Source organism: Bos grunniens, chromosome 2 (assembly GCF_055505025.1).
Source record: "Bos grunniens cultivar Pamir isolate PY7600 chromosome 2, Bosgru_T2T1.0, whole genome shotgun sequence".
In the NCBI taxonomy this organism is placed as follows: domain Eukaryota; kingdom Metazoa; phylum Chordata; class Mammalia; order Artiodactyla; family Bovidae; genus Bos; species Bos grunniens.
Window position 1 is genome coordinate 66,052,121 of NC_141166.1, and position 72,089 is coordinate 66,124,209.

A 72,089-nucleotide genomic window follows, 5' to 3' on the forward strand; every position below is an offset into this window, starting at 1 on the left:
GCTTATCGGGGAACCAACTTGGCAGACGTGCAGGCTGCAACTCTCCTGCTGTGTGAATCCCCCTCTACTTCTTATTAGCTGCATGTAGTTTTCTTAGGCCATTATTATTATATAACAAACCACCCCTAAACCTAGTGGCTTTCAACCACAACCATCTGTGATTACTCACGAATTTATGGGTTGGTCTTCTGATGTGGGCCAGGCTTGACCAGTCTCAGCTGGGCTCACTAACGTGACTGTGGCCAACTGTATGCTGACTCATGGAGGATGACCTCAGTGGGGGGAGTTGGGTCATGTTTCACACATTTCACACTCCTTCACATGCCTCCTCCATTAGGTTTAGCCTGAGCTTAGTTTCATATCATGGTGGGAATTCCGAGAGAGACAGTGAAAGAGTAACAGCCCTGCTTCCTGTTGAGAAGAGCAGCAGTCACGTTGCAAAGGCTATCAATAGAAAGATGGTGAGCTGGAGCCAACATACCACAGTGCCAAAGCTCTTAGAGACTCAGTTTGCATACTTGGGATGGGAATGGTATCCCTTGTATCATGTGCTGCTCTGGTATGCTGTGTTCTTCGATGGGATGGTTGGTCAGGTGTGGCCTCAAGAAGGGACCCAGAAGAGTTGTGGGGATTACGCTCATCAAGACAGAGTCCCTACAGGTTGAGAGGGGCCCCAGGGAGTGGGTCAGCCACTTCGACAGGGAGCCAGGAGAGGGTGAAGACTCATGGACAAGGGTCTTCACTGGGGGGTCAGGATGGGGTACACAAGCAACCAGTGTAAGGGGATTTCATTGGTGCATTTGAATGTCACTAGGTCACAGTCACTGTGGGTAGGGGGAGGAAGGGGAATTTGTGGCAGGGGCCCAGCTTATCACACCGGTGCGCCTGATTACCTGGGCTGGTGCTCACAGCCTGTTTGTGGCGATGCTGAGACAGTGAGTGCGAAGATAGGATCTTTTGAAATTTACAATACACCTTGCAAAACTTGGACCCCATTTTGTTTCAAAAGCTAATCTCCTAAAGTGTGAAAGGCCTAGTGACTAGATTTGCCTTTGGAGAAAATCTTCGTCTTGAACCACTGCACCACAAGGATATGTCTCTTGTCAGAGAAAAGTCTGTGAAGCAATACCAGTATTGAAAAGCTAAGTACTCTATTTAGCATTCCTTCAGAGAGCCAGTCAGAAAATATTTATCACCAGCTGGTTGTGTAAGAGACATTATGTAAGAGAAACTGAATGAACAAAGGGCTGGATGTAATAGGGGGTAAATGAACCATTAAGGTTGCAGGAGGACTTTGTGAGATTGTCAGGGGCACAACCTTGTAAGTCACGATGGTGAGTTTGCCCCACCACCTAAGGGAATGGGGAGCCATTGAAAGATATAAACATGGAGTGGCGTAGTGAGCTGTGTGATTTCTAAAGATCTGTCAGGCTGCTGCTTGCAGAATGAATAGGTGGTTGGTGGAGCACAGTGGAGGAAAGAGACTGATTAGAAGCTCCAAGCATCCAGGCCACGGGGCAGTGGCCTGGACCATGATGGTAGTAGAGATGGAGAGACCTGAGTGGACTGGAGAGACATTTGGGAGGTAGAATACTTGGTGCCTGGTGGAGGCATAGCATCTGACACCCAGTGTCTGTCTTGGACACTGGATGGAGGGAGCAGGTTTTAGCTGCCTGAACTTTGAGGTGCTACTGTGGAGGCAGCTGGTGGACATATATGTAGCCAGAGCTCAGGAGACAGGTCTTCACTGGAAGTATAGACTGGGGGATCAACACCTAAGAGATGAAAACCAAAGCCATGGAAGGGAAATTTTGGGTGTGTTGAACCATGTCTTTCCGCTTTCTTGCTTGAGGAAGGGAGGGATAGCGGGAGGTTGGTCCATTCTCTGTAAGGATTTTGTCTATTCTACCTATAAACTATTATTTGTTCCTGTGGAAAGATGTGTGTGTGTGTGTGTGTGTGTGTGAAAGAGAGAGAGAGAGAGAGAGAGAGAAGTGCATGCATGCTCACACATCCATCCCTAAGGGTGATGCAAGGGGTCCCCCAGGTAGGAACCAGTCCCACAGTTCCTCACTCTTGAAGGAGGCAGATCCTGGGAAAGGAGATAAAGATGGGAGAGTTGGGCCTGATACTGCAGGGAGAACCCTCCTCTATTTCTGTCTCCTCGTCTCCTTTCCCGCCTTCCCCAGGGAAGGGCAGGGGGCTTTCACAGTACCCTTCCTTCCTGCTTGCTCTGCTCAGACCTCCTGCACTTCGAACACTGTGACCAAGTCAGCCAGGCTTGGCTTTTGATAAATTAAATGGAAAAAACTAGAAAACTGTTTCTGCTTTCAACTCTGCTTTCATGGTACTCCTGTTTCTAAAGAGGTTCAGGAAGTCACTTTGAGATTCAGATGGGAGAGATGACCCCTCCTCTCTGTTTCAGGTTGGACCTGCTCTTGACTTTCCATGTGGGTGGGTAGGTGGGGGACTTGTTAGGATAGAAGGAATGGGCAATAAGCTTTGAGAGATAAGGATGCTGATAAGACGGACAAGTTACACTTGTAAAATATTACATCTTAGAACCCCTGACAGGGGCTCCTTCCTCCCTGACCTTCCATTCTTCCATCCTGAAGTGCCAAGAAAACCCACATCATTATAGAGGTTTCTGCCAAATTAAAACAACCAGCTTTCAAATCCTGGCCCCATTCCCCTCTCTGTGCCCAGGTCCAGAGAGCTCTCCCATTGCCCTTGCAGCTCTGACCCTGGTGCTGATTTCTGAACAGCTGCAGCCTCTGAAAGTGCAGACTGGGTCCTGGGTGGCTGGTTGAGCTCTTGAGCGAGGAAGCCCTGGGATCTCTGCTCCATCTCCCAGTCCTTCCACTGCTCTTCCTGGGCTCTACCATTTACAAGTGCATGCATGTGTGCTAAGTCAAATCAGTCCTGTCCAACTCTTTGCGACTCTATAGACTATAGCCCACCAGGCTCCTCTGTCCATGGAATTCTTCAGGCAAGAATACTGGAGTGGGTTACCATGCCCTCCTCCAGCCAGATCTTCCCAACCAGGGATCAAACCCACGTCTCCCGTGGGTGAATAAAATGGATGAAAGTTCCTGCATTTATGGAGCCCACATCCTAATGAGAACAAATTTTCATGCTTAAAGGTAGAATTCCTATTTTCCATGCAACCTGGTGTCAACTTCATGAGGTCTCTTCATTTGCTGGTGAGTAGCTCCAGTGCTGGGAGACCGTTCACTGCTGTGCAAAGAGGCTACACCTGACTGACTGAAGGGCTGGTCATGACTAATTCTGACAATGGGTGAGCGCCACTTTCACCATGGAATTTCAGCCCCCATGTGCCCCAGTTCTGAGCTAAGATTCCACTGACCCTGTGCCCTGGGTGGGAGTGAGAGGAGCATGAGGACTCAATGAAAGGCTGTGTGCATTGAGTGAACGCATCCCTAAGGGACAGGAGGGACGAGCTAGTAATTTCAGCCACAGCCAGGCAGTGCCAAGTAGCGCTTTGAGCTTTATTAGCTTTATTGAACCTGCTTCAGAGGCTGTCAGCCACCCCTCAGAGAGCCCCTCAGAGAGCACCGCCTCCCTTCGTGGGCTGAGTGTCTTGGCTGTGGACACCTTGGGGGCAGAGTGGTGAGTGGGCTGTGGGGTCAGCTGCAGTTCACGCCTGCATCCTCATTGTGGTTGCAATTGTGAGAGCCCCAGCTGCTCTTGTTGCAGTCCCACAGGGTCCATTCTGACCCTGAACATGCAACATCATCCAGCCAGATGTTTCCAGAGCCTGGACACAGAGAAAGCAAGGGGAGAGAGGAGTGTGGGATTAGGGTTCAAGCTGTATGGTCCGTCTGTCCTCGGGGTCTTCCACAGGGAGCTAGACTGATCATTTCTCCTGCAACTGCCCAGGCCCGCGGTGCGGACGACTGATCTGCTCTCTTATGATGACTCTGCCTCTCTTCTGCTTTCTACCCTTTGATAAAAGTCTCATCCAAGTATTTAATATGTAATCCAAGCATGATTTGAAATCTCCTAAGGATCTCTCAGGGTTTGTCTCTTCCTTAAATGCCTTTATAACCAGGTCATTCCCAGTTCCAAAGCATTCATACCTCCTTCAAACCCCGTGCCTTCTGATATAATCGATTTCAGATCAAGAGCTCAGAGAAATTACTGGCTTATTCAATTCCAGTAATTTACACTACAGTGTGACAATCTATATAGGCTTAATCTGTGGGAGGAAATGTGTATTTTTAAGGAGTTTTATAATCCTACTAGACTCAGATTAAAAAATAGGTATGCATTTTGGTAGGGTGGAGGGGGAAGGGTGAGGACAGAGAAGATTTGGGGGCAGGAGCAGGAGAAACCAGCCTAGTGTCCTTGCCAGGTCAGCTCTTGGTGGTTGTTTAGTTGTTTAGTTGCCAAGTTGCTTTTGCAACCCCATAAATAGGCTGTAGCCCACCAGGTTCCTCTGTCTACGGAATTTTCCAGGCAAGAATACTGGAGTGGGTTGCCAAGCCCTACTCCAGGGGACCTTCCTGACCAAGGGATCAAACGCACGTCTCCTGCATTGGTAGGCACGTCTCCTGCATTGGCAGGCAGATTCTTTACCACTGAGCCACCAGGAAAGCACAGGTCTGCTTTTATGGACAAAGAAAATGACCTTTTGCTGCAAAACATAGTTGAGTGTCCAGCACTCCAGGACATCTTTCCAAAACTGATTTTAGGAAGTCCCTGCTCTGATTCACTGTCTCTTCCCTTCTCCTTGAAGATGATCAAGCTTGGGCTGCCCAGGCCTTTAGGCTCCAGAGAGCTGAGATAACCACTGTGCTTGCCTGCCCGGCATCTTTGTTCTCCTGGCTTCCACCCCTCAGCTGTCCTTCAGAGAGCACCCCTCACAAACACTGTCAGACACGTGGCATTCTGGCGTTAGGGCTGCATGGACAGCGACTTCTGTCCCTGTGGAGGAAGAGAGCCTTCTTTCTCCTGGGGCTGCCAGCCAGAAGGATGTAAGCTGGGCCCCTGAGCTGTGAAACTTTTCAGTTGCTTGAACCAATCCCTTTCTTTTAAGACAACCACAATGAGTCACTTGCAACTGATGGGTGCCAATACCCTACCCAGGAGAGAAAGCTCACATCAACACCTCAAAAAAAAAAAAAAAAAGACTCCTGGTTGAGGACTGATTCACTCACCAGCTCCCACATTGTAGACAGGAGATCCAGAGGAGTAACCCAGCATGCGGCAGAAGACAGTGGCATCTGAACCATCCCAGCTGTCATCACAGATTGTCCCCCATGCACCATTATAGAAAACTTCAGCTCGACCTCGGTTCCTAGAGCCGATAATCCGGACTGATAATGAGGAGTCACCTGGATGACGAAACACATGTGGGAGAGGTGAGGGAAGCAGCACAGGGCTTTGGGCAGATGCAGGTTCTGCCTTTTAATTTTTGGAAGTCCTATTGTTGTTGTTCAGTCACTAAGTCGTGTATGACTCTTTGCGACCCATGGACTGCAGTATGCCAGGCTTGGAAGTCCTACAGTTAGGGAAAGAAGTCTTCTGCTTGGCTGTCATCATAGCAGTAAGATCCCTCGTTATGGCACCAGAACTACCAGCAGCCTCTGGGCACTGAGGCTTGTAGGCATGAGGCCATACAAGGAGGTGCCTCTGCAGCTGGCCTTGCAAATCCAGCCTGCCATGTTTTGCTTGCATTGTGGAGAAAAAAAAGGGAGGAGGAAGAAGGGAGGAAGAGAGAGGGAATTGGGGGTGGGGAACAAGCGAGGAAAGAAGGGAGAGAGAGAAACTGTTACCTGTGGCTCTGGACACGGGCAGGCTTATTCAAGGGACAGCCTTTTAGCTTTCCCCCCAAACGAAGAATCTCTCTGAAAAACAAGGCCTCTCCCCCAGAACACATACAACTTTCAAGTACAGAGTAGCCTCTATAGCATACGTTAAACAGAACAGAAATAGCAATTACCTTTTTGACCTTTTTCTCCCTTGGCTCCTTGTGGCCCAGTAGCTCCTGTCATGAGGGAAAAAATGGCACAGTTTGAAGGAAACCAAGTCAGGAACCCCCTGCTCTCCTTTGCCAGCAGTGGGGAGGAGTGGTGGGGGTCAGACTCTCTCCTCCATCTTTGCCGGCCCCCTGGCATCATGGGGACTGGATATGCCATGGATCTCCGTGGTTGAGCAAGAAGAAATGGGCCTGAGCTACAGCAGGAAGGACTTAAGCTAGATTAGAGAAGGACATTCAAGAGGCATGGAGTGGGAGGTCTCTCCTGAGGTCAGTCACGGAGACTGCATGGTCTGGGGGCCTGGCTGGGCGTGGTGCAGCACATTGTCACCTGCTGTGCTGAGTGCCCAGCTGTGCCTTATTCACCTCTGTAAGTTCCGGGCCAAGGGCAACCCCAGCACAAGACTTCTCCACAGAACCACTAAGCCTCTAGCCTTCTGGTTCTGAAAACCACCCCCAACTCCTTATAACAGGCCTCTCCTTTGAACTCTTATGTCAGAAGCCGAGACCTTACCTCTCGATCCGGGCTCTCCCTTTTGGCCAGTTGGTCCAGGTGCCCCCTTGAGGCCTCCCAGGCCTGGGCTTCCCTTCTCTCCCTTCACGCCTGAAAGGCCTGGGGAAGAGAGAGACCACCGCCATCAGATGCTCTGCTCTACTTTCCAAGGGAAACTAACAGCTTTGGTGTTTAATGAATGAGTTGTCCTGAAAGTCCCCCCACCCCTATCAGTGGGCTATTTGGATGTTCAGCCTTGGGGCAGGGGCAGAGTGTTGCCCCTGCCCCGATCTCCCCACTTTCCAGGTAAACTCTGGTTGGGGACAAGAGGGTGAAAATAGCCGACAGGATTCCAAAGTTGCTGGTCCTCATTGGGCCATTATGTGGAAGCCATTCTGGGAGAACTTGCTAGAACATTTCCAGGCCTCAATGTCCCCATTAGTAAGTTAGAATAAGAAAAGAAAATCCACCTTAGGAGTAATAAAGACTGCTCAAACAAGGACTGTAATGAGAGTCCTGTGAGAAGGAGCAGGAGGAGTGGGTACCTTGAGGGCCAGAGTGAACAGGGAGATGGACCAAAGAGATACAGGCCAGGCAACCACCTTGGGAACTGGAGAGAAAGTTGCTTAGCTCCACGTCAGCTGCGCAGCCTGAATTCACCACCATGCGGCAGCTTCCGGGGCTTCTTTTCTCTCTCAACTCCACCCCTTTAAACCCTTTCCCCTGGTTTATCACTGGAAGAGCCTGAGGCTTGAAAGACAGAGCCCTGGAGGCCTCATCACTCTGGTGGAAAGTTACTGCAGTTACAGCCCTGCTTTCAGGGTCAACAAAACCCGCCTCAGAGAGTCCTTCCAGTCATTATTGTGGAAAATTAAAATGAAGCCAGCGCTTTACCTGGAAATCCTGATTCTCCTTTTGTTCCTTTCTGTCCTTGAAGTCCTAAGATCAAAATACAGAAAAGGGAAGAAGATAATAAAACTTAGATATTAAACACTTTTAATCTTAGACAACCTCTACCTTCTGTCTGATTAATGCAGATGGAAAGGTACATTGGTTCTCCTCGATTGTTTAAAGCCACTTTAGCAGAGCATAAAAGTAGACAGACTGCAGATAAATGGGTATGTGTATTGGGGTGAAATAGAAACGTGGTGGATGAAGGTCTGGATTAGGTGAACAGACCCCACACTCAGTAACTGGCCTTCTTTGTCCAGTAATAACCTGGCTTGATATCTATTCCTTCTTGTTGCAAAAGAAGGAAAAGATTGGAAAAAACATTTTCTGTTGGAAAAGAATTGAGAGATATTTTGAAAATAAAGTTATTTTTATTTCTAAAAGACTGTGGAGGGCACTCAGTGGCCACTAGAAGCTCTCGGAGTCTCTCACCCTCAGTAGATACTCCATAAGTCTATTGGTTTATTTCATCGTGGCCCCCACTGTAGCTAAACAGTTAGGCAGCTAAAGGGTCTCATGTCCAGAAAATGGAAAAATAACCACTGCAATTGTTTGGGACGATCCTATTTGTAGTTCTGATGTGAAAGTTCCTCCCTCCCTCCCTTCCTTCTTTCCTCCATTCATCACTTTATTCACTAACTTATGTAGAAGGCCTACTATTCCCAGCACCATGATGGGTCATTACTTATTGTGGGATAATAACCTATTGGTTTAGCAACTCCATGATCTCTCAATTTCAGGAAAACAGGATTCTCTAAGACAGTCATGCAAACTTGGGGAAAGTAAAGCTCATTACTGATCATGAAGTAACAGTTTCTTGAGGGTAACAATGGGATTGTACTTCCACCATGATCTTGACTGGGGTCCCTTCCAACAAGCCAGTCGGCTTTAACCAAAAACCCACTCATTGGATGGTCACTAGGAACCAAGAGGAACTCAGTTACTCTCACTGCCAATCACCTGGGGGACGTTCCTGCCTCTCACTTTAAATTCCTGGCTTTCCTGAGCACCCACTGTGTGCTGGTCAGTGGAGAGCAGAGGCGGGGCCTGGCACACCTCTTCAGGATCCCTTCTTGGAATAATGAACAAGGAGTCCTGGCTCCTGGCCGCCTTTCAGATGGCTAGTCTGAGGAGGAGGGTCAGAGGGCTGAGGAGCTAGGAGCTGCTGCTGCAGGCCTGGGCACTAAGGGAGGCTGGAAGGGCTGGAAAGACCTGAGAGAGCAAATAGTTTTGCCCCTCATTCTTGAGATGAGGACCAGTTTGAGTCTCAGAGAGCTTCTTCTAGAACCTTTGAGGTCAGCTGGCAGGCAGGCCACAGCTCACCTGGGCCAGCTGTGCTCCTACCGGTCCCTCTGGTTGGAAAGTCTCACCCCTTTGGTCTCCTGGAGAACTGGATCAAGCCTGTGAAAGCTGCTATGATGCTAGATGTTGCCGACTATAAAACCTTCTCTGGCCTTGCCCATGGATGATGTGCTTCCTCCCAGGGCAGCACAGGCCCCAGATAGCCTGGGTTTGCATCTGCCTCTGTGGCATTTAGTCCAGTTCCCTCTCCCTCAGCCTAACCTTTCTCCTCTGAGCTTCTGGTTGCCTCAGGGGTGGTTATGAGATTGAAATGAAGTCACCTGTGTCAAGCCCTAAGCCTCGTGTCTGGCAAGTGGTGTCATGCAGACCCTGGGGACCCTTTTGGTACGTGTATGTCCTCCTCCAGTGGGAAGCACCTGGGATCCTGGGGCTAAAGCCCCCACAGGAGCTCCAGCCTTGCTGCCCAGGAAGCCCCCCAAAATGTTTGCTGTTGACCGTAAGTGGCCCATCAGGGGCAGCAGATGTGTCCTCTCTACTTAGGTGTGTGCTCGGTCATTCAGTTGTACCTGACTCTTTGTGACCCCATGGATTGTAGCCCTTCAGGCTCCTCTGTCCCTGGGATTTCCCAGGCAAGAATACTGGAATAGATTTCCATTTCCTCCTCCAGGGGATCTTCCTGACCAGGGATCAAACCTGCCTCTCCTACATTGGAGGGCAGACTCTTTAGTACTGAGCCACTTGGGAAGCTTACCACTGTGCCACCTGGGAAGTCATCCTCTGTGCTTACCTGCATCTGAATTGCAGCTGTCAAGATTAGGGAGGAGAAACCACATTCAGAAACCTGTCTTTGGTTGTGAAATAGAAAAATGGTTCATATCTAGACACTTGATCCCCCATGTCTCGTCCTAAAGGATGCCATACTGCACAATTTACCTTAAAAGCCTGTCCCTAGATGCAAGGTTGCAGCCACCTCACACTGTGATCCCTCCTGATTGCCTCCCCACTACCTAAGAAGCCTCCAAAGCACCAAACAACAAATGTCTTGTACAAACAGGAGCCCTAGGTAAGCCCTGGTTCACTAGGTCCATGGTCCCCGAGGCCTGACTCTCCCACTTCATTTCTCACACCCTCCCCCAGCCCCTCACCTCTTAGAGACTAAGCATCTGCTCCTGAATGCGCTATGCTGGACACTGTCAGGGGCTTCACATACATCTCTCACCTGCCCTGCTAGGTTGTGCCATTTCCCTCTTCATAGAGGAGGAAGTCCACACTCAGAGATGCTAGGTGATTTACCCAGGTCACACAGAGAGGGACTGGTGAAGTTAAATTTGGGAACCAGGGTTGGCCTCCCACTGGGCACTGTGGCTGCCTGTTCCACCAGTGTGCCAGCTTACCCCTGCCTGGAGTTTCACATGGGCTCTCCATGGGATTCCAAAGACTTTCAGTAGCCTTGGGCTATCCCTTACTCCTAAATGAGTAGTCAAACTATAGTGAACATCAGAGTCACCTGTACAAGGTTTGTTAAAAACTTTCTGGGACTTTTCTGGTGGTCCAGTGACTAAGACTCTGAGCTCCCAATGCAGGGGCCCTGAGTTCAATCCCTGGTCAGGGAACTATATCCCACATGCCACACCGAGAGTTTGCATGCTACAACTAAGACCAAGCACAGCCAAATAAATAAATAAAAATATTTAAAAACTCTTCTCCTTTACATTTCTAAAAACAAACAAACAAACAAAAAACAGATGCCCAAACCAGATGCACTGAATTGGAAACTCATGAAAATGCTCTTTGAGTTTTAGGACTCAAACCCTCCCAGGATGCAGAGTGCAGGCAAGATTCTCCACCTTTGGACAGTGGGAGACGCAGGCTGGGGACCTGGGAAGTAGATGCAGTGCTGCCTGTGTGTAAAATCTTGTTTTATCACCCATACTCTTGCTTAGTCAAGAATCACTAGTCTGGCAAAGGTGGTATGTGGTACAGGGGCTCTCCCCAAAATTTATAACTGAGGGAGAAAAGCCAGCATCTTCATGAAGCCAAGCAGAAAACTCAGGGGTAAGACATCTTTAGGCCTCAGAATCAGAAATCCTAAGATCTGGGGTCAGGGAAGAGAGAAGTATAAGACCAGAAAGAAGCAGCCAATAAATTGGGGTCGCCTGACCACTACACCCACATGGAGACTTTGCTGACAGCCTTCAGGTGGCATCCACATGGGACTGGGTAGCAGATCCCCTGCCTTTCCTGACCCACCATCTGTGAAAAGGAAAGCAGCTTTGAAAATGGATGGGTTAGAAGGACAGTGTGTATAGGAGTCACCTGTGCCAGGGCTCCTGCCAACCTTCAGGGGAAACCCAAAGGTCAAAGGATCTGACTCCTAGGCTCAGAAAGTGACCTGCCCAGCTCTCTGGCCAGAGCTTCCTGAACCTCCACCACATCCCAGACCTGGACTCAAGGGATGCCAACCTACAGAGCCCTCCCTCACCTTCGAAGACTTCACCTGCTCTGTTCCCTTTCTCTAGACTTGCCTTCCTCTCTCCACCTGGCCAAGCCCTATTCATCCTCTGTGACTCAACTCCGGCTCTTCCATCACTCTTGCAAGATGCTATATTTTGCTACCCACACCAGGGGCCACTGTGAACTTGAAGATTTTGATAGAATCAAGTCACATCTGTTTAAAAAAAATCAATCAATCCATTGACCGCTTAAATGAAAAATGAGAGGGCCTGCCCCTGGTGTGGGTTTCTAGCGTAGCTCTGGGATGAAGGCATCCAGGTTGTCTAACTCAAGTATGACCTTCTGCACCTGCAGTGACTGTCCACAGACATCCTTGGAAGATGCCCAGCCCTTTCTCAACCTTCACTGGCCACAACACCTCCTGGCCTGCACCTGGCTTCCTAAATGGCACATGGCACTCCTCCACGCAAAACCCTCAGCAGAGTGTGCCTGATGCCATCTAACAACAGTCTGTCTGCCTGTCTCCTGAATCAGCCTGCATGTCTGAGAGCAGGAACCAGGTCTTATGTGTCTTGGAGGCCCAACACTTTCTAGACTATCCAGTGAACCAGACTTTCTAGATCATCATGGGTGCCTGGACTTACTTAGTGACTAGCAAAAGTTAGCAGTTGTTTATAAAGCAGACCTGGAGAAGGCAATGGCACCCCACTCTAGTACTCTTGCCTGGAAAATCCTATGGACGGAGGAGCCTGGTAGGCTGCAGTCCATGGAGTCGCTAAGAGTCGGATACGACTGAGCGACTTCACTTTCACTTTTCACTTTCATGCATTGGAGAAGAAAATGGCAACCCACTCCAGTGTTCTTGCCTGGAGAATCCCAGGGACAGGGGAGCCTGGTGGGCTGCCGTCTATGGGGCCGCACAGAGTCGGACACGACTGAAGTGACTTAGCAGCAGCATAAAGCAGACCACATTGGTAGGATGGTTTATAACCTTGACTAAATTGGCCTAATAGCTTATGACCTTGACTAAGTTGGTGTGATGGTTCATGAACTAATCTCTGTGAGTTGGGGAACTGTGGGTCACTATTTTCAGCCGGGGCCCCCCTGGGAGAATGTGCAAGTAGGGTTTTTTGACAAAGTGAAATTGCTCAGTTGTGTCTGATTCTTTGTGACCCCATGGACTGTAACCTACCAGGCTTCTCCATCCATGGGATTTCCCAGGCAAGAGTACTGGAGTGGGTTGCCATTTCCTTCTCCAGGGAATCTTCCCAACCCAGGGGTTGAATCCAGGTCTCCCGCATTGCAGGACCACCAGGATTTTTGACAACTGCTGCCCAAATCCAGAGCCCTGACCCTTGGGGCCCCACCTCAGATCAGTGGGAGAGGGTAGGCTCTACATGCACAGCTGGAAGGCAGGCCAGGAGACAGTGCAAGCAAGGTGCCCACCCCCCTCCTGTTTGACAGTGGAGATTTGATTGTGGCATTCAAGGTCTCTCATGGACTCTGGGCAGAGAAAAACAGCCATAGGGCCTTGGATTCAAAGGGCTCTGGCAGAGGAAGGTGCCCTTCTTAATCCAGATGCTCAGGGGCGAGAGCTCAGGACACCCTCTGCCTCCTTCTGATGGCCCTGCTGGGAAGTAGTCCTCCTCCATGTCCATCACTGACACCCAGCAACTCCACTTGCCCACCTACCCACAGCCTCTGTTACCTGTGTCCCCCTTGCTTCCTTTCACACCTTCGACTCCTGGTGTCCCAGGCAGCCCTGGTGGTCCTGGACAATAGATAACACAGAGAGTGTAAGGGCTGGACTGGGTGGGTCTTCAGACATCACTCCCCACACCAACCACAGGACCCAGGACCTTACCTATTGGCCCAGTGGGGCCAATGCTGCCAGTATCACCCTTGGCACCTGGGGATCCCACAGCTCCTGGAAAGCCTGGAAGACCCTTCATTCCAGGAGGTCCTGAAAGTAAAGTCATGAATAGAAGGCTGGGGGTGGTTGGTAGAGGGCCTGGCTGCCTATGCTTTCAACACACCTCTGTTCTCTGCAGTGGCACATGCATCTCTTAACACCTTAAATATTCCCTGGGCAGCTTAAAAGATCTCTCTTTAGAAGCCTTAAACTAGCCCTATTAGTGGAAGGAAAATTACAGTCTCAGCAATTTATTAATTTATTTCCTTTCACTGCTGCAGGGTTTGAAGCTTATGGACTCACTCAGAACTCTGGGTGTGAGCGTCTGGCTTCACAAGCCTGAGCAGCAGAGTGAAGAGACGCTCTCAAAAAACTAATACAATTATGCAAAGTTTAAAAATAAAATAAAATTAATTAAAAAAAAAAAGAAAAAAAAAAAAGAATATCAATTAGGGCTGCCCTCTGAATACTGCTCCATTCCTCTTAAGGACGGGCCAGGTTTTACAAAATCTCAGAGGCTCTGGGTTAATATTACAGTCAAATACGAGACAGGGAGAGTGGTACCTGGAATGATGCCCATCCCTACAATTCTTACCTTGATCACCTTTGATTCCAGGAATTCCAGCCACTCCTAAAGTACAGAAGGATTTTTAGGGATTGTATTTTTACCCTCTAGCTTCAGCCTGCAAGACAAAAGGGGAATACCCGCAGGACAACAGACCCAACAGTGCAAACTCTTACCTGGGAAACCTGGCTTTCCTGAGTCACCTTTATCCCCCCGAGCTCCGGGGGGTCCCATGTCTCCTTTCATGCCCATGTCTCCCTTTCTTCCTGAAAAACCAAGAAACTGTGGTCAGACATGGAGGGAGGCTTCCCTGGCGGCTCAGTAGTTGAAGAATCCGCCTGCAGTGCAGGAGACCCAGGTTTGATTCCTGAGTTAGAAAGATCCCTGGAGAAGGAAATGGCAACCCATGCCAGTATTCTTGCCTGGAGAATCCCATGGACAGAGGAGCCTGGCAGTTTACAGTCCATGGGGTCGCAAAGAGTCAGACACAACTTAGCAACTAAACCACCACCACCATGGGAGGAGGGCAAGCCAGGCCACTACATCCAACTCTGATACTTCCTGTCCCACTCAAATTCCAAACTCAGACTCCTTGAACTCCTTGGTGCCCAGAAGTGGAAGATACAATGACTGCCCTCAAAGAGCACACCATCTTGCCCAGAGACCAGGCATAAACTCATAAAAAATGGATGAGAGGACCTGGCCTGGCCGATGGGAAGTTGAAGGTCCCAGAAGCTGAGCTCTCCATCGGCATTGCCTAGCTTATTTCAGTGTCTGAATTTGGAGAACTGTTTTTTTAAACTTCCCAAACAGAATTCTGAATATTCCAGAAAGCAGATTTCATGTGCTGAGAGCAGAAGCTTTGAGGTGCTGATGGAGAGAAAAGCATTGCAACAGCACTGAACCGCTAGTGGTTCAGACACAGTCTTGCCTGGTGGCCACGGTTTCACATTTTCCACTTGGCATCAGTATTCGGAGCTTGCCCCCATCCATCCTTTCCTCTGTCCTCCGTCACTCCCTCCTCCTTCCTGCCACTGCTCAGAGCGTATCAATTGAGGGAGGCTCCTCACTGGGCAGGGCTCAGCAACCCCTTCCTGAACCTGCCAGCCACCCATAAAGGGCCTGCTCATTGGTACCCACTGGCAGAGGAAGGCTGGTGAGGTCCCACCATCAGCAGAGTCGCACTCCTAGCAACTCCCTCAGGGGGCAGGACTGCCTCGTTAATATGGAATTTGGTTAAAGGGCTCTATTCGATTATTTTCATGATTTCAGAGCTGGAGGGAGAAGGAAATGGCAACCCACTTGCCTAGAGAATCCTATGGACAGAGGAGCCTGGTGGGCTGCTGGCCCTAGGGTTGCATAGAGTCGGACACGACTGAAGCGACTTAGCATGCATGCATGCATTGGAAAAGGAAATAGCAACCCACTCCAGTATTTTTGTCTGGAGAATCCCAGGGATGAAGGAACCTGGTGGGCTGCTGTCTGTGGGATCACACAGAGTTGGACACAACTGAAGCAACGCAGCAGCAGAGCTGGAGAGAACACAGAAAGGCCCTGGCCTCCTCTCTAATGAATTAGAAAAGTAGGCAAAGTCGTCTTGAGTGGAGGCAAAGAAGCAACTGCTGTACAGAACTCTCTGGATCTAAGATTTGAGAGATGTTAGGTGTATGTCTTGAGAATGAGATTCTTTGAGGTGGTTAGGATACTTAGAGAATGATTATTCCTTGATGGAAGACAAAACAACCATAGAGACCTTGATTACAATTGAAGTCCCTTACAACTGCCTCAGCTGCAAAGAGCAAACAAGTTTTCGGTCCTTCAGAGCACGCACTTGAGCAGAAGGGCCAAAAAGCTAGGACAATGCAAGGAATTATTCCCTGAGGCATTTGTTGGTGCCCTGCTGCTCTGGGCCAGTCAGTGTCATCACATTAAGGCAATTGTGTGACTGTATGAGGTTTCTTTTCTCTTTTTTTGCTCTCCCACGCAGTTTGAAAGATCTTAGTTCCCCAACCAGGGATTGGACCGCAAGAGAATGGAGTCCTCACCACTGAACTGCCAGGGAAGTTCCTGTATGAGGTTTCTTGAAACTGGTGTGGGCCTGAGTGTGTGTTGCCATGACTTCCATGTCTCCACAAAGAGGACCACCTTGGGAAGCAAAGTAGTACTGGTGAAAATACCAGAATCTGGGACCAACTGAGGAATGACAGCTACATCTGACTTCAGAACCTCCCCATCATCACAGCTGAAGGTGGAGTGAAGGAGATTGACATGATCCCCTGGAACCTCGTCACAGTGGCATTACCCATCTTCTGGGACAAAGAGAGGAAAACCTCAGTACTCAGTACTGCAGGGGCGGGTCCCACTTGGTCTGCTAACCCTGTCTGCGGGCAGTGGATTGGGCAAACAGTGGGTAATTTGGGAAGAGGAGTCCTGATTTCTGAAGACATGAAACCGATGCATTTCCCCTTGCCAGCTGCAGTGCTCCCAGCTCTGAGCCTGGGTGTGGCAGTGGGTGAGTGTGAGGTGGGAAGCAGTGTGGTTCAGACTCCACAGGCAAAGGCTTGGCTCTCATTCATCCCTTCTCTGGGGCTGCCGGGGCCACCTTGAGAAAGTCTGGGCCACTGAGAATTGTGGAGGGCCACCTTTGGAATCATCCTCATAGGTCAACTGTCCGACCACCTACCTGGTGCAAGTATCTCCCTTCTGTTCCACCAAGAATTCTGCAGCCCCTCTCCCCCAGCCCCGCATCTGCCTGTTTCATTGTAGGGCAGACCCCAGTCTTAACTGTTTGTTCCTCCCTTACCTCAGCACAACTGGTTCTCCAGAAACCTTTGCCCCTTGGCCTCCATTCTTCTGATGGGTACCACTGACAGCAAGTCTATTTTCTCCTCCACAAGGACCTTTCTAGTATTTAAGGATGGCTGACATGTCCCCTATAGGGGCTCACTTCATGAAGGCAAGTACCCTCAGTTTCTTCTGATGTAGATAATTCCCACATGCCAGCTACAGTATCACACATCTTTTGTCTTATATTCATGTTGTAATCAATCCTCACTGAAGGTTGCTATTACTATCCCCCTTTTATAGGTGAGTTAATTGAGGTTCAGAGAGGTTACACAGCTAGTGAGCCATGTTCCAACCCAGATCTGTCTGACCTAGGAACTGAAATCCCTTTTTGCATTACAGGATCACTCACACTACCTACAATGTAGCGGAGTTTGAAAACAATGATTTCCAATCCTTATAGCTGTCCTGGAAAGCACATAAAATTTAATTAGCATTATTTTAATGTAATTGCCATTCTTTGCTGAAATGAAGTTAAATCTCAGTAAGCCAAGTGATGGTCACCCCAGCAAGCCACCCCAAGGGTGGTCTCTGGGAAGGCCAGGAGCCCAGGAGTATGAGCTGCTCAGTCGTGGCCAGAGCAGTGGGCCGTGCTTCTCAAAGCCTGTCCCCCACACCTCCAGGATCTGAATCCTCCACGGCCTCTAAAGCATCTCAAATCGTTCTTATTCATGGCCATTAGCTTGAGAAGCAGTGCTCTAGACCAAGTGCTGGCCATCAAGGGAAGATTCTAGATGCCTTATCAGCCCCTTTGTCCTCACTACCAGCGGTCTCCCCTCCTGACCCAGGCCCACCTCGGGCCCCACTTGGATCTCCCACCTTTTTCTTTTCTGAGTTCCCAGCACTGCCAGGCCTGCCCTTGCCACCAGTTATACATGGCAGGAGATTCTTCCCCCTCTCACTCTGTTCGCAGCTTTCCCATCCTGTCCTTTGCTCGCCTGGACAGAAGTGACCACCACTGTGCCCCTGGGATGCTTGGCTACCCACCACCCTCTGGGTGACCTTGCCCCTCCCTGGCCCTGAAGGCTGAGTGAGTGAGTGTGTATGAGTTTGTGGTAGGGGTGGTGAGTGCATGTGAGTGAGTGTGTGGGCGTGTATGCATGTGAGTGATGTGCACGTGTGAGCAGGTGCCCTAGTGTGACTGTGCATGTGTGATTGTGTGCCTGGGTGGGTCCCTGAACTCTCCTCCTACTGTTTGCCCATCCTCCATTCGGAAAACCTTCCTCAGTAAAACCCTGCTGGAGACTTAGAACACTAGGCCTGCTGGGATTTCCCCTTCTATTAAAATCCTTCCAAAAATTAGTTACTGGAAAAAAAAAGTTTTCTCTCCTAACAAGTTTCCCTTCTGCAACTAGTGGTGTTTTTCTTTCTGTCTCGGTGTCCTGGAGACTTAGAGGCTCTCAGTCTATTTCCCCTTTTCTTGCAAATCCTCTCATTCTGCTCTTTTTTTAGTAACAGCTTTCTTGACATCTTTACAACTCAGCAGCCTCCACCCCTCTGGGGATTGGAGGTTTGAGAGTCTAAGTGAAGGTCAGAGTGGACTGTAACAGTGATGAAGCCCCTCTCCCCCAGGGGCCATCCAAGCCCCCACATCCGAGCCTTGCCGTGGCCACTGGTAAGGCACCTGAGCATATTAAAGCCACAGCCTAAAACACAGAGCCAATCATGGGCTTTGAATTATAATTTTAACTTCCCAGTAATCGTCTGAAGCATTCTTATCCCCATTTTACAGACACAGAAACTGAGACCCAGAGAGGTAAAGGGGTGCTCCCCAGGTCGTGCAACCAGTCTATGGTGAAGGCAATTGTGTCAGACTCTGGAGTCTGGACCAATGAGCCTGACTGTCTCCAGGGATGCTCATAGGCTTGTACTCTGAGCACCAAGTCTCGCAGTGTCCTCACCCTTCCATCCACACCTAGGTGTCTCCTCTGTGAAGCAGGTACTTCCCAGCATCCCAGGACATGTAGGGTCTCACCCCAGGTGACCTCCCTCACACACAGACCCCACTCAGAGTTCAGACTTTCAGGGTGGGGTGTGTGTGTGGCAGCTGCTCCGAGACAGGCTGCTGCCTGGCTGGCACACACACCCAGACCCTGCTCACCTGCCTCTCCCTTGATTCCTGGTGGGCCTCGGGGTCCTGGAGGTCCTGGAAAGGAAAAGGAATTCAGAATGTAGCCTGAACAAGGAGGAGAAAAAGGATTATGGGGCCAGGAGACAGAGGTGGTTTCTATGACTTCTCTGTGAGCGGTCCTGGCAGGTGGGGAAGGCGAGGTCCACCCTGAGCCCCTTTGGACCTGCAAGACCTAAGGAAAAGGAGCAGAGACACCATGCCCCAATGACCAAGGTGAGGATGACAGTGCCACTCACACCATCATTCACTCGACAAGTGTCATTGGGCACCACGGATCAGCCCAATGGCGTGGAAGGAAGAAAAGATGGAGTGCCTTCCCACAAGAAGCTCATGGCCCAGCAGGCAAAATTCAGTTGTATAGATGACGACTCCAGAGGGAGGTTGAGCCAGACAGACCCGGGTTTGAACAGCAGCACTGCCCCTTTAGCTGAGTGATCCTGGGCCTGACCTTCCATCGTTTGGAGCATCAGTTTTCTCTTCAGTGAACTAGGGTTCATATACCAGTTAAGCAGGGCTGTTCTGGGGCTGCCACATGGAAACCCACATGGAAAGCGTGCCCAGGCTCTGATAAATGGCACCCATCACTGCTGTCACCCATATCAGATCTTTCCCTTTCCAGGACTGCTTTGGGGATGACAGCCTCCCAAAGACTTGGATGGATGTGACGGGGCTCCTTATCCTGTCTTAGTCCATTCTGGCCACTATAACAACACATTATGGACTGGGGAGGTGGGGCTTAGCCAAAGAAATTCACTTCTTACAGTTTTGGAGGCTGGAAGCCCAAGACAGGGGGCCTGAGGGGTCGAGTGCAGGGGACTTCTGTGTGGCAGTCTGCCACCTCTGTCTGCGTCCCCACATGTGGGAGGAGCCAGGGTGCATTCTGGGGTCTCTTCTATAAGGGCAGGTCCAATGTCCTCTCCCCTCCATGGTACCTGCTTTGGCTAGACTGGCTTGGTGCCCACCGTTCCTCTCTCCAGCCACAGACTAGTATTAGTTTGCCACTTAGAAGTGGTCCTAGGAATCGCCCCAGGCTCTGCATTTTACCTGCCCTCCTGAGCATTCTGGGCTGGTCTGAGGGCTTTGTGACCCAGACCTGACCTTGGGATGGTTACTGAAGACCTTGGCTCTTGGATGTCATAACCGTTTGGACAGGGTCCTTGGCTCCTAGCTTCCTGACCCCACTCTCTCCAGATCTGTCTGCAGCCACCCAGGGTGCCTGTAATTTCACGCCCTCCTCATTCAGTCTTTACCCCCTCTCTTGGCCTCCAGGGTCTCATGCCAGGCCAGGGTCTGGGAAGCCCCTCTGCCAAAGAAAGGAATTCGGGTCTAGAGACCCTCTTGTCCACACACAAGCAGCTCCCCCACTCCCATTCTCTCTGAAAAGTCCAAACTCAGTGGGGAGGGACCAACCTGGGATCTGAATAAAGTTGTCCATCCGCTGTTGTAGAGTCTCCTGCTTGGTGACGACTTGGGTGAGCTGGGCCTGCGTTTCATTGTTGTAGGGCATCTCCAGGACCCGGAGCCGCTCCTGCAGGTTTAGAACTGGACACCCCACACCCCAACCCTTCAGCATTCTTTTAGGGACTTCATTAAAGCCCAAGGCATTTGAACATAACCCTGACATTCTGTGTTATATGTGCATAACTCTGTAAGTTCTGACTATGTAAACACATGTTTTGTGTACTATGAGGACCTAGAGTAAGCACAGAGCTTTGTCTGTATCTGGCACATGGGCACTTCACACTCAGATGTTACATGTCCGTAGAACACACTGGCACAGTCTGTGCAGCCACTGCATCCATGATCAACCTGCATGCAGTTAAGAACTTTGTGCATGCTTGGGCATGAGTGCATGGCCACTAATATGCGGACCTAGCCTAATCATGTGAGGCATTAATATGTGTGTGATGTGTGCTTATGACAACTGGGCACATGACACGCTTGAGCAACTTCACGGTCTGTATGATAAAATTGCTTCCTGACCTAACCATTTGGACTGGGAGCACTTTGAAAGTCAAATAATGTTGAAACGAAACACTGATCAACAAAGCTCCTTCCTAAACCAGAATTGAAAGAGACACGTGTACCCCAATGTTCATCGCAGCACTGTTTATAATAGCCAGGACATGGAAGCAACCTAGATGTCCATCAGCAGACAAATGGATAAGAAAACTGTGGTATATATACACAATGGAATATTACTCAGCTATTAAAAGGACTACATTTTAATCAGTTCTAATGTGGTGGATGAAACTGGAGCCTATTATACAGAGTGAAGTAAGCCAGAAAGAAAAACACCAATACGGTATGCTGCTGCTACTGCTGCTAAGTCGCTTCAGTCGTGTCGGACTCTGTGCGACCCCATAGACAGCAGCCCACCAGGCTCTGCCGTCCCTGGGATTCTCCAGGCAAGAACACTGCAGTGGGTTGCCATTTCCTTCTCCATTGTGTGAAAGTGAAAAGTGAAAGTGAAGTCACTCAGTCGCATCCAACTCGTAGCGACCCCATGGACTGCAGCCCACCAGGCTCCTCCATTCATGGGATTTTCTAGGTAAGAGTACTAGAGTGGCTTGCCATTGCATATATATGGAATTTAGAAAGATGGTAACGATAACCCTGTATGCGAGACAGCAAAAGAGACACAGATATATAGAACAGTCTTTTGGACTCTGTGGGAGAAGGCGAGGGTGGGATGATTTGAGAGAATAGTGTTGAAACCTGTATAATATCATATGTGAAACAGATTGCCAGTCCAGGTTTTGTGCATGAGACAGGGTGCTCAGGGCTGGTGCACTGGGATGACTCAGAAGGATGGGATAGGGAGGGAGGTGGGAGGGGGTTCAGGATGGGGAACACATGTACACCGATGGCTGATTCATGTCAATGTATGGCAAAACCACTACAATATTGTAAAGTAACTAGCCTCCAATCAAAATAAATAAATTAAAAAAAACCAACCAAACAAGGCTCCTTCCCTCCCAGAGAGAGGGAATTCTTGATGTGAGATGCATAAGGCACACCTGTGTGAAATCACTGCCTCTTTCACTGCTTCAGACATACACATGTGTGGTCTATTTCTCCTTGCCTCCCTCTTCCCTGCCCCCTCACACACATACACACACACACACATGTAACACGTAACACACACTGCCCTTTCTGCTTTCCCCTCCCGTCCCCCCACCACCCTGGCCTCCCAGGGCCTGAGAACTCTCTCCCAGCAGATGGGCAGCAGTGGCCCCAGGGCTCTCCCCTGAGCCTGCGTCCTCTGTCAGTTGGGGCCACATTGTTACCCAAGGAAGGACCAGACAGGACTCAGATGCTTTACCTTGTATCACCAAGAGCCCAGCGCCCGCAGTGAGCAGAACCAGGTACAAGATCACTAGGACCATGATGCAGTTCATTCCATTTCTCCTCTTGGGCTTTGGATCTGAAGTAGAACACAGGCAGAAAGCAGCTGCTAGAGAGAGTGGAGAGCAGAGGTCCCTAGCCTGGGCCCAAATCCCCTCTGGGTGAGCAAGGGGGTCTCCATGAAGTTCCATGAGGGGAAAGACACAAAGACCAATGACACCCAAATCCTCCCCTTGATCCTCCTTCCACAAGGCAAGAAGCCACTCGTTTGTGTGGCTGGTTGAAAAACACCTCTGCATATGTTCCTTGCTGAAACAGCACGGTCCTTAAGCCAGATATTACATCAGCCTTGCTCATTGTAGAAGCCCCAGTGTGCCACCTGCTACAGGAGGTGCTCAATAGATATACATCAGATTAACCGATGAACTAACATATTTCAGTTTCAAAATTTTTGGAGGAAACGATTGTTCCCATTTTATAAGCAGTGAGTGAGGTTTGGAACAGTTGAAAAACCTATTAGGTTATCAGACAAGATCTGCACATTTTGTCCAGGCCTTTGCTTTCTTTTTCTTTAGATTTTTAAATTATGAAAGTAAAACATGCATAATATAATTTATCAAACAATATGGAGAGCATTTCAAGGATTAATAATCTCATAATTAATCCCCTGAGGTCCTAGCCTGCTGAGGTAAGCTTCATTAGCTTTCTGGGATGCGGCCTTCCTCCCATTTCCCCTTCCGAACAAACCCGTATCCTCCTAGATGGACTGTTTCTCCTTTTAGTTTAACACTAATGATATCATGTTACAAATACATACTACTATAGCACGTGTGCTTATCATGTTGTGCTTATCACATGTGCTTTAGTAGTATGTAATCAACTAAAGCACATGTTGCTTCTGCAATGAAGAATTTTTCCATGGATTTCCTTCTAGTTTTCTCAGTAGACAGAGATTTAACTGTTCTCTGTATTAGTTGCTTCATATTCCTTAAAGACGCAAGGCTAGTCTCTGTCTATCACAGGGTGTCCTCTCTACCTGCATGCACCCTGGAGTCTAGGCCCACATAGCAGCCTGAGTGAGTTCTCCAACACACATCCTGCCCCAGTCGCTCCCTTGTTTTCAGCCCTTGGGCTCACTGCCCTCAGGGCAAACACCTCCCCTGTGGGTACATGTAGCCTGGTCTCCAGCCAGCTCTCCTGTGGCCATGCCTCCACCCCTGATACTGACCAATGGTGAGCCCAGACCACTGGGGTTACACCCTTCTGACTTCAGATAGAGTATCTCCCCTGAATACCCAAGGAAGGAATATTCCTTCCTTCTTTGTGCATAACTAATTCTTACTCATCCTTTGGGAGCAGAGTAGAGACTTCCCTGCTCCAAGATAGGTCCTCAGGCTCCCCTGGGATGGGTGGGACATTGCTCTTCTTCCCCACATCACTTTGTTTTTATCTGCTGTGACCCTGAGCACCTTGAACTATTTCTATATCTCAGTCTCCTCTATATGGCCTGGAAGTTCCTAAGGCTGCATTCCAGCATCAATATGATATGCTGGAAAAATGGCGACCGGCTAGTTGAATGGATGAGTGAGTAGTCTGGGTGCCAAATACGTGCAGAGTTGAACACTGCCAGTTTAAAAGTGTTGGGAGAGCATCAGAAATGGAACTTAAAACCTCAGGTACCATATAGTCATGATAGTGAGAATGAATAAGTGTGATGGGAAGCCTCACATTTAATAGAAGATGGTGGATGGCAAATACAGTCTCATAGACAGCACAAAATGTGATAAAACTTAACATGTGATGGGAATAGAAAGATAAACTATGTTTCAGAGACACACATATCATAGGTGCTAGAGGTAGGGGTGAGGGCCAGCATGGAAAATACAGGTATTTTCAACTACATGGTAGGAACATGGTGTAAGGCATTTGAAAAAGGATAACAAGAGGAAAAACAGACATGACGGGGAGGTGGGAGTAGTTCAGGTCCAAAATGCAGAATGCTTTTTAATTCAGAGCTATACTGGCATAAAGGCAAAGTATTTTAGAACTGGAAACTTTAAATCTGTAGGTTTTGTCTAACTTGCTCTGTACAAAGCAAAGGATATGATAAATTCTTTACCCCTATGTAGATCATTAACAGAGGCAGAAGATATTAAGAACAGGTGGCAAGAATACATAGAACTATACAAAAAAGATCTTAACGACCCAGATAACCACGAGGGTATGATCACTCACATAGAGCCAAGTCAAGTGGGCCTTAGGAAGCTCGTTACGAACAAAGCTAGTGGAGGTGATGGAATTCCAGTTGAGCTATTTCAAATCCTAAAAGATGATGCTTTAAAGTGCTGTACTCAATATGCCAGAAAATTTGGTGATCACAGGACTGGAAAAAGTCTGTTTTCATTCCAATCCCAAAGAAAGGCAATGACAAAGAGTGTTCAAACTACCACACAATTGCACTCATTTCACATACGAGCAAAGTAATGCTCAAAATTCTCCAAGCTAGGCTTCAACAGTATGTGAACTGAGAACTTCCAGATGTTCAAGCTGGATTTAGAAAGCAGAGGAACCAGAAATCAAATTAGCAACATTTGTTGGATCATCGAAAAAGCAAGAGAGTTCCAGAAAATCATCTACTTCCGCTTCACTGACCATGCTAAAGCCTTTAATTGTGTGGATCACAACAAACTGTGAAAAATTCTTAAAGAGGCGGGAATACAAGAACACTGTATTTGCCTCCTGAGAAATCTGTATACAGGTCAAGAAATAACAGTTAGGACCAGACATGGCACAATGCACTGGTTCCAAATTGGGAAAGGAGTACATCAAGGCTGTATATTGTCACCCTGTTTATTTAAATTATATGCAGAGTACATTGTGCAAAATGCCAGACTGGATGAAGCACAAGCTGGAGTCAAGATTAATGGGAGAAATATCAATAACCTCAGATATGCAGATGACACCATCCTTATGGCAAAAAGTGAAGAAAAATTAAAGAGCCTCTTGATGAAAGTGAAAGAGGAGAATGAAAAAGTTGCCTTAACACTCGACATTCAAAAAAACGAAGATCATGGCATCCAGTCCCATCATTTCATGGCAAATAGATGCAGAAACAATGGAAACAGTGACAAGCTTTATTTTTGGGGGCTCCAAAATCACTGCAGATGGTGACTGCAGCCATGAAATTAAAAGATGGTTGCCCCTTGGAAGCAAAGCTATGACCAACCTAGACAGCATATTAAAAAGCAGAGACATTACTCTGCCAAAAAAGGTCCATCTAGTCAAAGCTATGGTTTTTCCAGTAGTCATGTATGGATGTGAGAGTTGGACTATAAATAAAGCTGAGTGTTGAAGAATTGATGCTTTTGAACTGTGGTGTTGGAGAAGACTCTTGAGAGTCCCTTGGACTGCAAAGAGATCAAATCAGTCAGTCCTAAAGGAAATCAGTCCGAATATTCATCAGAAGGACTGATGCTGAAGCTGAATCTCCAATACTTTGGCTACCTGATGCGAAGAGCTGACTCACTGGAAAAGACCCTGAGATGGGAAAGATTGAAGGCAGGAGGAGAAGGGGACGACAGAGGATGAGATGGTTGGATGGCATCACCGACTCAATGGACATGAGTTTGAGCAAGCTCTGGGAGTGTGGTGTGCTTCAGTCCCTTGGCGTTGCAAAGAGTTAGACACAACTGAGTAACTGAACTGACTGGTGTCGATCATTTCATCTCTTAGTGGTTAGAAGAAACTGTCAAGAATGATAGCCACAAAATGGGCCAGAATCTATTTAATAAACCTAAACAGTTTATGCAAGAAACTTAAACCTAAGATCATTGAGATGACACAAATGTTGGAATTATTCAATAAAATTTTAAAGCAGCCACCACAAAAATGCTTTAATGAGTACTTACAAACAAAACTTTAAAAAAAATCTCACAAGATAGAAGATATATAAAAGACTCAGATGGAAATTATATAATTTCAAAATGCCAAAAATCTTTTTTAAACATCACCACATTGGCTCAATAGTGTAATAAATATGACAAAAGAAAGAATCACTCAACTAAATGAGAACAATAGAAATTGCCCAACATGAAAAGCAGAAAATCAACAACAAAACGACAAATAAACAGAGCCTCAGAGATGTGTGCGTCAATTAAAAAAAGACACACACACACAAAACACATAATACTCATCACTGAAGTCCCAGAAAGAGTGTGAAGCCAAAAAAAAAAAAAAAACCTCAAAGAAATAATGGTAGCTGAAAATTTCTCAAATTTGATGAAAGACCCTACAGATCCAAGAAGTTGAGCAAATCCCAAACATGGTAAATTCAAAGAAATCTATATCAAGATACATAGGCAAAAATCTGAAAAATTTAGAGATAAAGAAAATTAAAAATCAAAAGAAAAAGAAAAAGTCTTGAAAACAGCCAGAGGGAAAGGAGAAATTACTTATAAAGAAATATCTATTTGGAATGTCAGCAGATTTTTCATCTGAAACCACAGAGATCAGCTAGAAGTGGCACAGTACTTTTTGTGTGCTGAAAGAAATTGTCAACCATGAATTCTATTCCTAGTGCATCCTTTAACAATGATCGGAAAATAGAAGTTCTCAGATGAAGGAAAACTAATAGAAATTATTGCTCATGAACTTACCTTTGAAGAATGGCTAAAGGAAATCTTCAAATAGAATGGCAATGATGTAGGAAAAGGTTTGACACCTCCAAAGGGAAGAACAGGAAAAGGGAAAGAAGAACGGGTAAAATACAAGGATATATGTTAGATTATCCTTTTCCTCACAGCTTTTAAAGATCACAATTGACGGTTGAAATAAATATATGATACCGTCTAATGTGGCTCTCAGTGTATGCAGAGGAAATACCTCAGACAATTCATTTTAAAAAGTGAAGACAATAAAAAGACATAAATGTAAATAAGATTTTTACACTTGACTCACAAAGTGATAAAATGTTGATACCACTGACTGTGCTAAGTTATGTATGTATATTGTAATGCACAGAGAAACCACTAAATAAACTATTCAAAGAGATGTACCACAAACAAACTATAAATAAATAAAAATGGAACTCTAAAAAGTGCTCAACCTATAGGAAGATAAGAAAAGAGAAACAGATGAATGGGAAATAGAAGAAACAAAGAGAAAACACAAACTAGGATGGCAGCTTTAAACCTAACGTACCTGTAATTACTTTCATAAATAATCTAACTTTACCAAGTACAGGGCAGAAATTGGCAAAGTGCATGAAAAGCTATGACCCTTTATAAGATGTCTATAAGAAACCAAACAGTAGAACTTCTATTCACATGAAACAGAATCGATATAGTTGAAAAGAGAAATGGACAAATCCTAGTTATAATTGTGGATATTAACACCCCATTCTCAGCAATTGATAGGAAATCAGCAAAAGTATAGAACAACTGAACACCAACAGGATCTAACATTTATAAAATGCTCCATGCAGCAACAGCAGAGTATGCATTCTCTCCATGCATACATGGAATATTTACTAAGACCATATCTTGAGTCATAAAACAAACCTCAACAAACTGTAAAAGAAATTAAAATTTACAGATATTCTCTGACAATAATGGAATCAAAATAGAAGATAATAATAGAAAAATCTTCAAACAATTGGAATCTTTTTTTAATTTCTAAATAATGCATGGATCATAGGAAAAATCTCAAAGATAAAAAATCTTAAAAAGAATTGAATGAAAGTGGAAATAAAAGATATCAAATTATGGAATGATTCTAAAGCAGCACTGGAAAGGAAATTCACAGCACTAAAAGTTTAAAATACAAATGAGGAAAGTTCTCAAATCAATAAACTAAGTCCTTACCTCAAGAAGACATAAAAGAAAAATAAATCATAAACAATCAGAAAAAAAAAAAGAAATAATAAAGACCAGAGCAGAAATCAACGAGATTTAAAATAAGAATACAAGGGAGAAAGTGAAAAACTGAAAATCTGGTTGCTTGAATAAAATCAATAAAAATTGATAAAGCGCTATCAAGACTGACAAAGATAAAAAGAAAGAAGACACAAATCACCAATATCAAGAGTAAAACAGGATATATCACCACAGATGCTGCAGCCATTAAGAAGAAAACAAGAAAATACTACTAACTTTATGCTAACAACTTAGAAGGAATGAACCAATTCTTGAAAAATCACAAACTACCAAAACTCAACCAAGGTGAAAGAAATAATATAAATATCTATGCCTATTAAACAAGTTAATTTGTAATTTAAAATCTCTTATAAAAAGAAATATCCAGGTCCAATATCCTAACAAACCTTTAAGAAAAGAATTAACACTAAGTTCAGACAATCTCTTACGGTTTACAGAAGAGTAAAGAGCACTACTTCTTAACTCGTTTTGTAAGTATTATCGTAATATGAAAATCAAAGACAGTACAAAAAGAAAACTAAAGATCAATATGTCTCATGAATGTTGACACAAAAATCCTCAACAAAATAGCAGTAAACCATATCCAATAAAGCATTAAAAAGATTTATATACTAAATGGGATTTCCAGGTATGCATGACTGGTTTTCAATGTTAGAAAATCAATGTAGTCTACATATCAATAGACTAAAGAAGAAAAATCATGTAACTGTATAGTTAGTTAATGCAGAAAAAAGTACTTAACAAAATCCAATTCATGATAAACTGTCATAATTATCACTCTCATAATAAATAACACATTTATAATATAACTCTCAGAAAATTAGAAGAGAACATTCTCAAATTTTCTTTTTTAAAAAAGAGTATCAACAGCTATCTAAAGCTTACATCACTCTTTTTTCTTTTTTTGATGTAGACCATTTTTTAAAAGTCTTCATTGAATTTGTTACAATATTACTTCTGTTTTATGTTTTGGTTTTTTACTGGAGAAGCATGTAGGATCTCCATTCCCCAACTAGGGATTGAACCCACAACCCCTGCATTGCAAGGCTAAGTCTATACACTGGACTGCCAGGGGAGGCCCCCTGCTTATATCACTATTAATGGTTAGACAGAAAACTTTCCTCCTTAGACTGGGAACAAGGCAAGGATATGTGTTCTCACTCCCTTTTTCTATATACAACTGACAAACAAGTGGAAATCAAAATTTAAAACACACATTTATAATTGGTCTAAAGAAAATGAAATACTTTGATATAAATTTTACAAAATGTACACAAGATCAGTATGCCCGAAAGTTACAAAATTTTCATTTAAAAAAAAGCAACAAAGACCCAAAGAAATGTGGGAACATACCAAGTTCCTGGATTGTAAAACAACATAAAGATGTAAAGATGTCAGTTTTTGAACTATCTAGATGGACAGGGAGGCCTGGCGTGCTGCAACTCATGGGGTTTCAAAGAGTTGGACACGACTGAGTGACTGAACTGAACTGAGAGGTATAATATAATTCTTACAAAATCCAGCAAGGTTTTTGACGGTATAAATTTACCCCAAAATTTACATGGAAAGGCACAAGCCCCAGAATAGTTAAAATCATCTTGAAAAAGAAGAATAAAATGTGAGAAATAACATTATGTTTAGAGTTACAATAAATCTACAGTATCAAGACAGTGTGGTATTGGTGCAGGGATAGACATGTAGATTAATGGACAGAATGAAGAACACAGAAATAGACTCATACAAGTAAGTAAGTGTAAGTGTTAGTTGCTCAGTCGTGTACCACTCTTTGCGACCCCATCGACTGCAGCCCACCAGGCTCCTCTGTCCATAAGATTTTCCAGGCAAGGATAATGGTGGGTTGCCATTTCCTTCAAGTGTGCCCAACTGATTTTTGACAAAGGTGCAAAAGTAATTTACCTGAGGAAGGATAGTACTGATTGCTTCAATACCAGCAGATGGTATTGAAGCAGTTGGACATCCATAGGCAAAATAAACAAACCTTGACCTAAACTTCACATCAGCTCAAAATGAACCATGATATTACATTATAAAACTATCAAAGCTTTGGAATTACACATAGGAGAAATCTTTAGGACCCAGTGATAGGTAAAAAGTTCTCAGACTTGACACCAAAAGCACAATCCATAAAAGGAAATGTCAATAAACTGGACCCCAATAGAATTAAATACTTAGTTTAAAGTATTTAATTAAAGACTTTGTTAAGTGGATGAAATGACAAATTACAGACTGAGAAAGAATATTTGCAAACTGCATATCCAGCAAAGGATGTATATTTTGAGTATATAAAGAATTCTCAAAAAGTTTAGCTTTAGTTTAGCTTAGTAAAAAATAAAAATCCTATTAAAATATTGGCAAAAGACACAAAGAGACATTTCACTGAGGAGGGTATATAAGTGACAAACGAACACATAAAAGGATATTCAACATCATTCAGTTCAGTTCAGTTCAGTTGCTCAGTCATGTCCAACTCTTTGTGACCCCATGAATTGCAGCATGTCAAGCCTCCTTGTCCATTACTCAAACTCATGTACATTGAGCCAGTGATGCCATCCAGCCATCTCATCCTCCGTCGTCCCCTTCTCCTCTTGCCCCCAATCCCTCCCAGCATCAGGGTCTTTTCCAATGAGTCAACTCTTCGCATGAGGTGGCCAAAGTATTGGAGTTTCAGCCTCAGCATCAGTCCTTCCAATGAACACCCAGGGCTGGTCTCCTTTAGGATGGACTGGTTGGATCTCCTTGCAGTCCAAGGGACTCTCAAGGGTCTTCTCCAACACCACAGTTCAAAAGCATCAATTCTTCGGTGCTCAGATTTCTTCACAGTCCAATTCTCACATTCATACATGACCACTGGAAAAACCATAGCCTTGACTAGACCGACCTTTGTTGGCAAAGTAATGTCTCTGCTTTTGAATATGCTATCTAGGTTGGTCATAACTTTCCTTCCAAGGAGTAAGCGTCTTTTAATTTCATGGCTGCAATCACCATCTGTAGTGATTTTGGAGCCCAGAAAAATAAAGTCTGACACTGATTCCACTGCTTCGCCATCTATTTCCCATGAAGTGATGGGACCAGATACCTTGATCTTCGTTTTCTGAATGTTGAGCTTTAAGCCAACTATTTCACTCAACATCATTAGCTACTAGGAAAATACAAATTAAAATTACAGTAAAGTATTACTATCACATGCTTATCAAAATGGCTGAAGTAAAAATAGTGATAACACCAATTGCTGGCAAGGATGCAGAGACAGTGAATCAGTTGTACACTGCTGATGGGAATGTAAAATGGAACATCCACACTTGAAAAACAGATCGACTGCTTTTTATAATACTAAACATACCTAGAATCCAGCAATTAATTGCACTTTTTGGCATTTTTCCCAGAGAAATGAAAATCTGTGCTTGCACAAAAACTTTTCCATAAATAAGCATAGCAGCTTTATTTGTAATGGCCCAAAACTGGAAACAACCCAAAAGTCTTTCAGTGGATGAATGGTTAAACCAATTGTGGTCCAGTCATATCACAAAATAATACTCAGTAAAACTCAGTAATAATAGAACCAACTATTGATACATACAACAACTTGGATGGATCTCAAAGGGAAAAAAAGCCAATCTTTAAAAAGTTACATACTTGTAGTTCATGTAACTTTCTTTAAATAGAAAAACTATAAAGAGGAGGAGCTGATTAGTGGTTGCTGGGGATAGTGATTGTTGGACAGGAGAGAGGGCATGTGTGTCTCTAAAATATACCATGAAGGAGATTCTGTGGTGATGAAATTGTTCTATATCTTGATTTTGGTAGTGGTTACGCAGGTATACACATCTGATAAAATTGTAGAGAACTACATTCACACACACAAATGAGTGCATGTAAAACTAAAGAAACCTACATACGCTCTGTGGATTGTATGAATATCAGTTCCCTGGTTGTCATATTGTACTGGAGTTATGTAAGATGTTATCACTGAAGAAAATGGGTGAAGGTCACAAAGACTTCCCCGTACATTATTTGCAACTTTCTGTGAAATTACAAATATTTCACAATAAAAAGTGGAAAAACACCTCTGGGTAGTCAGATTTTTAAAAAATGTTGAGAAATAAGGACATGACAAAACACAAAAGTCAGAGCAACAATGTGAAATGAAAGTAGTCCTTTCAGCAAGGCTGACCCTGCATAGACTCCAAAGTTAAAGTCTGTTCAGTTCAGTTCAGTTCAGTCGCTCAGTCGTGTCCGACTCTTTGCGATCCCGTGAATGACAGCACGCCAGGCCTCCCTGTCCATCACCAACTCCTGGAGTTCACTCAAACTCATGTCCATTGAGCCGGTGATGCCATCCAGCCATCTCATCCTCTGTCGTCCCCTTCTCCTCCTGCCCCCGATCCCTCCCAGCATCAGGGTCTTTTTCAATGAGTCAACTCTTCGCATGAGGTGGCCAAAGTATTGGAGTTTCAGCCTCAGCATCAGTCCTTCCAATGAACACCCAGGGCTGGTCTCCTTTAGGATGGACTGGTTGGATCTCCTTGCAGTCCAAGGGACTCTCAAGGGTCTTCTTCAACACCACAGTTCAAAAGCATCAATTCTTTGGAGCTCAGCTTTCTTCACAGTCCAACTCTCACATCCATACATGACCACTGGAAAAACCATAGCCTTGACTAGACGGACCTTTGTTGGCAAAGTAATATCTCTGCTTTTCAATATACTATTTAGGTTGGTCATAACTTTCCTTCCAAGGAGTAAGCGTCTTTTAGTTTCATGTTAGCAGAATATTTAAAATTAACTTCAGAGCAGGAAGAAGGGACAGCTAGGTCCAGTGCTGGGGCCAATGCTCTATTTAATTAAAACAAACAATGCGCCCCCCCCCCCATAACTTCTCTATTTGTATTTTTTCTGGTCTTCTCTGTCAAGAAGGATGTTCTTCAGATGGAAATTTGTGGGAATAAATATCATGATGAAAGATACAAGACGTAAAATAATTGAGGGCTTTGCATGAGAGGGCTAGATTACATTCCACAGAAACCAGCAAGAGCATGCTGATCTGGTAACAGAAATTCAGATATCAGACCCATCGTGTAAGGAGAATGACAGCAAGATGTGAGCCAGAGAAATGCTCATATTTTCAAGAAAGTGAAAGAAGTACATTCCAGAAAGATATGGACCACAGAGGCTAGTGTGTATTCTGTAATTTGGGCTCAAATGCTCCATTGTTGAAGGGAAGAGGAACTGATATTTGTTCATAAAGGAAGACCTGGAGTTTCATTGTCTTAAGGGCAGCCAGAGTCTGCAGTCTGCGGAGCCTCTTCAGATAACTTAAGCAATCTTCAGTTGACAGAGAGATAAGTAGACAGATAGATGATGGATAGATAGATAGATGGACAGACAGATAAATGAGGATAGACAGATAGATGAGGCTGGAGGCATTTAGTGCCGAAGCAAATAGTTTTTTTTTAGTCTCAGTAAGCCCTGAGGGGGTACCGGTGTTACATAATCTCACAGTGAACATTATCCATAATGGTATTCATCTAGAAATTTCCATGCATTCCATGTTCTTTGTATGAGGAGATAGGAACTTGTGGATGCATTTAGGAAAATGTTCTCTCCAAACAGGGGTGATTGTGGTTAGATTTTTACATCATGGTATCTATAACCCCAGTCAGAAATCTAGGATTCACCTTTGACTTATGCATCATCCTCACTTGCCGTGACTCCCCTACTCTAGTCTTACTGATCTGACGTCTGTTTTTCCAGAGCATCCTCTCTTTTCCTTCCACACACCCACTGTCTCTCATCATCTCTGGCTGCCAAGCTCCTCTCTGTCCCCAGGGTTGCTCTTTCCAACTCGTCCCCCATCTGTGAGGATAAGTAACTGAAGTGCAAATCCCTGCCTCTCAGCCAACTTCAGTCTCTACAAAGCTCCCCACTGCCCTTGCCACCTACAAATTGGCATCTGCCATCTACCTCTACAAGGATTAAATAATGAGCCTCTGAAGCTGTTTTCAACACCCTCTGAAAGGAGTTCAGTGTGGAGGTCAAGAATGAGGCATTCTTGTACTCTGGGAAAAATGGTAGAATAGGTCTTCAGATAGATATTTATAGGATTAGATTTTATGAGCCCAATTCTTTCCTCACATCCGAAAAAGCACTAAAATCGTTAACAGTGACATCTGTTCTTTGTGATTGGGAGCAAGCCTCTGCCAAAATATGTACTTGACTGCAAGTACCCCCTTCACTAAAATCATATAAAGCTCTGACCTTCCCCTTTGCCTCTTTGGAGCATTTTCTCAGAGCTATTTGAAATGCTGTCTCCGGGGCTATTGACCTTATTTTGTCCCAAACAGCATTGAAATATATACATTTGTTGTTGTTGTGTTAGTAGCTCAGTTGTGTCTAACTCTTTGTGACCTTATAGACTATATAGCCCACTAGAATCCTTTGTCCATGGAATTCTCCAGGCAAGAATACTGGAGTGGGTAACCTTTCCCTTCTCCAGGGGATCTTCCTGACCCAGGGACTGAACCCTAGTCTCCCACATTGCAGACAGATTATTTATTATTTGAGCCACCAGGGAAGCCCCAAATATACATTACCATGCGTAAAATAGATAGCTAGTGGAAAGTTGCTGTATAACACGGGAAACTCAACCTAGTGCTCTGTGACAACCTAGAGGGTTGGGATGAGGGTGGGAGAGAGGCTCTAAAGGGAGGGGATATACTTATGAACTAAGATGGCTCAGCAGGAAAGAACCCACCTGCAATGAAGGAGATGTGACGGGAGTTGTGGATTCAATTCCTGGTTGGGAAAATCCCTGGAGAAGGAACTGTCAACCCACTCCAGTATTCTTACATGGAAAATCCCACGGATACTCATGGGGTTGCAAAAGAGTGGAACACAGCATAATGACTAAACAACAACAATGGCTGATTCACATTGTTGTACAGCAGAGACCAATACATTATAAAGCAATTATCCCCCAATTGAAAAAAAATTAACTCACCACTCTCACATTGTGCATTTTTTTTTCAGTAGATGCTTTCAGGACAAGGTCAGGTTTAATTGGTCCTAATCTCAGTCCCCACTGAGTTTCTCCACCCAATTTTGAACCAAACAATACGGAGCTGTTTGTTTTTTTCTGAATATTCCTTGTGAAAGTATCACAAGCATGTGGTACCCTACCCCTGTCCCAGCTTCCATTTACTTTCTCTAATGGATCCTCTTTATCCATTAAACTTTAGAAGAGATCTCAGCTCTGCCCTCCAGGGCCCCGCACCAGATTAGATCTGTCCATAAAGTCCTGTGCAAATCTCAGTGACAGTTGGTGACAAATTGTATAGCAATGAGTTATGGATAGGCTCACTCTGCCATCCTCCATCCATGTAGTCATGTACTATATCCTCCATCCTACATGAGGCCAGAGACTGGGTTGATTCTTGTCTATCATTTTGGAGCTGAGTACAGAGCTCAGCAGATAGTAGGTACTGAGTCTGTTTGATCACTTGACTTTGCTTGAACATTTTCAGTATCTTAAAAAGTTACATGTCTATAACGCTGCCTTCTCCAAAGTTCTGAATAGCCAATGATTATTAAAATCGTTTGTAATTCAGCCTTTATTGTTACCCCACTTGAGCACCTAAAGGCAGAGCACCAGACCCTTCATCTTTGCCACCCTATCTTTCCAGCCACTGACTTGCACAACAGTCCCTGGACAAGAGGGACAGTTAAGCCAGGGGACAGAACTGCAGTTGTTCCTACACATACAACTTCCAGAAAAGATGGAGAGTGGGAATGACTAATTGACTTGGAAGACAATTCCAAGAGGATATTCTGAAATAGGAAATCAGAGATCCCCTGTGGGAAGCACTCATTGGTGACTTTCAATGTTATGAGTTCTAGGAGATTTTTAAAAATATATCACCTGTGTAACATTGAGGGAGAAAATAAAACAACAGAGTTGACTGAATTGTAAACTCTGCGTTTAAGACAGACTAGTTATGCCACTATAACGTACTCTTTGTTGTTTAGTTGCTAAATCGTGTCTGACTCTTTTGTGACCCCATGTAGCCCACTAGGGCTGTAGCTCTAGGCTACATCATTTTGCGACTGTAGCCCACTAGGCTCCTCTGTCCATGGAATTTCCCAGGCAAGAATACTGAAGTGGGTTTCCATTTCCTTCTCCAGGGTATCTTCCTGACCCAGGGATCAAACCCGAGTCGCCTGCATTACAGGCGGATTCTTTACCACTGAGCCACTGAGGAAGCCCACAAGTAGAGAATGTGTTCCCTGAGCAACACATGAGTATTCACAGAAGCTATCTTAAAGAATTTTAACAGAATTGTATTAAATAAATATGACACTTAGCCTCAGTTTTGTAAAACTTTTTCATCCCTCTTGTTTTGCATTTTCCTTTTATTACAAACATCACAGACATAATCTGTGTGTCAATGAGACATTAGTAAAAAGGAGGGACATATAAAAAGCATTAGTATTAATGAAAGGGAAAAATATTTAAATACAATTTAAACGAGCTGTGAAACTAAAAAAAAGAAAACCCAACTGTATGCTAAAGACACTATTACTAGCGTTATACAAATTTCCAGTGGAAGCATTCCAGAAATGCATCATTGAATCTCTAAGGTGCAAATCTAGACTTTCAATGGACTTGTCTATTCCTATGTTGCCAAGAGAAAGACATCACAGGCAATGTCATTATTGGGGAGTAGTACTTTACCATTAACTTCGAATGTCTCCATCCTAGACAACATGGTTTGGTCGAGAGCCGTTCCGTCTTCAGTGCTAGCCAAGAGCTGTTTCTCCTTGAGAATTTCCTCATTTTCCATTGCTAAGGTTTATAGATGGCCAAAGTTCTGGAGCCAGCAGAAATGCTCTCCCCAAGAGGAACCACTTGGGGAGAGATTGTTCCCTTTTGACTACTGCTTCTACTTGTAGAGCACACAGGACTTCCTTTGACTCTGATTTCTGAATTTGCAAAATGTTTCCTGACATGGTCAGGATTAGGCATTTCTCAAAAATGGGCTATTCACACACGGAGTTCCTGCTTAGTGCAACTGCTTGTTAACGGGTATGGGGAGTTGGGGCACAAATCACAGGTCCCTGAAATCACTTGTTCTCAGTCCCTCAAAAGCAAAACCAATGACCCCCATCTCCTCTGCCTGTCCAGACCCTGCCTTCATCCCAGACCCAGCTTATTGTCATGGGACCTCTCCAACCCACAGTGAAACCTGACTCCTCTGACCTATTTCAATCCTTTGAGCTCATCCTTGCTACACAAAGTGTGGGCCATGGACCAGTATCGTTGGCATCACTTGGGAACTGTTATAAAGGCAGGGTCTCAGGTCCCACCCCATAGAGACTGAATCCAAATCCATAGTTTAACAAGGTCCCCAGGTAATGTATGTACACATTCAAGTTGAAGAAACACTGCTCTACCCCATATGTTTTAGCATTTAATTATGTTTCCTCTCATTGCTTTTCCATGTTCTCTCTGTGTGTGAAAGCGTGTGCTTTGTCTGGTCCCAATAAGATCTGAGCCCCTTAAGAGAAACCCCTTTGCTCTGTTCCCTACACCAGGTACTCTCTACCAGGGAGGTTATATAGCACAGTAGTTAACACATGGACCCTGAAAGCTTAAATGCCTGAGTTCCAATTTCACTTCCTGCAAGTGGTTGTGTGACCATGGGAAAGTCATGCCAGCTTTGAAGATCTCACTTTTCTTGTTCGTAAAATAATGAAGGTGGTAATAATTTGTGTGTGCATTAAATGATTTAAATGGTGTAAGGTGGCCAGGGTAGCATCTGATGGGCAATGAACACTAACATTGTGCTGCTGCTATTATCACTAGAGACATTGTGAACCCACTGGGTTCAGGGAGATGAAGGTAATAATAGCCTTTGCCTTAAGGGATATCAGTCCAGTATGCAGAATGGTTTTGGATACAAATGAATTCTAGAAAATTGATGTTGGTGATTGGAGCCCCTAGGAGGACAGGTGTGACCTGGAGGCAGAGAAGGCAGGCCTGGGAATGCCACAAAGAGCTTGTCCATTGGATCTGGGTTTGAAGGGGTGACTGGGGGTTAACTATAGAGGAGAATAAGGTGATGGCCTTGCAGGTGGGAAAAAATGGCAAGCATAGTATCACAGCAGCAGGACACTTGGAGGCAGAGGAATCATGGACCACTGGAATACTGGGGGCATGAGCTGTGATGTGGCAGGAGATAAAGCTCAACTAGACTAAGTCTCGTTCTTCAGCCAGTGGCAAAGCAAAAAGCAAACTCAGGAAAAGGAGTTACTGACAGTGCCCTTCAAGGTAGAGGTCCCCACTTGCTCACAATTTCAACATTCAAGAGGTCACTGGTTTGGGCTGAGACTTAGAAGCAGAATCCAGGACAGGAAAGGTTAAAAGAGAGAATTGGCAGTGAGGAAATGAAGGCAGCTGGCAGCTCCAGTCACAAGTTTGGTAGTGGACTGTTCAAGAGGCCAGGGGCTATAAGGGCTTCCTCCATGGGCAGGAAATCTCCTGGCGAAAGGAACCCATTACTTGGGCTGCAGTGCCTCCCCTCTCTGCCTGGTTATCTCAGCTCTGGCCAAGGGCAGTCCTCACTCGTAGGGGTGCAGAATGGACTCTTTGGAAAATGCTTGTGTTAATTACGGAGTGTAGTCCTCTTTAGTGGGAACATTTAGTGGATATCAAGTATAGTCAACTAGCTCCAACTCTGGGGTCAGACAGACCTGGGACCCAAACTCTTTCACATACTTGTTGTGTGACCTCAGGTGATTGGCTTAGCTTCCCTGAACCTCAGCACAATGTAATAGCTCATAGAAGCATTACCTGTTATCCAAGATGTATCAGGTGTCAGGCACTGTGCTGGATACATATACATGACTCAGCACTCACAATAACTTGTAACTTGCCTCAGATCTTGTGGTTAGAAAGTGATAGCACCTGAATTCAAATCCAGGACATCTTGCCTTTACAGTTTGGTTTAAATCTAGTTTAATCCAAGGGTTCTAATCCAGAAACTCATACCAGATGAGCTTTTGAAAATACTTGGTGCTCTTCTCCTACTCCAGCCTGAGATCCTGGTTTTAATCAGAAGCCTCATGGTTGGTTCTAATGCACAGCCAGGCTGAGGACTGCTGTGCAAAATAATAAAGCAGTCACAGGCAGCACAGAGACCCATGTGAGCCCTCAGGACTCCATCCTAGGAGGACCCATGAGGTTGAACCATAGGAAATTACTGATATTAATCCCATTTGATACCAGATAAATGGATACTTCATAAGATTCAAGCTAGTCTATCTGCTTAGCAGGGCCAGATAAAGCAAACCAGGCACTAGCTTGGGGTGGAAAAGATTCAGTAACCAAGGTAAGTAATATTTTAACACAATCCTTAAAAATCAAAATTAATGCAAAAGTTTCATCATGAAAACAAAGTCAACATTTTAAATAGACCACGGGATCCCATGCTGCTTTGTGCAATGACTCTGGTCACCCATTCAACCAGAACCCAGCACTGCTCCTTACTCTGTTTCAGTATCTTCATTTGCAAAATTGGATACCAACAGTTTCCCTGTTTTTCCATAGTGTGAGTTTGAGGATCAAACTAAATAATAGAAATCTAAGTGTTTGTAAACAAAGGGCTTTCAGTGGAATAGCATCTTATACCAAGCTGGTACATAGTGTGAAACTTCTGGATTGTGGATGTTACCCTTAAAAATCCCTTAAGTCTTCCATAAAGTGCAAAAGACACGATTTGGAGAATCTTGTACAGTTTCTTCCTAAGTCCCACTCAGACATTTTTACCTCCGAAACACAGATCTGGCTGTTACTTCCCTTGAGCACCAGATGAAGTGGTTGACTTGCATTTGAGGAGGACCATGCTGTTCAAGAAATGCAGAGTTTGCTTTCCTTTTCATGCAGAGTGCATATAATTGCACTGGAGAATTTAAACATGTTTTCAGAGGGGTTCTCATGTAGTTCTATCAAGGTTTGATGTTCTCCAAATTGCCTTTCTTACACAGGGGTTATGGTGTTTGAGTCCCAGGAAAGCATGACCCCAACTCATGGTACCCTCTGCAGAGCTTGACCCTCTGAACTAGTGGCTCCCTAACCACTACAGTCATTGGGCCACCTGGCAGATCATCAAGAACTCCTGAGTAACCCCATTCCAGCTTAAAACTGGGGCAACCATGATAACACATGATGTAAAATTCACCCGCACAAACCAAAGTATTCAAAACAAACAAACAAAACTTCTCAGCTAACAGACAAGCCAGGTCTCCAGGATGCTCTTTGAGTCCCTGTCACACCTCACTGACCGTTTGAACCATTGTTCTGCTATCTTCTTAAGCTCACCAGTGGAGATGATAGAAAGAGGGACCTGGGCTCAAGAAAATAGAAAGGAGACAAATATTAAACATTTCTATCTATTGACCTTATTTTTCTTGCTAGTCATGCATGACAGTGATGGTCAGTGTCCCCCATGACTAGCTCAGCACTTACTTAATAATTTCACTAATGGTACTTAATGAAGTATAATTCTTATGAATTCATTTTAAAAGTTAAAAAATCTCAACAATACAAATAAGCATCATTAGATTAACAGGTAAATAAAATTTGGTATATCCATTCAATGGGCTATAGCAATAAAGATAAAGAGGCACCAACATAAATGAATCTTAAAAGCCATTATGTTGAGTGAAATAAGATAGACCCCAATAGGACATTGTATGACTTCATTCATGTAAGTGTCCAGAACAAGTCATACTCATCTATTGTGTCAGAAAACAGAACCATCAGGCTTCCTTGGTGGCTCATTGGTGAAGAATCCATCTGCCAATACAGAAGACATGGGTTTTATCCTTAGTTTGGGAAGATTCCACATACCATGGAGCAACTAAGTCCATGCACTGCAACTACTGAAGCCTGTACGCCCTAGAGCCCATGTTGCACTGAAGCCTGTACACCCCAGAGCCCATTTTCCAGTAGTAGGAGAAGTTACTGCAATGAGAAGCCTGCACACTGCAACAAGAGAGTAGCCCCTGCTTGCTGCAACTAGAGAAAGTCCACACAGCAATGAAGACCCAGCACAGCCAAAAATAAATAAATAAAAGTACTGTTGACTAAAAAGATGCACAACATTTGTGAGTGATGCGTTAAGGTTGGGCAGAGTGAGGACTGCAGCCTGGGAGACAGCACTCCGATAACTGAGACACTGCTCCAAAGAGGCAGTGGGGAAAGGTCAATATATAAGATTCTGGTGAAGGGAGAGTTCAGTGTAATCAAGCACTTACTTTACAAAAAGTTTTCTCTTAGTTATGAGGAGATGACGTGACCATGAGGAGATTTAGTGCTTTCCTAGATATGAAGAGATGCAAGGATTGGGATCATGAAAACAGTTCCTGGAAATACCTAACTATCTAAAGACCTGTTACACCAGTTTCCCTGGAGCACAGAGTGCCTCGCTCTCCACTCTGAATTCCCTTCAGGGAGTGTTGAAGGTCAGCAGCTGCAGCAGAGCAGGCAGGTGGCAAATGCCCTTGTTGTGGTAGTTCAGTTGCTCACAAATGCTCTTGGTAAGTGCCAATTTGTAGTTGACAGGCAAGTGGCAATTTGTAGTTGACAATTTAAAAACAACACTAAAAAAAAAAAGAAAGAAGAAAAACAGAACCATGGTTTCCTGGAGGTAGAGGTAGGGGAGAATTGACTGATCAGGAGCACCAGGGAAATTTCTGAGTTGATGGCAGTGTTCTGTGTCTTGATTGGGTGTTTGTTACAAAACTCACCAAATTTTACATTTGAAATATATATATATATAGTATGTAAATTATACTTCAATAAAGTTAATTAAAACAGAAGTTAAAGAAAAAAAGGTGACAAAATTATTACTGCTAGACCCTGGCCCAACTTGTAGAAGTTTGTCCTTTGGGGAACATTGGAGGGTGTAGATGAGGTGAAGTGTGTGTGAGACCTTGCTGAGCCACCCACATCTTCTCTTCCCTGTGAAGGGATGCTCACACACATTTTGGGATTGCTGCATCAGGACTGCAGCCTGTGTTCTAGAACAGAGGGAAGAAAAGGGAAGCAGACTGGTCTGTGGTGCAACTTTCCCACTGAACCAGCACTCCCATTCAGGGCACACCCAGGGCAAAAGCAAGAGAGGCAGCTGTGAGTTTCTGGTCTGATTTTTTTTTCTTTAAAGTTCTCCTGACCACAGACATCACCCTCTGCCTTCCTGACACATATAATGTTTTCACAGGAGCCAAAACTTTTTTCTGTTGTTGTTTAATCACTAAGTCCTGACTGACTTTTTGTGACCACCATGGGCTGTAGCTGCCAGACTCCTCTGTCCATGGGATTTCCCAGGCAAGAATACTGGAGTGGGTTGCCATTCCTTCCTCCAGGGGATCTTTCCCACCCAGGGATGGAACCAATGTCTCCTGCACTGGCAGGTGGATTCTTTACCACCGAGCCATCAGGGAAACCCCAAACTTGTATTACCCTAATTTAAATGTATTTGTTTTGGGGGGGGATTACTTATACTGAAGAATAAATAAGCAATATTATTCCTTTCCCAGAGAGACTTTTGAGAGTTGGAGGATATGCATGGTCAGGTGAGCATAGAACAACTCTAGATCCTGGAAGCCTCTGCACAAGAAAGTGTTAAATGTGCACTTAAAAAAAGAGAGAGAGAGAGCCACTATTAGAAACTGTGCAGGCTTTGTGCCAAGGGTCACCTGTGCTAATTCTCATTGATCTACAACAATATTGCCTGAGCAATTCTGGACTGAGAACAATGGGGATGAAACAGAAAAGATAGGAAATCAATCAGAATTGCCTAGAGTTGGTTGTCAGTCATTCCACATTCATTAAACAGATGTTCATTGAGTGCTAACTCCAACCCAAGCCCTGCACTGGTAAGAAAAGAAAGCAGTCTCTGATGGTCTGGTTCTTCACCCACCACTCGTCACATGCTATCAGGTAATACCCTACCTTGTCATTTTTACTAATAGTAAATCCTTCATAATCATTCCTCCATTCTACTCTCTGGCACACCTCCAGTCTTTTCAGTTCTTCCTCCCAACAATCCTTTGCCTCCAGGACTCTGATCTGTTATTCTGCCACTTTTCCACTGTCCATCCCCCACTTCTTGTCCTTTCTCTTGTTTAAACTTACGGTCAGTCATTTTAATCAGCCCCTGACACACATCCTCAACTGTTGCTCCTGTTTTGCTTCATTGTACTCATTTGCCAAAAAACATAGCACAGGTTGGATCCAACTCTCTGGGCAACTGAATTTAACTGGAGTAAATGATGTGATTATGCTGGTGGTCTCATTGTGACCACCCATCTGGCAATAGCGTATAGGTCTTTATTCAAGTCTCTCTGCCAAACAACCAATTCATTGTCACTCGATCTCCTGTCTTCACTCTGAGCTGATGATCTTGCCCTCTTCCTTATTATGAAAATTCAAGCAACCAGAAGTGAAACTCTGAATTCCCACCATTACTACCATCTCAGCCAAGATGCCATCCACCTGCTTTCTTATGACCTAGATGAACTGTTCAAGCTCCTGTCAAGAACCACTCTTTCAACCTGTTCACTGAATTCCACCACCTCTTACCTACTTCTGAGTATTTTCCCAGCAGCAGTCCTTCTCTCTCCTTCACAGCATCAATAATACAATTTCCATTGGATTATTACCAACTGCTGAACACACATATTGTTAGCTCTCCATTTTGAAACACTTAATCTTGGTACACTTCCTTCAACCTACTACCCAATTTTTTACCCTCCTTTGTGGAAAACTTCCTTAAAATTGTTGTTGATAGCCACTGTTGGTAATTTCTCTCCTTCTGTGCTCTTTAAATCCACTCCAGTGGAATGTCCATCCCCATGGTTCAAGCAAAACTACTCTCATGTTATCACCAATGGATTGCTCATCCTCTCCTTAAAATAATCTCTTTTGTTGTCTTTTAAGACATAGTACTTTCTTGATAGTTTTCCTATTTCACTGGTCACTCTTGGTTTATTTTGCTGATTCATTCTTTCTTTCCTCATCTTTTTTCATGTTATGGTGCCCCAGGATCTGATCCTTCATTGTCTTTCCCATTTATACTCACTTCTTTGGTGATATTGTCTGGTCTCACAGGTTTAAGTTCCACCTGTGGAATGACACCTATGTGTCATTATTCACAAATCTGCATTTCTAGATCAGACTTCACTCTTGAACTACAGATGCCTATTTCTACACACCTGTCACATAGACATCTCAAGTTCTAAGTGCTCCTGAGTTTGCTCCGTCTTAGTTGATGGCAACTTGTTCACTCCAGTTGATTAAAAAACAACAACAACAATAAAAAAAACTGATACCAACCTTGACTCCTTTCTGTCTCACAATCTTTTTCTCACCACACTCAATGCATTAAGAAATCTTTGCTTTTACCTTCAAAATATATCCAGAATTTGAAAGTTCTCACCATTTCCCCACTACCACTCTGGTATAAGTCACCACAGTCTCTCACCTAAATACTTCATTAACTTTATTTTTGTAAAGAAATAGGATTTTAATATAATATTCAACCCTAGCATTTACTATTCTTTTCCTTTCAGTTTTATTGAGATATATAGTTTAAGGTATAGAGAATAATGATTTGACTTACATATATCATGAAATGATTATTGCAATAAGTTTTGGGAACATCCATCATCTCATAAAGATATAACATTAAAGAAATAAAAAATAATTTTTTTCTTGGGATGAGAATGCGTAGGATTTACTCTTTTAACAACTTTCATATATAATAGCCTGCAGTGCTAATTACATGTATCATGCTTTACATTGCATTCCTACTTCAGTAACTTTCTAACTGGTGTCCATACTACAATATGGTCCACATTCAATATAGCCACCAGGGTGATCCTTTCAAAACAAAAGTCAGGCATGATGCTAGAGAAAATGATGGAGTAGAGAACTAGCAGGTATCTATTTCTCCAGCCAAATAGCAATTATACTGGCAGAAACAGTGTGAAGTGACCAAGTTGTAGTTCTGAAGTTTATTTGAACATTTGTGGTTTTTAGGAAACAACTTGGCTGATAAATTGCAGTTAATTTCTATCTATAATATTTTAGCCTTCAGCATGATGGCAGCTACCCATCTCCTACTTGCCTTCACTGGCAGACATTTGTAGGGATAGAAAGCCAATTTCTGGCATGACTTTCTAGGACCAGAGTGTGCAGTAAGGACCATGTCCTCCAAATGTTGGGGTTCTGTGTTCTGACTTGATTGCTCCTTCATGTTACTAAGGAGAAGACATGGAGGATGTATGCTATTGTTTCAACCCTCATCAGCTGAATTAACTTCCAGGAGATTTACAGGAGCAGTACCTGCTGTTTTGTGTGTTAAAAAATACCCCTATATATGGCAGAATTTGGATAGCATACCCAGACAAAGAGGCAGATTAAAAAAGAGCTGAGAAAAACTTAAGTTTTCACTTTAGGAGACACACTCCAACAATTTTTTAAAAATTAAAAACAACAATAACAACATTTAAAAAAAATATTAAAAGCCAGCAAACCAGAGGAAGATGCTGATTTACAGATTTAACACATTATAAAATTCAAATCCCAGCTGTCAGCCAAAAAATCACAAGCCATTCAAAGAAATAGGTTAGTATGGCCCATTCAAAGGAATAAGATAAACAGACAGAAAATATACTTCAGGAAGCCCAGATGTCAGACTTAACCATACAAAACTTTAAAACAATTGTCTTAAAGATGCTCAAAGAGCTAAGGGAATGCACGGACAAAGACAGAAAACAATGCATGGACAAAGCTAGACTATCAACAAAGAGATAGAAAACATAAAGATCAACCAAAAAGAAATTCTAGAGCTGAAGGGTATGAAAAGTGAAATGAAAAATATGCTCAGTTCAGTCGCTCAATCATGTCTGACTCTTTGTGACTCCATGAACTGCAGCACGCCAGGCCTCCCTGTCCATCACCAACTCCTGGAGTCCACCCAAATCCATGTCTGTAGAGTTGGTGATGCCATCCAACCATCTCATCTTCCGTCATCCCCTTCTCCTCCTGCCCTCAATCTTTCCCAGCATCAGGGTCTTTTCCAATGAGTCAGCTCTTCACATCAGGTGGCCAAAGTATTGGAGTTTCAGCCTCAACATCAGTCCTTCCAATGAACACCCAGGACTGATCTCCTTTAGGATGGACTGGTTGGATCTCCTTGCAGTCCAAGGGACTCTCAAAAGTCTTCTCCAACACCACAGTTCAAAAGCACCAATTCTTCAGTGCTCAGCTTTCTTTATAGTCCAACTCTCACATCCATACATGACCACTGGAAAAACCATAGCCTTGACTAGACAGACCTTTGTTGGCAAAGTAATATCTCTGCTTTTTAATATGCTATCTAGGTTGGTCATAACTTTCCTTCCAAGGAGCAAGTGTCTTTTAATTTCATGGCTGCAATCGCCATGTGTAGTGATTTTGGAGCCCTAAAAAATAAAGTCAGCCACTGTTTCCACTGTTTCCCCATCTATCTGCCATGAAGTGATGGGACTGGATGCCATGATCTTAGTTTTCTGAATGTTGAGCTTTAAGCCAACTTTTTCATTCTCCTCTTTCACTTTCATCAAGAGGTTCTTTAGTTCTTCTTCACTTTCTGCCATAAGGGCGGTGTCATCTGCATATCTGGAGGGGTTCAAAAACATTTGAGCAAGCTGAAGAATCAGAAAACTTGAAGATACCATCATTGAGATTACTAAGTCTGAACAAAAAGAAAAAAGAATGAAGAAAAGTAAACAGAGTTTGAGGAATCTGTGGGGCACTGCTAACCAACACATACATTGTGGGAAGAAGGAAAAGAGAAATGGTAGGAAGACTATATGAAGAAATAATGGCTGACAGCTTCCCAAATGTGATGAAGTACATTCATCTGCAAATTAAAAAAATTCAATAAACAAGTAAGATAAATTCAAAGAGACCCACAGTGATATACATTATGGTCACATTGTCAAAAGACAAAGAGAATCTTGAAAGCAGCAAGACAGCAGTGACTTCAAATAAAACTAATACAATTATGTAAAGTTTAAAAAAAAAAAGAATTAATACTAAAAAAAAAAAAAAAGAAAGAAAATTTCAAAAAAAAAAAAAAAAGAATCTTCAGTAAGGATCTCTGTGAGAGGCAACAGAATACTACTGCAGCAGAGTTTTGTTTGCTACTGAAGTTGGTATAAATTCTAATTAGACTGTTATAACTTTAGGATTTGAATTTAATGGTTACCTAAAAGAAAATATTTATAGATTTCACATGTAAGAAAATGACAATAGAAATCAAAATGTTACACTAAAAATATTCAACTGAACACAAATAAGGCATTAATGGAGGAAATGAGGGGTAAGCTATAATTCATGTAGAAAACAAATAGCAAAATGGCAGCAGTAAGTTCCTCTTTTCCAGTAATTATTTTAAATATAAATAGATTAAACTCTACAACCCAGAGAGTTTGGAAGAATGTGGGATTTAAAAAACATAATTCAACTATATGTTGTCTACAGGAGATTCATTTTATTATTTATTTATTCTTCTTGTGGTGTTTTATTTCATGTTTTTTATACCTTATGCTTAAATAATTTTCTTTTACTGGAGTTGCTTTAAAATATTGTGTTTGTTTCTGTTGTACAGCAAAGTGAATTGGTTATATGAATACATATAGCCACTATTTTTAGATTTCCTTTCCATTTAGGTCACCACAGATTATTGAGTAGAGTTTCCTGTGCTATAAAGTAGGCTCTCATCAGTTATCTGTGGTTTATATTAGTTATATATGTCAATCCCAACCATCAGATTCATTCCACCCACCATTTCCCCCTTGGTAACCATGTTTGTTTCTACATCTGTGATTCTAATTCCTCTTTGCAAGTAAGTTTATCTCTACCATTTTTCTAGACTTCACATGAAAGTGATATTATACGAGATTTGTTTTTCTCTTTCTGACTTACTTCACTCTTAATGACAGTCTCTAGGTTCATCCATGTCCCTGCAAATGGCACTATTTCATTCCTTTTTATGGCTGAGTAATATTCCATTGCATGTATGTACAACAACGTTATCCATTCCTCTGTTGGTGGACATTTAGGTTGCTTCCACATGTCCTGGATATTGCAAATAGAGATGCAATGAACACCAGGGTGCATGCGTCTTTTCAAATTATGATTTTATCCAGATATATGTCTGGGAGTGGGATTGCTGGGTCATATGTTAACTGTGGTGTGCTGCAGTCCATAGGGTTACAAAGAGTCAGGCACGACTGGGCGACTGAACAACGACAACAATGGTAGCTCTGTTTTCAGTGTTTTAAGGAATGTCCATAGTGGCTGCAGCAATCTATATTCCCATCCGCAGTGTAGTAGTGTTCTCATTTCTCCACACCCTCTCCAACATTTATTCTTTGTAGATTTTTTAATGACCATTCTGAACAGTGTAAAATGATATTTCATTGTAGTTTTGATTTGCATTTCTCTAATTATTAGTTATGTTTAACATATTTTCATGTGCTTGTTTGCCATGTGTATGTCTTCAGTGGTCAAATGTCTATTTAGGTCTTTTGCCCACTTTTTGATTGGGCTGCTTGTTTTTTTGATATAGAGTTACATGAGCTGCTTTTATATTTTGAAGATTAATTCCTTGTCAGTTACTTCATTGCAAATATTTTCTTCCATTCTGAGGGTTGTCTTTTTGTTTTATGGTATTCTCTGCTGTGCAAATGGGAGAAGGCAATGGCACCCCACTCCAGTACTGTTGCCTAGAAAATCCCATGGATGGAGGAGCCTGGTAGGCTGCAGTCCATAGGGTCGCTAAGAGTTGGACATGACTGAGCAACTTCACTTGCACTTTCCACTTTCATGCATTGGAGAAGGAAATGGCAACCCACTGCAGTGTTCTTGCCTGGAGAATCCCTTGGACGGAGAAGCCTGGCAGGCTGCAGTCCATGGGGTCACACAGAGTCAGACACGACTGAAGCAACTTAGCAGCTGTGCAAATACTTTTAAGTTTAAATAGGTCCCATTTGTTTGTTTTTGTTTTTATTTTCATTACTCTAGGTGGTGGATTGAAAAAGATTTTGCTGTGATGTTTGTCAAAGTGTGTTCTCCCTATATTTTCCTATAAGAGTTTTGTTGTGTCTGGCCTAACATTGAGGTCTTTAGTCCATTTTGAATATATTTTTGTGTATGGTGTTAGGGAGTATTCTAATTTCATTCTTTTATATGTAGCTGTCCAGTTTTCCCAGCACTGCTCATTGAAGAAACTCTATTTTCTCCATTGTATATTCTTGCCTCATTTATCATAGATTAGGTGGCCCTAGGTGCATGGGTTTATCTTTGGATGTTCTGTCCTATTCCACTGGTCTATACATACTGTTTTGATTATTGTAGCTTTGTAATATAGTCTGAAGCCAGGGAGCCTGATTCCTCCAGCTCCCTGGAGGAAAGAAAGATTGCTTTCTCTATTTGTTTTTTTGTGTGTGTGTTTCCATACAACATGTAAAATATTTGTTCTAACTCTGTGAAAAAATGCCTTTGATAATTTACAGGGATTACACTGAATCTGTAGTTTGCTTTGGATATTACAGTCATTTTCATAATATTGATTCTTCCAATCCAAGAACATGGTATCTCTCTCTATTTGTTTGTGTCATCTTTGAATTTTCATCAGTATCTTATAGTTTTCTGAGTATAAGTCTTTGCTTCTTTAGGTAGGTTTATTCTTAGTTATTTTATTCTTTTTTTCTGCAATGGCAAATGGTATTATTTCCTTAATCTCTCTGATCTTTCACTGTTAGTGTATAGGAATGCAAGGTTTTTGTGTATTATTTTTGTATCCTGCAACTTTACCAAATTCACTGATGAGCTCCAGTAGTCTTCTGGTAGCATCTTTAGGATGTTCTATGCATAGTATCATGAAGTGAAGTGAAAGTTGCTCAGTTGTGTCTGACTCTTTGTGACCCCATGCACTATACGGTTCATGGAATTCTCCAGGCCAGAATACTGGAGTGGGTAGCCTTTCCCTTCTCCAGGGGATCTTCCCAACCCATGGATCAAACCCAGGTCTCCCGCATTGCAGGAAGATTCTTTACCAGCTGAGCCACAAGGGACGTCCAAGATAGTATCATGTCAAACAGTGACAGTTTTACTTTTTTTTCCAATTTGGATTCCTTTTATTTATTTTTCTTCTCTGATAGCTGTGACCAAGACTTTCAAATCTATGTTGAATAAGAGTGACAAGAGTGGACATCCTTGTCTTAGAGGAATGCTTTTAGATTTTCACCATTGAGTGTGATGTTAGCTGTAGGTTCATTGCATATGGCTTTTATAATTGAGGTAGGTACCCTCCAGGCCCACTTTTTGGAGAGTTTTTATTCTAAATGGGTGTTCAACTTTGTCAAAACATTTTTCTGCAACTATTGAGATGATCATATGCATTTTATTCTAGTTTGTCAATGTGGTGTATCACACTTGTGTGTGTTGAAATTCTCGAATCCCTGGGATAAATCCCACTTGATCAGCATGTGTGATCCTTTTACTGTGTTGCTGGATTTGGTATGCTAGTATTTTGTTGAGGAGTTTTGCATCTATGTTCACCAGTGATCGGAGAAGGCAATGAAACCCCACTCCAGTACTCTTGCCTGGAAAATCCCATGGATGGAGGAGCCTGGTGGGCTGCAGTCCATGGGATCGCTGAAGTCGGACATGACTGAGCGACTTCACTTTCACTTTTCACTTTCATGCATTGGAGAAGGAAACAGCAACCCACTCCAGTGTTCTTGCCTTGAGAATCCCAGGGATGGGGGAGCCTAGTGGGCTGACGTCTATGGGGTCGCACAGAGTCAGACACAACTGAAGTGACTTACAGTTCACCAGTGATACTTCCCTGTATTTTTCTTTTTTGTGATACTTTTGTCTGGTTTTGGTATTAGGGTGATGGTGAATGACGTTGGGAGTGTTTTTAGCTCTGTGCTTTTTTGAAAGGGTCTCAGAAGGGTAGGTATTAACTTTTCTCTTAAGTGTTTGTTAGAATTTGCCCGTGAAGCCATCTGGCCCTGAACTTTTATTTGTTAGAAGATTCTTAATCACAGTTTGAATTTCAGTACTTATGATTGGTCCATTTATGTTTTCTATATCTTCCTGATTCTGTCTTGTGAGATTGTACCTTTCTAAGAAGGCTATGGTTTTTCCTGTGGTCATGTATGGATGTGAGAGTTGGACTGTGAAGAAGGCTGAGCACCAAAGAATTGATGCTTTTGAACTGTGGTGTTGGAGAAGACTCTTGGGAGTCCCTTGGACTGCAAGGAGATCCAACCAGTCCATTCTGAAGGAGATCAGCCCTGGGAATTCTTTGGAAAGAATGATGCTAAAGCTGAAGCTCCAGTACTTTGGCCACCTCATGCGAAGAGTTGTCTCATTGGAAAAGACTCTGATGCTGGGAGGGATTGGGGGCAGGAGGAGAAGGGGACGACAGAGGATGAGATGGCTGGATGGCATCACTGACTCGATGGACGTGAGTCTGAGTGAACTCTGGAAGTTGGTGATGGACAGGGAGGCCTGGCATGCTGTGATTCATGGGGTCGCAAAGAGTCGGACACGACTGAGCGACTGATCTGATCTGATCTGAAGAATTTGTCCATTTCTTCTATGTTGTCCACTTTATTGGCATATAGTTGCTTGTAGTAGTCTCTTATGATTCTTTGTGTTTCTGTGGTGTCCATTGTAACTTCTTCTTTTTCATTTCTAATTTTATTGATTTGAATCCTCTCCCTTTTTTTTTTCTTAATGAGTCTGGCTAAAGGTTTATCAGTGTTGTTTCTCTTCTCAAAGAATCAGCTTTTAATTTCAATGATTTTTGCTATTGTCTAGTTTGTCTCTATTTCATTTATTTCTGCTCTGATTTTATGATTTCTTTTCTTCTACTAACTTTGGATTTTATTTGTTTGTCTCTAGTTTCAGATGTAAGGATAAGTTCTTTGAGATTTTTATTTTTTCTTGAGGTAAGATTTGCTATAAATTTTGCTATAAATTTCCGTTAGAACAGTTTTTGCTGCATCTCATAATTTTGGATTATTGTGTTTGCATTGTCATTTGTCTCAAGGTATTTTTTATTCCTCCTTGATTCCTTCAGTAATCCATTGATTATTTAGTAACATAGGGTTTACCCTCCATGTGTTTGTGATTTTTTTTATCATTTATTTTCCTGTGATTGATTTCTAATTTCATAGCTTTAATAAAAGGAAGGATTCTTGATATGATTTCAATTTTCTTAACTTTAGTGAGGTTTGGCTTGGGATCCAAGGTGTGTTCTATCTTGGAGAATGATCCTGCACACTTGAGAAGAAAATCTGCTGCTTCTGGTGGGATATCCTATAAATACCAATTAAATCTATCTGGTCTAAAGTGTCATTTAAGGTTTGTGTTTCCATATAGTTTTCTGTCTGAACGATCTATCCATGAGTGTAAGTGAGTGTTAAAGTCCCCCACTATTATTGTGTTATTATTGATTTCCCCTTTTATGGCTAACATTCGCCTTACATACTGAGGCGCACCTATGCTGTGTGCATACATTTTTCAGTTCTCATGTATTTTTCTTGGATCAATCCCTTCATTGTTGTGTAGTGTCCCTTCTTGTCTCTTGTAATGGTCTCTATTTTAAAGTCTATTTTGTCTGATATGAGTATTACTACTCCAGCTTCTTTTCAGTTTCCATTCGTGTGGAGCATTTTTTCCCATCCTTTCACTTTGAGTCTGTGTGTGTCCCTAGTCTGAGGTGGGTCTCTTGTAGACAGTGTATACATGGATCTTGTGTTTGTATACATTCAGACAGTCTATGTCTTTTGATTGGAGTATTTAATACATTTACATTTATGGTAATTATTGATATATGTGTTCCTATTGGCATTTTCTTAACTGTTTTAGGTTGTTTTCATAGATCTTTTCCTTCTCTTGTGTTTCCTACCTAGAGAAGTTCCTTTAACATTTGTCATAAAGTTGGCTTGGTGGTGCTGAGTTCTCTGCTTTTGCTTTTGATTCCTCTGCCAAATCTGAATGAGCTCCCTGCTGGGTAGAGTAATCTTGGTTGTAGGTTTTTCCTTTTCATTATTTTAAATATATCCTGCCATTCCCTTTTGACCTGCAGAGTTTCTGCTGAAAAATCAGCTGATAATCTTATGGGGATTCCATTGTATGTTACTTGTTGCTTTAACCTTGCTGTTTTTAATATTTTTATTGTATTTAATTTTTGTTAGGTTGATTAATATATGTTTCAGCATGTTTCTCTTTGTGTATATCCTGTATAGGGCTCTCTGTGCTTCCTGGACTTGGGTGACTATTTCCTTTCCCATATTAGGAAAGTTTTTTACTATAATCTTCTCAAACATTTTCTCAGACCCTTTCTCTTTCTATTCATTTTCTGAGACCCCTATAAATCAAATGTTAGTGCATTTAATGTTGTCCCAAGAGTCTCTGAGATTGTCTTCATTTCTTTTCATTCTTTTTTCTTTATTCTGTTCTGTGAAAGTTATTTCCACCAGTCTATCTTCCAGTTCATTTATCCATTTTTCTGCCTCATTTATTGTGCTATTGATTCTTTCTAGTGTATTTTTCAATTAGTTATTCTATGGTTCATCATTGCTTGCTTTTTAATTCTTCAAGTTGCTTGTTAAACATTTCTGTATCTTCTCAGTCTGTGCCTTTGTTCTGAGTTCTTAGATCATCTTTACTATCACTATTCTGAATTATTTTTCAAGTAGATTGCCCATTTCTTCCTCATTTATTTTGTCTTGTTAGCTTTTGCCTTGTTCCTTTGTATGCAACATATTTCTCTGTCATTTCATTTGCCTAACTTACTGTGTTTGTGGTCTCCTTTTCACCATCTCAGGGTCTTGTGTCTGCCCCCTGGTAGGGAAGTTGTCCAGGGGCTTGTCTAGGCTTCCTGGTGGTAGAGACTGGTGCATGCACTCTGGTGGTTGGAGCTGAATCTTATTCCTCTGGTTGGCAGGGCCATGTCAGGGGGGGTGTTTGGGGGTATCTATGGGCTTAGTACAAATTTAAGTAGCCTGTTTGCTGATGGGTGGTGTTGTGTTCCTGTCTTGGTGGTTGTTTGGCCTGAAGCATCCATCACTGGATCTTGCAAACAGTTGGTGGAGCTGGGTCTTGATGCTGAGATGGGGACCTCTGGCATTTTAGGTCCAATGACAAAATCAGATTAAATGTGAAAGGATGGCAAAAGGTATTCCCTATCCCTATAGAAAAGAAGCGAATATACCAATATCAGAAAATATACTCTAACTCCCCCCCAAAAAATTACAAGAGACAATGGATATACTATATTAACAAAAGGTCAAAATGTTCAATATAGCAAGAAGATAGGTAATAATTAAAAGACTTAATGACATTTTCATAACAGAATCTACAATTTTCATGCAAAAGTTGACAGAATTGGAGGGAGAAATAGTTTTACAATAATAGTTGGAGACTCCAATATCCAGTAGTTGGACACTTCAATACCCAATTGAAAGACTTCAATACTTGCAACAGATAGAAGGAAGATAAGGAAGGAAATAGAGAGCCTGGACAAATGGTTAACAAATCAGACAAAAAGACATATCTAGAAACTATCCAGTAGCAGTAGAAAGCACTTTCTTCCCAAGTGCACATGGACAGGTTCTAGGACGAATGAATGTTCAGCCACAAAACAAGTCTCAATAGATTTTAAAAGATAAACATATAAAATATCTTTTCTAACCCCAATGAGATGAAGTTAGAAATCAATAACAGAAAGAATATTAGAAAATTCACAAATAGGTGGAAACTGAACAACATGTTCTTAAGCAGCCAATGGGTCAAAAAGAAATCATAAAAGAAATTATGAAATACATAGAGGTAAAAAAAAACAAAAGCATAACATACCAAAACTTATACACACTTATAAATGATTAAAATAAATATTTTGTTATATGTATTTTACCATAATAAAACAGTAACTCGGATTGACCAGGATGGCCTAATAATATCTTACTGGGTAACAGGCCCTACACACGCTAGATTTAGAAGTTGGAAGTTTAATCTTCACCTTGTTTCATCTTCAAGTCCTGTCCTGCCCTGCTCTCCCCAGAAAGTCTAGATTCAGAAAGACATTGCCTTTGGGGAGAAGCAGGGTTCATTTACTAGCTTGTCAGTGGCATGTGACTTCATGGGAAACTCAGGAATGAATGAAGTGATCTGAAACTAAAAAGTCATGGGGAAGTGGGAGTTTGTGAAAGAAAACCCAGGGTTAGATTATTTGCTTGAGTGTCTCTTCTTCTGATTCAAATTTATAGATACCGCAAGCAGGGAGCTCTGGCACTGGGAGTGCTGAATGGCTATGTGGACTGTAAACGCAGGGTGAAAAAGCTTTCATTTGCAATCTCATTGTAGTTTGAAGTAACTAACAAATGAGTACACAGATGATATGTGACTGCTGCTTCATGGTGGACAGCTAGCTGCACATATCTAAATAGAATTCTGTGTCATTTTTTACCCCATGTTGACTGACGCAGTAACAGGGTAATGTAGTCAGGCTGAAGTCAGGGAGGGTAGAATCAGTATTCATTTGACTCTTCCCCCGGAGCTAAGTCCGATGCAACTGGAGAGGAGGAGGCCTCTCAGGTCCCTCCAGCCACTCAGAACTACTGAAGCAGTGCCAGGAACTTACTCAGGATTGCTGGAGTAGACACGAGTGGGTGTGAGGGCTGTGCAGCACCCATTTTCTCTTCCTAGAGCTCCCACTTCCTTTTATCAGTATTACCTCTTCTCTCTTGTCATTCAGGCCAGCATGGACATGGGGATCTGCAGTAACTCAGCCAAGGAGTAGGCAAGTAAACAAAGAGAGGCCAATAGCATGATCCCTTTCTGGTATTAAAATCATAGGGAGAGGGACAGTAGCTTGGGATTTGCTCCTTTCTGTAAGTGTTGTCCTGAGCTGGTTGTTCCTTCTACCTGACATTAACCCTGCTCTGCTACCTACCGTCTCAAACTGCCTCAGTTTCTCTCTTTTTTAAGTCCAGTTCTTTCTGTCAAACCTGGAAGTCCAACAGTCTTCCAACAAGCTTCTTCTTGCTAATTTGTCTAGATTTAGTTTCTACTGCATATAGCTATAAAATACCCAGGTTCCCCCAGATTTTCACAAAGCGTGTCTAGGGTCTTCCTCTTACCCTCTTTCTGCTCACTTCTCAGATCTTTATGCCCCTTGATTCTGGATTTCCAGTGTTTTTGGTCTGGTATCCCCTTCAAAGTAAAGTTCAGTTCAGTTGTTCACTCATGTCTGACTCTTTTGCGACCCCATGAACTGCAGCACACCAGGCCTCACTGTCCATCACCAACTCCTGAAGCTTGCTCAGACTCATGTCCATCAAGTCAGTGATGCCATCCAACCATCTCATCTTCTGTCGTCTCCTTCTCCTGCCTTCAGTTTTTTCCAGCATCAGGGTATTTCCCAGTGAGTCAGTTCTTTGCACCAGGTGGCCAAAGGATTAGAGCTTCAGCTTCAGCATCAGCCCTTCCAGTGAATATTCAGGACTGATTTCCTTTAGGATGGACTGGTTTGATCTTCTTGCAGTTCAACACCACAGTTCAAAAGCATCAATTCTTTGGCATTCAGCCTTCTGTACAGTCCAACTCTCACATGTATACATGACTACTGGAAAAACTATAGCTTTGACTTGATGGACCTTTGTTGGCAAAGTAATGTCTCTGCTTTTTAAGATGATGTCTAGGTTGATCATAGCTTTGCTTCCAAGGAGCAAACGTCTTTTAATTTTGTGGCTGCAGTCACCATCTGCAGTGATTTTGCTAATGCTAAGTCACTTCAGTCGTGTCTGACTCTGTGCGATCCCATAGACAGCAGCCCACCAGGCTCCCCTGTCCCTGGGATTCTCCAGGCAAGAACACTGGAGTGGGTTGCCATTTCCTTCTCCAATGCACGAAAGTGAAAAGTGAAAGTAAAGTCGCTCAGTCGTATGCGACTCTTAGCGACCCCATGGACTGCAGCCTACCAGGCTCCTCCATCCATGGGATTTTCCAGGCAAGAGTACTGGAGTGGGGTGCCATTGCCTTCTCCTGCAGTGATTTTGGAGCCCTCCAAAATAAAGTCTCTCATGTTTCCATTGTTTCCCCATCTATTTGCCATGAAGTGATGGGATCAGATGTCATGATCTTAGTTTTCTGAATGTTGAATTTTAGGCCAACTTTTTCACTCTCCTCTTTTACTTTTCATCAAAAGGCTCTTTAATTCTTCTTTGTTTTCTGCCATAAGGGTGGTGTCATCTGCATATCCGAGGTTATTGATATTTCTCCTGGCAATCTTGATTCCAGCTTGTGCTTCATCCAGTCCAGCATTTCTCATGATACATGCTTCATATAAGTTAAATAAAGCAGGATGACAATACACAGCCTTGACGTACTCCTTTCCCTATTTGTAACCTGTGTGTTGTTCCATGTCCAGTTCTAACTGTTGCTTCTTGACCAGCATACAGATTTCTCAGGAGGCAGGTAAGGTGGTCTGGTATTCCCATCTCTTAAGAATTTTCCACAATTTGTCGTGATCTACACAGTCAAATGCTTTGGCATAGTCAATAAAGCAGAAGTAGATGTTTTTCTGGAACTCTCTTGCTTTTTAGATGATCCAACAGATGTTGGCAATTTGATCTCTGGTTCCTCTGCCTTCTAAATCCAGCTTGAACATCTGGAAGTTCTCAGTTCATGTACTGTTGAAGCCAGGTTTGGAGAATTCTGAGCATTACTTTGCTAGCGTGTGAGGTGAGTACAATTGTGCAGTAGTTTGAACATTCTTTGGCACTTCCTTTCTTCGGAATTGGAAAAAAAAAAATGACCTTTTCCAGTCCTGTGGCCACTGCTGAGTTTTCCAAATTTGCTGGCATATTGAGTGTAGCACTTTCATGGTATCATCTTTTAGGATTTGAAATAGCTCAACTGGAATTCCATCACCTCCACTAGCTTTGTTCGTAGTGATGCTTCCTAAGGCCCATTTGACTTTCCACTTCAAGATGTCTGGCTCTAGGTGAATGATCACTCCATTTTTTTTTTTTTTTTTTTGTATAGCAATGGCAAACCACTTCAGTATTATTGCCTTGAGAATCACCTTCAAAGGCCTTAGCCTAATACGGAAAGGGAGCAGGCTCAAAGTTTAGAACTGATATGGTTGATTTACTCCTCGCTAACCCAATTCACACCCCAATTCAAATCCAATAATTTTTGATACTTTTTGGCAGTTCTCAATTTTACGTATTTTTGAAAGAAATAATTTTTTAATAGTAAAATAGCAACAAAAAACGTTTAAACCAAAACAACAACCCAGAAAAAACATCAACTGGTGGTGAGTAGGGTATCCCTTTCAAATAGCCCTGAGGAAATGACTCAGAAATGGCCCCCACTTCTTGTAACTCATGACTTGGTATCAAGTCAGGAATGCACCAAAGACTGTGGATGAGGCATTTTTCTGTTTGGTTCATTATAATCTCCTTTTGGTGGTTGACATCTTTCCCTCCTTTGGAGAGTCAAGACACAGCAGAAACCATGTTCTAACAAAAGAGACTGATGAGTCCAGTTACTTGGATTCCCAGCCTTACTGGCAGCCAGGCATGGGTATGTGAGCAACCAGGCACACCTTCCATGTTATGATATGGATAACTAGAATGCTAGGATAACTGCACACAGAGAAGGGGCAATAGCTACAGCAATGCCAAGGATTTTATCTCAGCCCTCCCTGATAGCATAGGCAGGAGGAGAGTGCTAACAGGAAATGGGTCCTCACTGGATGGGTTCTGTAGCATGATTTTGGCTTGCAACCTAGACCTTGACATTTCTCCCACATCTGGTTCTGCCATCTTATCCGCATTTCTGTGAGTTTCCAGCAGTTTTCTAGTAATTTCCTTCTCAGCTTTAATCAGCCAGCTTTCCATTTCTGTTCTTTGCAATAGACAGTGCAGACTGTTGCAGGAAGCAAGAGATGCAGTCAGCAATCCAGACTTTAGGAGGCCCTAGTGTTTAGATTTTTCGAGACTAATAGGGTCTAAGTTCTTTATTTGCATGACAAATAAAGGCCTCTATAATTGTGCCAGTACCTCCCTCCTAGACTATTGTTGCTCTCTCCTCCATTTATATATGTTCTCTGGTCATCCTCAATTACTACAGTTTTGTTTTTTTTTTTTTAACCAAGGCTGGTGGTTTAGCCTGAAGAGACTTCCCCACTCCTAAATCTCATCTGACAAAAGCGTGCATGTGTGCTCAGTCGCTTCAGTTGTGTCTGACTCTTTGCAACTCTCTGGACTGTAGTCCACTAGGCTTCTCTGTCCATGGGATTCTCCAGCCAAGAATACTGGAGTGGGTTGTCATTCCCTCCTCCAGGGGATCTTCCCAGCCCAGGGATTGAACCCATGTCTCTTGCATCTCCTGCATTGGCAGGCAGGGTCTTTACCACCACATCACTTGGAAAACCCCTGACAAATGACCATTATTCAACAAAGAGCACCCGGTCTATGAAGTCCAATGAGTAGAACTGACCCTCTATACTCCCTACCCACCTTTTCAAGGTACATTCTGCACAGAGACTTGTGAGGAGTATAAATAATTGTGACATTTGTACTTATTGGTTTCCTCCCTAAGCTGTGAGCTCCCCAAGAGCAGGAACCACACATTTCTGTTGCTTTAACCCCAGTTCACACAGAGTGAAGAAATGAAGGATTGATTGGGAAACATAGATGATGAGAAGGAGTTACCACACAGCATGTCAGCAGCACTGGAATTGCATATTTTCTCCCATCATATGAGGAAGGAGGCAGGAGGAAAGGACATGCCCAAGGTCCTTTTATTCTCTTATTAACTTGTTCAGTTCAGTTCTGTTCAGTCACTCAGTCGTGTCCGACTCTTTGCAACCCCATAAATTGCAGCACGCCAGGCCTCCCTGTCCATCATCAACTCCCGGAGTTTACCCAAACTCAGGTCCATTGAGTTGGTGATGCCATCCAGCCATCTCATCCTCTGTCGTTCCCTTCTCCTCCTGCCCTCAATCTTTCCCAGCATCAGGGCCTTTTCAAATGAGTCAGCTCTTCACATCAGGTGGCCAAAGTATTGGAGTTTCAGCTTCAACATCAGTCCTTCCAATGAATATCCAGGACTGATCTCCTTTAGGATGGACTGGTTGGATCTCTTTGCAGTTCAAGGGACTCTCAAGAGTTAGATTCGGTCAAAAGAATGATGATCCAAAAAGGCTTTGTGGGGATCTGTGGTTTGTTTGCATACAGCTCAAAATATTATCCTGCAAAAACTAAAGAATTTTATGATCAATTCCATCTGAGATTCATTCTTCAGAGTCTGCAACCTCAACCCCAGGATAATAACAGCTGGATAATCACCTTCCCAAGAACTGGACACCTTAATAGGGACCTTACACTGTTAACTGACTACATTTCTGCAGAAGTGAGAGACTGGGTGCTGAAGGTCTTTGCTGGGGCTGTACTTTCTCACTTTCCTGCCCTTGTGGGTGAATTGAGTAAACACATAAGGACATTTCTAGTGATTTGAAGCCAAACTCTGCCTTTATCTCCATTTAAACTATTTTTTGGGTGCAATAAACAATACAACTTTGCCTCCATAATTCGGTCAGACTCTGTGCTTTTCACTAGATGAGGCCGAAATCTTGGAGCTCATGATTCTAAAATTTGTCCTGAGTATGGTGAAACCATGTAAAACATACATGTAAGAACTTATTAGTCTACAAAATTTCCGGACAATTACTGTCTCCCTTATGTCATTTCTGATCACAGAGAGGAGTTAACTAACAATGATTGTGCAAAATATATACAAATAAGAAAAGAAGTGAAGTGCTGATGCAGAGTTTTTAAGACTGGGTGGAGGGATCTAAAGTAATTGCATTTCCCTAGACTCACTTTCAAAGTGGTCAATTTTATAGAATCACTTCCCCAGCAAAAGGAAGTGAGTGTTCACATTTTAGGACCTACTCTGAGCCTGGCATAGTTAGTCATTTACGCAGGTTCTTTCACAACAATTCTCTTTAAATGTTAATGTTCTCTTTAAATGTTAATGTTAATGTTTCTTTTTCACAGATGAAGAAACTAAGGTACCGGGCAATTAAAAATATGTGCCAAAGGTCACACAACAAGGTTCATCTGATTTCAGAGCCCAGATGTGGTCTACTACATGCCCACGGAATGTCACTGGGCCTAAAAGGGGCTAGTTATTTTAATGGTGCAGTTATAAGGGAATTTTTATCCCAAACAATAAAGCTATCCATCATGAGAAATACAAAAAACTAGAAGCTAATGCACCCATAGGCAAATCATGATCTATGTAACATATGTCTGATTCTCTTTGCCCTGATGGACATCCTCTTTTGAAAGAGGTTGTGTACTCAGCATTTCCACTGCCAGAGTTAATTCTAAGGAGATACTCACAGAAGGCTCTGTCACCCAAAAACACTGCAACACTTGTTTTGATCACAGCAAAAATCTGGAAGTAGTTGAATGGCCTTTAGTGGGAGATACATCAATAATACATCAGCCTTCCTTGGTGTCTCAGCTGGTAAAGAATCTGCCTGCAATGCAGGAGACCCCAGTTCTATTCCTGGGTTGAGAAGATCCCATGGTGAAGGATAGGCTACCCACTCCAGTATTCTTGGACTTCCAGGTGGCTCAGATAGTAAAGAATCTGCCTGCAATGAGGGAGACATGGGTTTGATCCCTGGGTTGGGAAGATCCCCTGGAGAAGGGAATGACTACCCACTCCACTATTCTTGCCTGGAGAATTTCATGGACAGAAGAGTTTTGTGGGCTACAGTCCTTGGGGTGACAAAGAGTCAGACATGCCTGAGCGGATTTTACTCACATCAATAAATTGTGAAATATTGTTGTTGTTCAGCTGCTAAGTCATTTTGGGCTCTCTGATCCCATGGACTGCAGCACACCATGCTTGTATGTCCTTCACTATCTCCTGGAGTTTGCTTGAGTTCATATCCATTAAGTTGGTGATGCTATTGAACCATTGTATCCTCTGCTGCCCTCTTCTCCTTTTGCCTTCAATCTTTCTCAGGATCAAGGTCTTTTCCAATGAGTTGGCTCTTCACATCATATGGCCAAAGTATTGGAACTTCAGCATCCATCCTTCCATAATTTTCAGGATTGGTTTCCTTTAGGATTTACTGGTTCGATCTCCTTGAAGTCCAAAGGACTCTCAAGAATCTTCTCCAGCACCACAATTTGAAACCATCAATTCTTTGGTGCTCAGCCTTCTTTATGTCCAACTCTCACATCTGTACAAAACTACTGGTAAAATCATAGCTTTGACTATATGGACCTTTGTCGGCAAAGTGATATCTCTGCTTTTTAATACACTGTCTAGGTTTGTCATAGCTTTCCTTCCAAGCAGCAAGCACCTTCTAATTTCATGGCTGCAGTCACCACCTGCAGTGATTTTGGAGTCCAAGAAAATAAAATTTGTCACTGCTTCTACTTTTTCCCCTTCTATTTGCCATGAAGTGATGGGACCAGATCCATCTAGTCAAAGCTATGGTTTTCCCAGTAGTCATGTATGGATGTGAGAGTTGGACTATAAAGAAAACTGAGAGCTGAAGAATATGCTTTTGAACTGTGGTGTTGGAGAAGACTTTTGAGAGTCCCTTGGATTGCAAGGAGATCAAACCAATCAATCCTAAAGGAAATCAGTCCTGAATATTCATTGGAAGGACTGATGTTGAAGCTGAAACTCCAATATTTTGGCCACCTGATGTGAAGAGCTGACTCACTGGAAAAGACCCTGATGCTGGGAAAGATTGAGGGCAGGAGGAGAAGGGGATGACAGAAGATGAGATGGTTGGATGGCATCATGGACTCAATGGACATGAGTTTAGGTAAACTCTGGGAGTTGGTGATGGACCAGGAAGCCTGGCATGCTGCAGTTCATGGGGTTGCAAAGAGTCAGACACAACTGAGTGACTGAACTGAACTGAACTTGCTTTCTCTATGATCCAATGGATATTGGCAATTTGATCTCTGGTTCCTCTGCCTTTTCTAAACCCAGCTTGTCATCTGCAAGTTCTTTGTACATGTACTGCTGAAGCCTAGCATGGATTTTGAGCATAACTTTATTAGCATGAAAAATGAGAGCAACTGTCTGGTAGTTGGAGCATTCTTTGGCACTGTCCATCTTTGGGGTTGGAGTGAAAACTGACTTTTCCAGCCCTGCGGCCACTGCTGTGTTTTCCAAATTTGCTGAAATGTTGAGTGCAGCACTTTAACAGCATCATCTTTTAAGATCTGAAATAGCTCAGCTGGAATTCCATCACCTCCACTAGCTTTGTTTGTAGTACTGCTTCTCTAGACCTGATTGACTTCACACTCCAGGAACTTATGTGGAATATTACACAGCTGTTACTAAGAGCAAGATAGATCTGATCATGTAAATTAAGAAATTATTGCAAAAGTTATTATTAAGGAGGAAAAAAGGGGACAGACAAATGAATAGTATGATCTCAGCAATACAAATTTAAAAGCATATGCATATAACCCACTATATGATATCATATAACTCACTATATGATAGGTTATTTTTAAAATTTCTTAGAAGTAAAATCGTATGCAAAGACATTTTAACAGTGGCTGTCTTTGAGATAAGAGACTGGGGGTGGGAGTGATATGACTTTAAAGTCATTTTTAATCACATCACATAATAAGAATTGTTAAGCTTCATGTCATGTTTATATTATCCTTGCACTATTACAAGTGTTTTGTGTATTTGAATGTATTTAATCCACATGATATCCCTAGGAGATGGATATCACTTTTAGCTCTGTTGTGCAGATGAGGAAATCTGGTTCAAGGAATTTATGTAACTTGCTCAAAGCCTCATGGATATTAACTGACAGAGCAGGGATTTGAGCTCAGACACTAAAGCTCCAGAATTTAGGCTCATAACCACTGCCCTACACTGCCTCCTAGAAAAGTGTAATATATACACATAAATTAAAAAGTAAAAATTGATGAAAGGCTGATAGCTAAAAAGGTGTAGTTTGCTGCCCCACATTTCTTCCCCAGGGGCAAAACTTTCAAACTCTTCTAGTTGTTTCTTCTGGTTATTATCTTCATGTTTTTATGATAATGTATTTATGCAGTTATATTTGATTTATCAATTCTAGAACATAATCTGTTGGCTTCTTGTAATGGAAATTCAGGTTTTAGCTTTGTTCTACTGTCCTTTACTTCTCCCAACTATGCTCTGCCAAAATTTAACTAAATCAATAGTCCAAGGTTAAATCTCCATGACCATGTACATATGTTCATGGGTGAGCTAAATTGTCAACTATAATTGCCTTCCCTTTATTTTACTTGTTTTTCTTGAATTAGTACTTGGCTTATTTTTTCCCCTCATTGGCTTGGTTTCCTATGTATCCGTCCTTAAGTTTTTCAAATATTTCATCAAATTTGTTTAAAAACAATAAATATGTTTCCAAATGATCAAATATATCCCTGTGAATTCTGTTTTTCTGAAAACTCTCCTGAACTTCTTAATCAAATAATTTTCAATACTTCTTGAATTTTTTAATCATGTGGCTATATTACATTAAAATACTAAACAGGGGTTTATTGAGGTTTAATTGACATATATTAACTGCAAATGCACAAAGTGTACAATTAGACATGCTTGCCATATGTGTACATCTACAAAACCATCACCAACATTGGAATACCCATCACCCCAAAAATGTTTTCCTGGGTCCCTGCTAATGCTTCCATCTTGTATCTTTCCACATCTCTCATCCCCAAGCAATCAAGGATTTACTTTCTATCATATTAGATTGCTTGTATTTTCTAGAGTTTATATGCATGGAATGAATCATGCAGTATGTAGTCCATTTGTCTGACTTTTTTCATTTAAAAGATAATTATTTTGAAATTCATCCATGATTATCAATGGATGGGTTATTCTTTTCATTACTTAGTGGTTTTCCATTATAAGTATATATCAAAATTTGTTTATTCACCTACTGATGAACATTTAGGTTGTTTTCAGGTTTGCACTATTACAAATAAAGCTGTTATAAACATTTGCATACAAGTCTTTTTGTGGACATATATTTACCTAGGGGTAAATACCTAGGGGTGGGATGGCTGGATCATATGGTTAGATGTATGTTTAACTTTTTAAAAAACTGCCAAACTGTTTTCCAAAGTAGCTGTACCATTTTAAATTCCTTGTATGAGGTCAGATCTGTGATTATATACCTGGAAAACTCAAAATAATCAGATAAAATAATGAAAACATCAAGAAAATCTATTGAAGTGGACCAGTAACACACACACACACACAAAATTCAGAGAAGGCAATGGCACCCCACTCCAGTACTCTTGCCTGGAAAATCCCATGGATGGAGGAGCCTGGTGGGCTGCAGTCCATGGGGTCTCTAAGAGTCAGACACGACTGAGCGATTTCACTTTCACTTTTCACTTTCATGCATTGGAGAAGGAAATGGCAACCCACTCCAGTGTTCTTGCCTGGAGAATCCCAGGGATGGGGGAGCCTGGTAGGCTGCCATCTATGGGGTTGCACAGAGTCGGACACAGCTGAAGCGACTTAGCAGCAGCAGCAGTAGCAAAATTAACACGCAACCATAGCTTTTTTTGTATAAACAACCATCCATTAGCAAACATAATAAATATAAGAAAATATTTCATTCATAAGAGTGTTAAGCTCTATGTGAAGAACACTTTGACATTCTACTGAAATACATTTTTGAAAGATTTGAATAAATGTCTTAAACAAGAAAATTCAATGTTATCACAATGCCAATTGTCCCTAAATGAATATACAAATATAATGCAAACTCAATTAAAATAGTAACAAGGTTTTCTGAGAGCAGGGAGTTAGACAAGCTTTTTTCTAAAGTTTATGTGGAAAATAAACATGCAACAATATCCAGAAGATGAAAATCAAGAGTTCTGAAGGAAGACTAATCCTACGAAATAGCACAAAATAGTGTGACGTTGCAGTAATTGAGGTTGTCCTTGTCTACCTATGACAAGGCAAGAGCAACAGAAGAGGAGAGAGTCCACAAATATTGAAAACATACATTTGAAATTCAAGATACCAAAAGGCTATATTTTATATCAGAAAAGAAAAGAGGGACTATTTGATAAATTATGTTGAGACAACTGGTTAGTGACTCCTTGCAGAAAAATTAAGAACTGTTAAGTCAGAGATATAAATGTACAAAGTTTAAAGCTATTAGTGGCAGAAGGAAACATAATCTATTTTAGTTTATTTTTAATATTCCTAAGTAAGAACTTTCTAAGCAAAGCCAAAACACAGGGACTGTTCTGAACATGTAAAAGTTACAGTTAGTAGTAGGGGAAGAAAATCCTGTAAAGAAGTTTTTTCATTTTAATAGGCTAGGCCAAAAAATATTTAAAACACATTTTACAAAGGGCCAATTTCCTTAAAATGTAAAGAATCTGTATATAAATTAAAAATACTAATAGAAGAACAGGCTTCCCAGGCGGCTCGAGTGGTAAAGAACACACCTGCCGATGCAGGTAGATATAAGAGACGCATGCTTGATCCCTGGGTCAGGGAGATCCCCTGGAGGAGAGCATGGCAACCCACTCCAGTACTCTTGCCTGGAGAATCTCATAGACAGAGGAACCCAGCGGGCTACAGTCCATAGGGTCACACAGAGTCAGACACGACTGAAGCAACTTAGCAGGCATCCACAAGGGAACAAACAAAGCACACGAACCAGCAGTTTGCAGGGCAGGAAATGAGTCACAAACAAATAATAATACAAATCATATTTCCAGTTTTTAAATTTCAGACTGGAAAATATTAGTAAGTTTGACAAAACATTATTGTCAGAAGTATAAGGAGGGTAGGCACTGCAGTGTAAAACTGATGGGGGAACAAATTGCTGTATCTTTTTTGAGGAGCAATTTCACACCATCTATTAAAATAGCTATTTTGAGGGAAACTAATTGACATGGCCACACTGCTATATTTATTTATTTATATTTGTGCTGGGTCTTTGTTGCTGCTCATGGGCTTTCTCTATTTGCAACGAGTAGGGGCTACTCTAGTTGTGGTCCACGGGCTTCACATTGCGGGGGCTTCTCTTATTGCAGAGCACAGGCTCTAGGCTCAGTAGTAGTGGTGCATGGTTGCCCCAACTACTGCCCAGCAGTGGTTGCCCCACAGCATGTGGGACCTTCCCAGACCAGGGATTGAAACTGTGTCCCTTGCATTGCTAGCCAGATTCTTAACCACCAGACCACCAGGGAAGCCCCTAAAGTAGCCAGCTTTTGACACGATAATTCCACTCCTGAGCATTTATTTACAGGTATTCTTGTACACATGTACAGGATATTCACGAAGGCTGTGTTTGTAAGGAAAGGACTGGGGACAACCTGAAGCCCTCTCAGTGGGGAGCCAGTTGAGTAAATTATGATCCATTCATACAATGACATCCTGCTATGGCAAACAGTGATTTTGAAACATCACCCAGTGTTTCAGTCTTCCTGCTATTTCTTTTTCTTTTCCTTTTTCCTCCTCTGGTCTTGGGCCCTCAAGGTGAGGCCCAGAGGGGCTCAGACTTGTGAGAGGCTCTTGCATTACCTCCAGGTAGAGAAGTTTGATACAGCCCAGAGCAGAGAAATCATTTCTCAGCTTTGATTTCTGGACCTCATAAGGTTCACAGTGAGGCTATAATCTTGAATGTTTAACATTTCTTGAAATAGAACTCTCAGACTTCTCAGAACTCCCAGAGCTAAATTTTTCATATTTCAAGAACCAAAGTTTAAAGTGAAAGTGAAAGTTGCTCAGTCATGTCCAACTCTTTGCAACCCCATGCACTATACAGTCCATGGAATTCTCCAGGCCAGAATACTGGAGTAGGTAGCCTTTCCCTTCTCCAGGGGATCCTCCCAACCCAGGGATTGAACCCGGGTCTCCCAAATTGCAGGTGGATTCTTTATCAGCTGAGCCACAAGGGAAGCCCAAGAATACTGGAGCGGGTAGCCCATCCTTTCTCCAGCCAATCTTCCTGACCCAGGAATAGAACTGAGGTCTCCTGCACTGCAGGTAGATTCTTTACCAACTGAGCTATCAGGGAAGCCAATAAAAGACAATGAAATGGCATCAAAGGAATGACTGGGACGACACCCTCCTAGTGTCAGAGATGTCAGCCAGCAAGGAGGTGCTAGGTGGAGAGAGGTGAGGTGAGGTGAGGAGGGTGACTGTTTGGAGGGGCAAGTCTGGCTCCTTTTTCAAGGTCACCCAGAACACCTCGGGGCTCTCGTGTTGATTTCCAGGACACTTCTAAGGAGATGACAAGCCTTTAGTGTAATGTCATGTCCCACCTGGCTTGGTGAAACTGAGAAGGACCCTGTGTGGCTCTTCTGGGCACAAAAGCCCCTCTGTGCCCCCCATTTCTTGTTTGTAGTGTTGACAAAAAATGAATCAGTCAATATAAGAAAGAAATGGAAATTTTAATTTGAACAAAATTGAGGATTATCACCTGGGCACAAGATCTCAGAAAGCTCTGAGAACTGTTCTGCCCATTAGAAGTCAAGGCACAGTTATAAACATTTTGAGACAAAGGACTATATACATCAAGTGATGTATTATTGACAGTTTGCACAATCCAGATCTAAGTGTTGTCATAGAAGGTCATGTGACCCCTTACAAGATCAAGAAGGAATGCTGTCTTTTAAAGAGTTGTCTCGTTGCTCTTTATAGTTAAGCAGGTGTTTCTATGGATGGGAGACATTAGGTCAATGCATAATATATATACACAGTGCACAATGGAGGAGAGAGAGGAAGCCAAAGGGAAGAGATTTTTTTATGATTAAAGTTTTCTTATTTTGCCATAACATATGAATAATTTCACAATAGAAGAAAAAGGACTTTAGTCTCCAAGGCCTTCCCCAAGTTCCAAAGAGCAGTTTCAATCAGTTAAGGATCAGGACAATAGAATCATTGATCTCTGTGATTTGTTTCTTCCTACTAGAATGTAGGTAACAATCTGATGCATATCTTTGAGTTGTTTTGTAGAAACTAAGACCTCCACCCAGGTGGAAGATGGTCACTACATGCTGGCTACAAGCACATAGACCCCAGACTGCTTGGAACCAGAAGGCTGAGATTCCTAAAACATCACCTGTTACCTCACCACCAATCAATCAGAAGAATGTCCAGGAGCTGATCATGCAGGTATCTTGTGAACCTCCCCCTAACCTTGTCTTTAACCATTGTCTGAAAGCCATCACAGGATTTGAGTCATGAGTGCAAGCCACTCATTCTCCTTGCTTGGCTTGTGCAATAAAACTTTTCTCTGTTCCAAATTCTGACATTTCAATTCAGCCTCACTATGTCAGGCACATGGAATGAACTTGAGTTCCATAACATTGGGAGTGACAGGGGCACCACACCTGAAGGCACTCCTCAAAGCCCACAGACCCCAGTGTGACACGGGGAAAGGAACTAGGACAACATAAGGAGCCATGAAAACACCAGTGGGCCAGAACTGAACCCATGGAAATGCTTGGGCTTAAGGCAAAAGACTCTTGATTCAGAAGGCATTGGCAATCTTTGAGCACAGGGACAGAGGTGCCAGCATTCTGTGGGGCCAGCCCATCTCAGTGGATACCAGTGGGGGTGCTCAGGGCCAGCATTAATCACTCTGCAGGGGATGCCACCAAAAATGTGTAAAATTGGGTATCCTTCTATTTGCAATGCCTGCTTACAGAAAGAGGCATAATAAACTGATTCCAGTGATTATACCTGGGGAAGGGGCCTGTGGGATTGAGGGTCTGGCAGGGTCCAGGCAGGCTCAGAGCAGATGTGAGCTCCTCAAGGCCAGGGTCAGACTAGTCACTCACTAAGCTGAAGGTCACTGTCTCACTTATTAGAAGGGGGCTCTGCAAGGGCACACAGTGAGTATCTCCCATCAGGAAACTCCCATAAGCCTCTTATCCTTATCCATCAGAGGGCAGACAGAATTAAAACAACAATCACAGAAAACTAATCAAACTGATCACATGGATCACAGCCTTATCCAACTCCATGAAACTATGAGCCATGCCATGTAGGGCCAACCCAAGATGGACAAGTCATGGTGGAGAGTTCTGACAAAATGTGGTTCACTGGAGAAAGGAATGGCAAACCACTTCAGTATTCCTGCCTTGAGAACCCCATGACCATTATGAAAAGGCTAAAAGATATGACACTGAAAGATGAACTCCCCAGGTCAGTAGGTGTCCAATAATACTACTGGAGAAAAGTGGAGAAATATCTCCAGAAAGATTGAAGAGAGGGAGCCAAAGTGAAAACAACGCCCAGTTGTGTATGTGACTGGGGATGGTAGTAAAGTCCGATGCTGTAAAGAACAATATTGCACAGGACTCTAGAATGTTTGGTCCATGAATCAAGGTAAATTGGAAGTGGTCAAACAGGAGATGGCAAGAATGAACATCAACATTTTAGGAATCAGTGAACTAAAATGGACTGGAAAGGGTGAATTTAACTCGGATGACCATTATCTCTACTACTGTGGGCAAGAATCCCTTAGAAGAAATGGAGTAGCCATCATAGCCAACAAAAGAGTTTGAAATGCAGTACTTGGATGCAATCTGAAAAAGGACAGAATGATCTCTGTTTGTTTCCAAGGCAAACCATTCAATATCACGGTAATCCAAGTCTATCCTCTGACCAGTAATGCTGAAGAAGCTGAAGTTGAACAGTTCTATGAAGACCTACAAGACCTTTTAGAACTAACACCCATAAAAGATGTCCTTTTCATCATAGAGGACTGGAATGCAAAAGTAGGGAGTCAAGAGATACCTGTAGTAACAGGCAAATTTGGCCTTGGAGTACAGAATGAAGGAGGGCAAAGGCTAACAGAGTTTTGCCAAGAGAACGTTCTGGTCATAGCAACCACCCCCTTCCAAAAACACAAGAGAAGACTCTACATATAGACATCACCAGAGGGTCAATGCCAAAATCAGATTGATTATATTCTTTGCAGCTGAAAATGGAGAAGCTCTATACAGTCAGCAAAAACAAGACTGGGAGCTAACTGCAGCTCAGATCATGAACTCCTTATTGCCAAATTCAGACTTAAATGGCAGAAACTAGGGAAAACCACAAGACCATTCAGGTATAACCTAAATCAAATCCCTTACAATTATATGGTGGAACTGACAAATAGATTCAAGGGATTAGATCTGATAGAGAGAGTGCCTGAAGAACTATGGACAGAGGTTCCTGACATTGTACAGCAGGTACTGATCAAGACTATCCCCCCAAAAATGAAATGCAAAAAGGCAAAATGGTTGTCTGAGGAGGCCTTATAAATAGCTGTGAAAAGGAAAGAAGTGAAAGGCAAAGGAGAAAAGGAAAGATATGCCCATTTAATTGCAGGGTTCCAAAGAATAGCAAGGAGAGATAAGAAAGCCTTCTTCAGTGATTAGTGCAAAGAAATAGAGGAAAAACAATAGAATGGGAAAGACTAGAGATGTTTTCAAGAAAATTACAGATATTAAGGGAACATTTCATGCAAAGATGGGCACAATAAAGGACAGAAATGGTATGGACCTAACAGAAGCAGAATATATTAAGAAGAGGTGGCAAGAATACACAGAACAACTATACAAAAAAGATCTTCACGACCCAGATAACCATGATGGTGTGATCAGTCATCCTAGAATGTGAAGTCAAGTAGGCCTTAGGAAGCATCGTTATAAACAAAGCTAGTGGAGGTGATGGAATTCCAGTTCAGCTATTTCAAATCCTAAAAGATGATGCTGTAAAAGTGCTGCACTCAATATGCCAGCAAATTTACAAAATTCAGCAATGACCACAGGACTGGAAAAGGTCAGTTTTCATTCCAATCCCAAAGAAAGGCAATGCCAAAGAATGTTCAAACTACTGCACAATTGCTGTCATCTCACACACTAGCAAAGTAATGCTCAAAATTCTCCAAGCCAAGCTTCAACAATTCAT

The 72,089-nt window shown here is 42.9% G+C and overlaps 1 protein-coding gene across 1 annotated transcript; it reads right to left on the minus strand.

Annotated features, from left to right (window-relative positions):
* Nucleotides 1-3,488: 3,488 nt before the first annotated feature.
* Nucleotides 3,489-36,915, minus strand: MARCO (macrophage receptor with collagenous structure). The gene is made up of 13 exons (XM_086367165.1): nucleotides 36,681-36,915; nucleotides 21,979-22,080; nucleotides 20,064-20,195; nucleotides 18,624-18,668; nucleotides 13,855-13,944; nucleotides 13,709-13,744; nucleotides 13,066-13,164; nucleotides 12,910-12,972; nucleotides 7,389-7,433; nucleotides 6,516-6,614; nucleotides 5,966-6,010; nucleotides 5,181-5,357; nucleotides 3,489-3,778 (listed from the first exon to the last, which is right to left on the minus strand). Exons 1-13 carry the CDS (start codon nucleotides 36,787-36,789, stop codon nucleotides 3,648-3,650), a joined length of 1,173 nt encoding a protein of 390 aa, XP_086223291.1. The 5' UTR covers nucleotides 36,790-36,915; the 3' UTR covers nucleotides 3,489-3,647.
* Between the last annotated feature and the right edge of the window lie 35,174 nt (nucleotides 36,916-72,089).

Coding starts and splice junctions, on each gene's coding strand:
- MARCO (XM_086367165.1), bottom strand. CDS start 36,789: ATGGAAAATGAGGAAATTCTCAAGGAGAAACAGCTCTTGGCTAGCACT. Junction 22,081..36,680: donor GGAGACATTCGAAGTTAATG/GTAAAGTACTAC, acceptor GTTCTACTTCAG/ATCCAAAGCCCAAGAGGAGA. Junction 18,669..20,063: donor CAACTTTATTCAGATCCCAG/GTTGGTCCCTCC, acceptor TTTCCTTTCCAG/GACCTCCAGGACCCCGAGGC.